This window comes from Arachis hypogaea, chromosome 3 (assembly GCF_003086295.3).
Source record: "Arachis hypogaea cultivar Tifrunner chromosome 3, arahy.Tifrunner.gnm2.J5K5, whole genome shotgun sequence".
Taxonomy (NCBI): Eukaryota; Viridiplantae; Streptophyta; class Magnoliopsida; order Fabales; family Fabaceae; genus Arachis; species Arachis hypogaea.
The window spans coordinates 22,732,654-22,798,505 of record NC_092038.1 but is presented as its reverse complement, the minus strand read 5'-3'; the positions used below and the strand labels follow the sequence as shown (position 1 = coordinate 22,798,505).

General features: G+C 34.3%; 4 protein-coding genes and 1 non-coding gene across 7 annotated transcripts; 4 read left to right on the top strand and 1 right to left on the bottom strand.

Moving 5' to 3' along the window:
- The first annotated feature begins 10,475 nt into the window (after positions 1-10,475).
- TRNAR-CCU (transfer RNA arginine (anticodon CCU)) lies at positions 10,476-10,548 on the top strand. The gene has a single exon. It is a non-coding gene; the product is annotated as a tRNA-Arg (tRNA).
- On the top strand, positions 10,484-21,230 carry LOC112789864 (uncharacterized). Its single transcript, XM_025831958.3, has 19 exons — positions 10,484-11,114; positions 11,254-11,328; positions 11,820-11,970; positions 12,445-12,513; positions 12,606-12,778; positions 13,171-13,308; positions 13,821-13,946; positions 14,812-14,910; positions 15,193-15,313; positions 15,390-15,453; positions 17,503-17,557; positions 17,633-17,757; positions 18,544-18,617; positions 18,747-18,796; positions 18,898-18,984; positions 19,875-19,925; positions 19,997-20,080; positions 20,573-20,623; positions 20,834-21,230. Exons 1-19 carry the CDS (start codon positions 10,752-10,754, stop codon positions 20,915-20,917), a joined length of 2,040 nt encoding a protein of 679 aa, XP_025687743.1. The 5' UTR covers positions 10,484-10,751; the 3' UTR covers positions 20,918-21,230.
- Positions 21,231-24,866: 3,636 nt separating this feature from the next.
- On the top strand, positions 24,867-29,224 carry LOC112789863 (ras-related protein RABA1f). Its single transcript, XM_025831957.3, has 2 exons — positions 24,867-26,643; positions 28,550-29,224. Exons 1-2 carry the CDS (start codon positions 26,423-26,425, stop codon positions 28,980-28,982), a joined length of 654 nt encoding a protein of 217 aa, XP_025687742.1. The 5' UTR covers positions 24,867-26,422; the 3' UTR covers positions 28,983-29,224.
- A 3,606-nt stretch (positions 29,225-32,830) lies between these two features.
- Positions 32,831-36,141, bottom strand: LOC112789862 (cinnamoyl-CoA reductase CAD2-like). 3 transcript variants are annotated; one of them, XR_011879626.1, is made up of 6 exons: positions 35,488-35,733; positions 35,240-35,409; positions 34,966-35,157; positions 34,617-34,785; positions 34,068-34,304; positions 32,831-33,093 (listed from the first exon to the last, which is right to left on the bottom strand). XR_011879626.1 is itself a non-coding variant. In XM_025831956.3 (6 exons), exons 1-6 carry the CDS (start codon positions 35,606-35,608, stop codon positions 32,949-32,951), a joined length of 984 nt encoding a protein of 327 aa, XP_025687741.2. In that variant the 5' UTR covers positions 35,609-36,141; the 3' UTR covers positions 32,831-32,948. The 3 variants fall into 3 exon arrangements, 2 of the variants coding, with proteins under 2 accessions (XP_025687741.2, XP_072088681.1); XM_025831956.3 differs by having other exon boundaries at positions 34,068-34,254; positions 35,488-36,141; XM_072232580.1 differs by having other exon boundaries at positions 34,255-34,304; positions 35,488-35,881.
- Positions 36,142-57,086: 20,945 nt separating this feature from the next.
- On the top strand, positions 57,087-62,634 carry LOC112789861 (acyl-coenzyme A oxidase 3, peroxisomal). The gene is made up of 13 exons (XM_025831955.3): positions 57,087-57,715; positions 58,597-58,714; positions 58,824-58,931; positions 59,061-59,233; positions 59,334-59,433; positions 59,892-59,966; positions 60,087-60,217; positions 60,730-60,865; positions 60,943-61,062; positions 61,517-61,663; positions 61,747-61,851; positions 61,925-62,026; positions 62,120-62,634. Exons 1-13 carry the CDS (start codon positions 57,237-57,239, stop codon positions 62,366-62,368), a joined length of 2,043 nt encoding a protein of 680 aa, XP_025687740.1. The 5' UTR covers positions 57,087-57,236; the 3' UTR covers positions 62,369-62,634.
- The last annotated feature ends 3,218 nt before the right edge of the window (positions 62,635-65,852 follow it).

Below are 65,852 nucleotides of genomic sequence, written 5' to 3'. Positions count from 1 at the left end.
AAGACATAAAGCGAGGCTCATCGCAAAAGGGTACAATCAAAGACAAGGATTTGACTTCTTTGATACTTACAGCCTGGTTGCAAAAATGACTACACTCAGGATTCTCTTAGCCTTAGCAGCAGTAAAGGGTTGGTTGTTTCAACAACTCGACGTCAATACAGCTTTCCTCCATGGTGATCTAGACGAAGAAGTTTACATGAGTTTACCTCCGGGCTTCAACATGGAGAAACCTGGCATGGTTTGCAAATTAACCAAGTCACTCTATGGCCTCAAACAGGCTAGTCGGGAATGGAATGTCAAGCTGACCTCTTTACTCTTGAGCTTAGGCTACTAACAGTCCAAACATGATTACTCCTTATTCATTAAATCAAACAATAGTGCTTTTACTGTTGTTCTTATTTATGTAGATGACCTAATCCTCACAGGGAATGACCAATTAGAGATCAACATCACCAAGCAACAATTGCATGCAACATTCAAAATAAAAGATATTGGCAATTTAAAGTACTTTCTGGGTCTTGAGATAGCTAGATCAAGCACTGGTGTTACGGTTCACCGAAGAAAATATGTCTTGGACTTGCTCAGTGAATACAACATGATCGAATGCAAGCCTGCCACAACTCTGGTGGATTATGAAACCAAACTGGCCAAGGATTCAGCACCAGCATTCTCAGACATTTTGACTTATAGACGCCTCATTGGCAGACTTGTCTACATCACAACAACACGGCCAGACATTTTGTTCGCGGTGGGAAAGTTAAGCCATTGTTTGGACTACCCTACCACTGCCCACTATAGTGCAGCTCTTCGAATTCTCAAATACCTGAAGAATGCCCCCGCAGCAGGTCTCTTCTTCTCTGCCTCCTCAGACCTGCTCCCTTTCGGTTAGTCAGATGCAGATTGGGCAGCATGTCTAGATAGTAGAAGATCAGTCTCTGGCTACTACTTCTACATAGGCACTTCACTTATCTCATGGAAGAGCAAAAAATAAACAACTGTGGCTAGATCCTCATCTGAAGCGGAGTATAGAGCACTAGCACTTGCGACATGTGAAACTCATTGGATCTCATTCATTCTGGCTGACCTGCATGTTCCAGTCACCAAATCCATCCTAATCTACTGTGATAGTCAGTCTGCAACGTATATAGCTGCCAATTCAGTTTTTCATGAGCGTACCAAACATATTGAGGTAGATTGTCATGTGGTAAGGGAGAAAATAATTTTTGAGCTCATCAAACTCTTACCTGTCATCAGCAAAGACCAAAATGCAGACATCCTCACAAAGGCACTTGCTCCAGGACCCTTCAAATCAGGTTATGCTAAGTTGGGATTGCTCAACATTTTCGATCCCAACTTAAGGGGGAATGTATGATCTTTGTATGAACATAGTTTTTTTTTTCCTTTTCATTGTATGAGTCTCTGTATGTTTATGTTTTTTTTTCTTTGAGAAAGTTTATGTAAATCCCAAGTACACGTTTATATAACTCTCACTATAAGTTGCCAACTTTTCAGACTTGACAACTTAAGGGAGAATGTCACTTGGGTAATAAGCTAATACATATACAAAGAGTTAGTACAGTAGTAATAGGCACATACATATACAAAGAGTGAGTACAGCAGTAATACGCATATACTAGTGTAGTACAGATAGTTAGTTACAAAGTTAGTGTATATAATCAATTGTTAGTCAAAAAGTCATTAGATTAGTTGAGTGAGAACTAGAATTGTTAGTTCCCTCAACTTCACCCTCTCTTCCTCTGGTTTGTGAGTCTTTCACATTCAGAGCTTCAATTCAAGTTTATTTCTTTTTTCAATGTCTCCCAACTATGAATTTCACAATAAATAATATTTTTTACTTTTTTATTTTTTAAAAAAATAAAAATTGCCAAGCTTTTTAATAAGTTTTAAATCAGGCCAAATTCAATAACAAATCAGACTTAATATTTGAAAAAAAAAGTTTATAATAAATTGTAGCTCAGACCTAGGCTAGCATTTGTCTTGTTAAAAGTAAAACTTAGTTTGACCTAACCTATTTTCTATCTCTATTTCACTACTTGTACTCATGAATGTTTATAATACTGATAAATCTATCTACAGAAAACAAAATTGGCATCATATTCATCAAAAATAAATTTTAATTGACAAAATTATCTAAACCCTAAAATATTATTCAAAATTTCTAAATTACCCACTCTAACCTAATCTATCCATCCCAAATCTCTAACCATCCCTTCCTCTCCCTCTCAATTCTATAATCTATATATATTTCATCATTCTTATTCGTTTTTTTTGCCGTAAATTTTTTTTCTCTCTCACCATTCATTATAATGAACAATTATTAAACGCATTCATCTCTCCTTTTTATTCCATAAACTTCTCCCCCCTAAACAAAGTTCAACTTATCTTCACACTCTTATTCACTTTTTCGCACTTATTCTTCTTCAATAACTAAACCATCTCAGTTTTTCAAGATTAAGTTCACCAATCACTCACAATTTCACCTTATTTGTCTTTGTGTTCTCCCCAGTGATCTTTCCATTAAACTCAATGAAAAGTCATTAATGATGGTGTTGAGGCCAGGGCACAGGACCCTACATGTGACAATGACAATGTACACCTCAAAGAGAATGAAAGAAGATTTGCTTGCAGGGAGCTGACACAATGGTAAATGAAGAAAGAGGTGGGAGTTGCAAAGGTTCCAAAGAAGTTGTAGGCGATCTGAAAGAAAACAACGTCGAATTGAGATGCATAATAATGTTGATTAGTGTGAAAAATGAAATAGGGTTCATGATCCAAGGGGGTTCAAGCGGCTTGGATGGTTGAGACATATTGAGATAAATGGGAAAGGTCTTTGACATGGTGAGTTTGAAGAGGTTGGTTATGTCCATGTCGGAATCATTGCTCAATCATTTTAGAGTCACAAAGAGGACAATTCGGCAAAGAGAAGAAGGCAATGACGATGGTAACTGAGAATGAGAGTTCTATGAGGAAAGATTTGGGTGGTCGTGGTAATGGATTGGGGATTAAGGTGGTGGTAAAGTATTGGAAAATTAGAATTGTGAGTATGGTAGGTTACGTAGTTTAAAATTTTTGGATAATATTTTAAGATTTGAATAGTTTTTTCAACCAAAATTTATTTTTTATGGATACAAAATTAGTTTTATTTTTCATGAATAAATTTGTCAATATTATAAATATTAATGGATAGAGATAATAGTTTACTCTTGCAACAAATACAAAAGAATTGCCTCATTAGCAATAATATATTTCAGGTCACACCATAATAAAAAATATTATTTTAATAAATAGTAAGTATTACTCTTTTTATAATAGAAAAAAAATTAAGAATCATATAGAATATACCGTTTCTAAAAAAATTAGTTACAATCTTCACTTTTTTTTTGTTATTAATCTTCACTCTTTACTTTACTTAACTTTCACTAAACAAGTTTTTAAACATTTTTATTAGAAACTAAGAGAGGAGACTTGAGAATTGTGTTCTATATAAAAAATCTCACATTTTAGTACTTGAGAGTTATAATTATCATAAATAGACTGAAACTAGCTGGTTCGACAAAAAAAAAACAATGAACCAAACATCTGTTTACTTTGATTCGTTGTCAGAACCGAATTTATATTTGAACTGGTCAATATCAATTAAACCCACTAAGGCACCCTTTTTCTCAAAGTTACAGGGCTATTTTGTCGAGTTTCTTAGAGAGAGTTGTCTTGAGCCCTTAGGTATTTTCCACTTACCCACAGGTGTCAGTTTCGGGTACATGTACTCTTTTGTTGAAGGTTGCCAGATTGTCTCTTGCCTGCCCGTGGATTCAGCAGCAGTTCAAAAGATTGACCTATTCGAGAATCTTTGAATCTACGCTTATTTTCAACTCCCCGAAACATTTTGTCTTTGTTGCTGTAAATGATGCCAAGGCATCATGGCCTATTTTTCTATGCTTTTTCACTAGATTTTTGTTTAGTTTTCATACAAATTTTGTTTATAAAGTAGCAAAAGCATGAAAAATCTCTGCATGAAACAAAATCTCAAGCATAGATAAATTTTAGTTAATATATAGGGTAAACATGATGATTACATCACACTAAGTGAAGTTATGATTTTTAGCATTATTAGCACACTTAGTATAGTAAAGATTATCTTGTATATTATTTTGATACACTTATTTGTTTGATGATAGGCAAGGTAGAAGCAGATAAGTAGAGAAAAGCAAAGTTGGAGAGAACATTGGTGATAAACCAACGTTGGTATAAAGAAATGCTGCACTAACGTTGGAAGGAACGTTGGTAAACCAACGTTACCCCCAACGTCCTCGATACATCTCAAAAATTGAAGGTCGAAAGAATCACCTTGTGTGCGTACGCACAGAGCAATGTGCGTACGCACAAGCGAGTGTGCGTACACACAAGTGGAACGTTAGCCAAACAACGTTGCCTCCAACGCTCAGGTCAAATACTAGCATTGAAAATTTTTGCTAGTGTGCGTACGCACAAGCAGGTGTGCGTTCGCACAAGAGAAAATTTTGCTAGTGTACGTACGCACACGAGGAAGAGCGTTGGAGAAGAACGTTTGCATGACAACGTTGACAACAACGCTGAAGAAGGGTCTTGGAGCAGTTTTTAACGCTGGCAACATCCCTAAAGGCCCCAATACACCCCTGGATCATGCAAGCAAGCAGATCCCATCAAACATCACTCAATCCAAGGTATAAGAAGCATCTAGATTAGGGATTTCCATTTGTAATTTGTATTTTCATCTTTTAATTTGTAAGCCTATATATAGGCATCAACTGGATTGGAGGAAATATTCTGGATTAGAGGGGAGTCTAGAATCATGCACACACATCCCCTAGCATACACCACTCTTCTTCCTTTTCTCTCTAGTAATAGTTTAGTTTCAATTGTAATTTTCATTTTCAGTTTTTCTTTAATTCTTGATCTTCTTCTTTATTTTTCTACACGTTCTTTCTTTTCTGTTAGAATAGAGCAATGAACTAAACTAACTCTTTTCATTGGGTTAAAGATCTCTATTGTTATTTAATGGGTCAATTGTAGTTTTCATTCTTCTTCCTCAGTCTTTTCTCTTGGTCTTGCTAGAAAGCTTTCAATCTTCATTCAATTGAGCAATTGTCTCGACGGAGAAGTTGTTCATATTTGGATTTCCTTTTAACCTTGAGAGAGGGATGAGAAAATCATGCTAGAAATGCTTTCTCACATTGGATTAGGTTGGAGGTTGGATGGATATCGTGACATGTAATCCTACCAATACTTTGATCTATGAAGGTGTGTGGTATAATCAGTGACCAAACTTCATCTCTTCCCATGAGCAATTAAATCAAGGAATTGGGCAATTGTTCAAGCTTAGAGAGATTGGATTGCCAAGAAATTAGGATCCAATCACCTAAGATTGCCAAAGAGATCAATGAATGCATTGATTAAGGAAGAGATAAAAGCAATTGATCCAGAGAATTCAATATCTCTCTATCCCAATGCTCTTATTTTCTTTTACTTTTAGTTATTTACTTTCTTGTACTTTTCTTTCTTGCATTTTACTTTTCCATACTTTACTTTTCTTGCTCTTTTATTTTCCAACACTTTTACTTTTCTTGTCAATTTACTTTATGTACTTTATAGCTTTCTTTTACATTCATGCAATTTACATTTTCTATTTGATTATCACTCCAATATGAGCCGTCTAACTAGGGTAATTAATCAACTATTGCTTGCTTAATCCGTTAATTCTCGTGGAATCGACCTCACTCTTTTGTGAGTTTTATTACTTGATGCGATCCGATGCACTTGCTGGTAGTTATTGCAGAGAATTGATTTTTTTTCGTATCAGTAATCAAGAAAGCGGTACCAAATATGTTTTTAGAAAGATCAGAAGTGATTAAAGTTGTAATTGTACGTACTTATAAAGAACTTAAAGATAGTTTTCTTTTTTTAATTTTAGGGTACTCTAAAAAACAAATTTAGTAGAGATGGGATGAAACCTGTAGCTCAAAAAATTAAAGCACATGACAACAAACTACGGTGTCAGGAGTTTGAATCTCTCTTTATCCACAATCGGCCAAGAACCAATGAGTTGAAGTGAATATCGAGAATCCAAAAGTGCACTACGCCTCCACAACCAAAATGTGCGGCACAACAATTGAACTTGAAACCTAATTTTATCAAGTTTAGCTTGGCCATCAGACTTGGTATTTTGTGTGCTTATATATATATATATATATATATATATATATATATATATATATATATATATATATATAGTTCTTCAATTAAATTTTTTTTTAATTTTCTGTGATATCTTTTAATTTAACAAGTTAAAAACTGTTGATTCGTCACAAATTGGTAATCCATTTAAAGATTTGTTGTTGTCAATGAATTGCTATATGCACAATGTAGGATTCGAATCTTTAACACTTACATAAATGAATTAGTGAGCAAACTATTATACTAATTCAAGTTGGTTATCAAATGTTAATTTTGTATTTATTTATTTTTAATTTTAATTTTAATTTTATGCTCTCACGCTTTTTCAAATTAATTATATTTTTAATTATATACAATTATTATAATAAACATAAATTTTATTGAGTATCTAAATTTTAAAGATAAACAAAAATATTTTTATTAACCATGACATATTTTCTTTATTCATAGTTTTACAATATTTGTTAATATTTTTTAATAAATACTTAAAAAATATAGTAAATATAAATTAATTAATAAATTATTAAAATATAAAAAATTTAATTTAATATAGGAATAAAAAAATATTTTTTTAGAAGAAAAATTAAAAATTTTATAACTATTTAATTATAAGAAAAATTATAATGTATAAATTCTATAATACAGATATTCTCATTGGAGTAATTCGGTAATAACATGTGTCTTTATGCAATGCAAGGAAGGAGCAGCTTTTGAGGGTATACAGAACAGTGTCTGGAGAAACTACTATGGAGCCGACTTGCTCATGCAGGAAACTAAAGGTGATGGCTTCGTTTGGAAAGATGGAGTTGCGCATGCTTTTGCAAGGATTAGGCCTGGATATAATGAATTTTATATGAGGCTTTGGATAACTGTGGGTCGTGGGGTATTATGGTTTAAAGGGATGGGTTAAAAGCGTAATGCAAGAATAAATAATTTAAGGATGTTTGACCTAAATGAACAAAAAAAAAAGAACGAATATATGTGCCCAAAAAAATATAGATTAGAATAAGATTTGGGAAGAAGGAAATGTTTGGTGAACACTGAAAACTTACTCTATTTAGTAGTAACTAGTTGTTTTGTGGTATACTCCTTATAAATTATTTTTGTATCATTTAAAAAGTAATGAATAAAGATATGATTTAACGAATATTAAATACATGAATAGACACTGCAGTATCAATAATAAATGTATAATTCATGCAGTATCACCAAAACGTTGAGACGTACAAATATTTTGAAGTAAATACAGTTTAGATACAGTTTAGATGTATTGATTATATTTATTTATTAGAAACTTGACTAAATAATATAGATCAAGATTCAAATATGTAAATATATCGACGTTAACATTTTTTATTATTTTCGTATGTTATTTTTGCCCCAAAATCTAAATTTTTCTGAGTCCGCTGCTGGTTGGCGCTATAATTACTGAATGTTGAATAAGACTAGTGTGGGATGTTCCAGTGTAGGTTTTGTTGACTTCTGACTATTACTGTTAATTAAAAGAAGGCAATAGGAAGGGTCACTTTGATTAGTGTAAATGTGGGTACGCCTCCGAAGTGGATATAGTATTGGTTGAAAACCTAAGTACATGAACACAACGGTTGACTGATGAAGCGTGAACGATGAAGTCAAAACTGTGAACTGCAAACCAGATTCCCTAAACTGCAATCTTAAATGGAAAGCACGTTGTGGAAACCATCACACAGCACCGTTGATATGTCGTCTCATGTACTTGTGGGGCCTGGGTCGAAGTTATGAAAATCGGTAACATAGGTTCGACCGATAAATCAGTAAAAAGGATCGCAGCTAGTCCAGTTAGTTGTCAGGACTTGTGAAGCTTGAGAGCTGGCAAGAACTGGTGAAATTAGACGAAGACCAGTGGAAACAGGCGGAATGAAAGTGGTTAGTTGAGAAGCTCAAAATTGATGAGAGCGAGTGTGGTTCGTAACTTGAATCCTCCGTGTTATTGCATGTTTTCATTGGGACCATAGTTGTCAGAACCGAGCCGAAAACGAATCAGTCAGGTTATTGGTTTACTGGTTTATGCGTTCAACCGATGAGTTACTAGTTGAACCGACAAAACCGGTTCAACATAAGTACAAAATATAAAATTTACGAAAAACAAAAATAAAAATTTAAGATATATATATTTCACTAATATTTTAAATAGAATCAAGTTTCAACAAATTATAGTCAACAAGTATTCATCTAGTTATTATTAAATTAATTTATAAAATTTTAGTATTTTTTTATAATAAAGAATTTTAAAATTTTTTTGTATCCAAGTAAATATTTTTATTTTAATAACTAAATAATTGGTTTATATTTATTATATTATTATATACTATATGTATTTATTAAAAAATATTATTAATAAATATCATATAAGCAAAATCAAATAAGCATGTTATATAATTAATAAAAATATTTGATATTTTTATTTATACGTGTTTAATTACATGTATATTAATAATTATAAATAATAAAACAACTAACGCCATCATGAGCAACGTAATAATATGTCGCAGGACATGAAAATATTGTTAGAATTCAACAATTAACGCCAAAATCTCCCTCATCATTTTATCTAATAATTGTAGAAACTACACTCGATTATACAAAAATATAAACGAATAAAAGTCAACATTCTCATCTATAAACAACGTAAATGGAATGAATCTCTCACATAATTACTTCATTTCTCTAACAAAATATACATCGGTTCATAGACAAAAATCTTATTATCACCAATTTATCATGTAAGGCGTTGAAACTTTTTACCAAACTTATGTTCCAAATCAAACCAAACATAACATTAATGCAGCCTATGCAGGTGACTAAAATACTAAACTTTTTAACCACTTTACTTTACAAATAAAACCAAATTTAACATTAATGCCGGTTAGTCGAATTCTAAACATTCTAAATAAATATAGGTTTAATTACTTTATTGATTCCTATAGTTTTGTGAAAATTTTAATTAGGTTTTTATATTTTTTTTCTTTTAATTGAGTCCTTATACTAAATATTTTTTTTAATGGGGTCCTATACTTTTTTTTTTCCTTTTAATTGGGTCTCTGTACCAATTTTTTTTTTAATTGAGTCCCTATACAATTAAACAAATTATTATCAAGAGGGACCTAATTCAAAAAAAAAAAATTTGGTGTAAGAACTAACTAAAAGAAAAAAAAAGTATAAAGACCTAATTAAAAATTTCGTGAAACTATAGGACCAACAAAATAATTAAACCATAAATATATAACCTAATAGAAATTCGTTGCACATTAAACACGAAACCCACCGTCCCTCCCTGTGCCTTCCATGAACTTATAATCACATCGCATTGCGTATTCAACAATCACATCACAGTACAATAAGCAGCATCCACAAAATCCAAATCAAAGTTTACCTAAAAGGTTTTCATATTAGACTCATGAGAAAAAAAAAATACTTACCTATAGCTCCGTCGATACTATTGTCCGATTTGTTTATTCTACAACAATCCCAAACTAAACAATGCACCGTCGATCACCTCTAAAGTCTCGTTGTTGTAATGGATCTCATGGCAAAAGCAATAAGACCTCGAAACACCCTTTCAGGAATCCCTGAACTTATTTCCAACGGGAGTATGTTCTTTTCGGTATTTACGGTTCTCACAAATCTATCACCCTCTTCCTTTATTAACCACCAAATTCTTCTTGATTTTTCTCACTGAATTTCGTCCCTATTAAATTCTCCAAATAATTTATGATGGCCCGATCCGAAATTCACGCCCAACTCATACCCGTTGAAATCGCAGGCAAGTCGGCTCTTGCAAAATGCTTTATGCGTAGAACCCAATAACAGAAAATAACCCATTTACTATTATCACCGAACAATCTATTTGGCCCAACGCGCATTTCGGCCCAATACAGACCCAACTAGAACAGACCTCAAACGAGCTCTTTCTATTGTTAGAGGGAGACAGGCTGATACATTGCACATAAAAGACAACAAACGTATCAAATATACATAAATTTCTGTATATCTATATAGAATTCAAATGTCAATATGTACAATAAAACGACCCTAATTATAATTGGATCCATCAATCACCAAATTCCGTATTCTGAGTAGACTGATTACGGTTCAGTTTCGTTAAGTATGCCAAAGAGGCAAAAATGCTGATGAAATCGTGAAATGGGGGGGACAAACAACTAAAATTTTCTCTGAGACTAAGAAAACACCACATTGGATTATTAGCGCCTGTAGCTCAGTGGATAGAGCGTCTGTTTCCTAAGCAGAAAGTCGTAGGTTCGACCCCTACCTGGCGCGATGTTTTGACTTTTCATTTCTATTGTTTTACCTTTTTTCGAAGAGCTACCTTACGAGATATCCATCTCCAATTGTTAGTGATGCAACTAAGGCTTCCTAAAACCCTCTCTCAGCAAAACCTCTTTCATCACTATTCGATGTCTCAGTGACACCAAAACCTTCGAGTTCAGAGAGAACAACACACTTTACCTCTCTGGGTACTCATGGCAGGTCCTATCCTTCTTCGTTCTCTCTGGTCCTCCACAAGAAAATCCGCATCTTCTTTCAACTGTTCCTCTTCTCCTTCCTTTTCTTCTTCTAGATCCTTCCTCTACCGATTCAATCACTTCTCACGCGCCTTCTCTGCCGCCGCACCTGCCTCTTCCGCCACCACATCTGCATCTATCCCCGGCGGCGCACTTGACCCCAGCCGCCTCCGCAACGTCGCCGTCATTGCGCACGTCGACCATGGCAAGACTACGCTCATGGATCGCCTTCTCCGCCAGTGCGGCGCCGATATCCCCCACGAGCGCGCCATGGATTCCATCACGCTTGAGCGCGAGCGTGGAATCACTATCGCTTCCAAGGTTGGCGCCATTTTTGTTTCACTGTCGAGTTGAAACTTTCCATTTCCGCAGATTTCACTTGTTATGTGAGAACTATTCTCACTTTCAATGTTTGAATAGGTTATGTTGATTTTTAATGTTATTTCTTTTATTTTTGAAGGTTACGTCCATTTCGTGGAAGGAGAATGAACTGAACATGGTTGATACTCCAGGACATGCTGATTTTGGTGGCGAAGTAAGTCTCTAGTTTCATTCAATTGGCTTTTAGAAAGGTTACTGTTCTAAACGTTATAATAGTTAATCAAATCAATTTGCAAGTGTTTTTATGCAATGGGAATTTGGAGTGTGATCAATTAGTATATAACCTGCTTGGTCATTGAAGTGTTTCTTTCATTGTAAAGATGGTACTCCTGGGTTCCTTCTTATCTTTCATTTTACTTGAATCCGCAGTTGTTAAGAAACTTGGAATAAACAATCCTCAATTAATGAAGAAAGAGAATAGTAGAATAAATTTTAACAACTTTTTACATATTTAAGGGTATAATTGATAATTCAATAATAAATTCCATGGAAAAACTGAGAATGACAAACATTTCTGTTTCTGAAGATTATCCTTTATAATTTTTTTCTTTCTTATTGAATGTGAAACATTTCACTGAAAAGTGAAAACTATATACTGGTTGTAGGGCTTGTGCTGTTCTCTCATTTTCTTGTTTTGATGAGTAGGTTGAACGTGTTGTTGGTATGGTTGAAGGGGCTGTTTTGGTTGTTGATGCTGGTGAAGGTCCACTTGCTCAAACAAAATTCGTTCTTGCAAAAGCCTTAAAGTATGGTTTGCGACCTATTCTTCTGCTAAACAAAGTAGACCGCCCTGCAGGTACTCCTCTAGTTCTCTGCTGTCACATTACATCCAGTAGTGTTTATGTATCATTAAATGTGGTAATGATGCTGTGCATATACATAAAGTAAGCAAAGTTGAAGGAAAAAGAACTAAGATCTTTTTCCGTCATTTTGAATGCCATCTGATTTGGCAATCCATCCCTCTTGATATTTCTCTCTGTTTTTGAATTCCTCTGAGGTGGCATACATCCTCTTCCTATTTCTCTTTGTTTGGTCAGCCCTATGTTCAATGGTAGGCATTCCCACATGCCACATTTTTCACACTGAAACAGTCAAGTTACCCTAAGACAGTCTCAGATTCTTATTGTCATCAGCAGCCAGAAACAGGTGTTATCTTGGTTATCACTGGAAAACAAGAAATCTTTTTTCTGTCTCACCAATATGTTATTATTTGCACCATTTTGGTACTTTATATTTGTGATCTAATTCTTTTAAGTCATATATTTTGTAGTTACTGAGGAGATGTGCGATGAAGTTGAGAGCCTGGTGTTTGATCTATTTGCCAACTTGGGTGCTACAGGTAAATGGAAATATCTGATGTTTTGATGCTTGGTTGTTCTGTAACTTCAAATCCATTTTCTGAATTTTATCATTGTTACTGTATTTTTATAGAGGAGCAACTAGACTTTCCAGTTCTTTATGCTTCTGCTAAAGAAGGATGGGCATCTACCACGTTTACCAAGGATCCTCCTGATGAGGCAAAAAATATGTCACAATTGCTTGATGCCATTGTTTCACATGTCCCACCACCAAATGCAAACATTGATGCACCTTTCCAGATGCTGGTTGGTGTTTTAAAAAATTTGTCGAGTTTATTGGTATAGGCTGTGTACTGATAAGTTTCCTTTTGGGGTGTTATCATCTTCAACAATGCGGTTTTTCTTTTCTTTTTGTTGGCAATGAACTTTCCTCATATCATTAAGTGAAATTTTATTGAGGGTTCATACTATTCAATTTGATTTACCCTTGCATTTTGTTAATTTATTAAAGTTAAATTCCAATTCCCTGTCTAAATCATCACAAGTCACAAGTAATTACAAGGTTCCACAAGTTAAAAGAATAGTAGCTTTAGTAAATTTTGGTTTCAGTTTCTTTCTTTTGTATCCTCTTTAAACTAGTTGCTTTGGTGATGTTTACTAGGGATCAGTGAAAAACCATGCTTAATAGTGTTTTTCAGGTTTCAATGATGGAAAAGGACTTCTATCTTGGTCGAATTTTAACTGGACGCGTATATACTGGGGTTGTTCGTGTTGGTGACAGGATTCATGGATTACGTAATAAGGACTCTGTTGCTGAAAAGATTGAAGATGGAAAGGTTTGTGCAACTATGAGTGAATTACATCTCTATAGTTATAGTTGTAGATGGATGTTATTAGATTGGTTATGGTATTATGATTGGTAAATTACTAAATTATAAGATCTAAATTCTCTTAGCTATTTTTCATCTAATGTGTAATTTATTAAATCATCCTATGAAAGCATTTTATTTTCCAGTTCTGTTAGTGTATTCCTAGAAAGAGAAATGTGTTCTTTCTTCTTCTCCTTGTTTTCTTATTGTTGCTTCTAACCTATCAACAAGAGAACTTACATCTTGTTTAGAGTAGCATTAATGCTACAATGTGAGTGTGGAATGTTTTATTCCTTTTAGGGTGTCTTCTGGTACCACTGATATTCTCCTTATTTCTTTATTGTTTCTGTAAATTCAATTGCATATAAGCAAGCGGATTTACGTTTTATGAGTCTAATAGTATTTCCACGAAAAGAAACATTACTGGCATTGAATCAGAACAGGCCAGCTTTAGTTTTATATTGTTTTCCATCTTTTAGGTGGTGAAACTGATGAAAAAGAAGGGTACAAACATGGTTCTAACAGAATGTGCTGGAGCTGGTGATATAATTTCAATAGCTGGCTTGGCAAGTCCATCAATAGGCCACACAGTGGCAACAGCAGAGGTATATATTTTTTTTTGTTCTCATCATACTTATCCCTTCTCCGAACCCTGCATATGCTTTACACTGGGTTGCCCTTTTTTTTTTTATACTTATGTCTTATAGGATCATTTAACTTTGTGTGAAAAGGGCCATTGGTTGTTGATGGCCCTAAAGAAGTTTTACTAAATGAGAAGATAATGTAGAAAAAGAGGATAAGATATCCTCAGATTGATACAACATCTACAACCTAAATGATAAACCTTGTGACAATGCATCATCTTTTTGAAAATCAACTGGAGTTGGGGTGCTGCCAATTGTAGAGAAGATGGTATAATCTCACTTTAGGTGGTATGAACATGTTCAGAGAAGGCATGCGGAGGTTCCAATTAGGGGAGTTGATCAGATGGAAGTTAGTTCTATGGCTCACAATAGAGGAAGACCTAAGAAAACATGAGGAAATTATCAAAAGAGATTTAATATAAAGGACCTAAACATGTAACTGAACATCAAATATAAATCGCCATTGTTTTATTTTAAATTAATCGGTTTATTCAATAAAAAACCTAGTTATTTTTTTTGAAAATATTTTAGATATGCTAGTTTCACCAATTTGAAGTTTTAATTTTTACATTTTCTTTTAACATGTTACTGGAAATTTACTTGATGTTAAAATCTGCTCTTTATTTTTGGATGATCTCTCATGAAAATACTAACTTAATGATTTAAACTAACTATCCATTTGTTTTACTGGTTGAGAAGAATGATAAGCTTTATATATTTTATTATGTTTGTATTTGATTTATACACCAACTTTGTATGCTGCATTTTGAGAATCCTACTAGCTTGAAATTGATGACTTGAGTAACATCATGATTTTATGTCCTAGGTTATGTCTGTATTACCCACAGTTGAATTGGATCCTCCTACAATTTCCATGACTTTTGGTGTAAATGACTCCCCATTGGCCGGTCGAGATGGTACTCATGTAAGTAGTTTTGCTTTTAACTTCTTTGTGGCCTTTAGTTTAATGTGTTTTATTAAGGAGGAGGTTTCCAAACGCATACCTGGTCTTCTATTGTCTTTGGAGCAGCATTCTATAGTTTTTTGCTCTAAGTTCTTATGTTCTTGTAGTTGTTGATCAGTGTATGAAGCAGACCTTCTATTGTCTTTGGAGCAGCATTCTATAGTCTTTTGCTATAAGTTCTTATGTTCTTGTAGTTGTTAATCAGTCTATCAAGCAGATAGGTTAATGCTGAAATTTTTGTAGTTGACTGGAGGAAGAATTGGTGACCGACTGATGGCTGAAGCTGAAACCAACCTTGCCATAAATGTGCTTCCTGGCTTATCAGAATCATTTGAGGTTCAGGGAAGAGGAGAGCTACAGCTGGGTTTGTTCCTTTCTCTTAAACTGGGGTGATCCTTACTGTGATTTCAATTGTATTCTGATGGCATGTATGTTAACAGGTATCCTAATTGAGAACATGAGACGCGAGGGATTTGAATTATCTGTGTCTCCACCTAAAGTCATGTGAGTATTGAAGTTATTAATAATGCTCCTTTTTCTTTCTTGGTGCCTGATTAAATGGTCCAAAGTTGTTTGGATCCCTGAAACTCCAAATGAGACGTTGAAGAAAAGTTATTAATTTATACTTATTTTATGTTTTCTTTTAAAATTTGTTTGTTATTTTTCTTTTTTATTATTTTCTTTTGTTTGTTTGTTATTTATCCACATTTTTTTACACGTCCATGACACAAGACTGCCATTGACCCTAATACCAACACCAACAAATACTCCATTAACAACACGAGCAATAAGAACAGGAGCCCTAACTCCACTCCAATAAAAACCCAAAATTTTTCTTGGCTGAATTCATACAAATTTGCATGGGCTATTTTGTGCTTATTATCAATTGAGACTAATGAACTGAAAGAACACCAAATTCGATTGAGAAATTTGAGAAATTGGGTGAAATCAAAACTCCAATTGTGGTAGTTCATCGTGTCTTTGAGGTATAAAGAAGCCACGAATTTAAGGCTAGGTTTTATTCGTTGTTGAAGCACTCTTTGATTATGGATAGAGAACACTTTACAATGGGTGCAAAATGGAGTTCAAATCAGGCCTTCAATGGCAGAACTCGATTTAGGGAGGAGGATGGCTGCTGTTGTCCTTTTTGATGCGTGAGTTATTGTAGTTGATCTGAGACTTTTAAGGGTGTGGCTACTGCTGAAAGTGAAATTTATGTCAAGATTTGGAGAAGTTTGACATTCTTTGAAGCAGTCAACATTGAAACTAAAGGAGAAGAAATTAGGATGTGGTGGATGTCTTTGACAAGGGAAATGATAATGGTTTGGTGTGTGGTGGTTAATGCTGGAGAATGATGGATGATGATGCTCGGTGGTGGTGGTGGTGGTAGTGGAGGGTGAATGGTGTTGTTGGAAAAAGTTGGAAGATGAAGGAGAGAAGAATGAAAATGATGGAGGCAGAAACAGTGCGTTGGATTAGTGGAGAAAGAGATGAAGAGTGGTAGTGGATAAATGGAGGATAAAATAGGGAATTCATAACTATATAACTAAGGATATAATAGATATTTCAACAATTTTTACAATTCAATATGGATGTTTGAAACTCCAAATATCTTGGGATCACTGTAACATTCACCTTCTTTCTTTTTCCTCCTCCCTTAATTTTCAGTCTTGACCAAGTGTGACTTAGCATGTTTAACACGCATATGGGTTTGGCAAGCTGTTTAAAAACCAACTAAATTCTGTAGGCTTTCTTGCACTTTCAGATATTTTGATTTTAACTGTTGAACAACTCTCGTGAATATTTAAGCTACTTGGTAGATGCCTAGCAATGGTTGACATCACAAATACAATTCCTCATTCAAGATTTTGTTTGCCTTGAACTAACAAGACACAAGTCTGGTTATGATAGACTGAAGTTAATGGCCTGTTAGAATCAAACTCACATGCACTTGATCATTAGAGTAATACACACCAAAGACCAACATTTTTTGGGATGTCACAAGTAGGATGCTCACAAATGGTTTTTCATATCTCTTATCAGAAATTATAGGGAAAACATGGAACAGGATGTCAGATAAATGTAATTAATGTGGTCATATCCTGAGAAGTGCAAAACACTAACCTAACACTCCTTTTTGCAATGGTATTTGAGATCAAATCAAGTACAAGTCCATCCCAATAACATGACTAACATAGTAAGTCCTAAAACAACCCACATCAAGAATAACAACGAATTAGCATGGTGCTTGTGTCTTTGGGTGGATCTGGTGCTGGTCAACGTTTGGTGCCATGAGGCTTTACACACACCCTTGCTTTTATCTTAAACTTGTCTTTTATTTATGTATTCTCCAGTCGTAATGCATGAAACTTTTTCTTGTCATCGAATTGATCTTGAGGGGTCTACCAATGTAAAATATTTGATCTGTCGAAATGTTGTATACTGGTTGGTGGTCCACTGATTTTGATTTCCAGAATATATACATTTTTTAGAGCTCACGTTTTTCATTTTCTCATGCTTAATAGTTGAGGTTCTTTTCTATTACTTTATTAGGTATAAAAGTGAAAATGGTCAGAAACTTGAGCCAATAGAAGAAGTCACAATTGAGGTAATAGCAATTTGATTTTCACATTATTCTAATCCGAGAGTTTGGTTGGCTAAATTCATGTTGGATCTATCACAGGTAAATGATGAGCATGTTGGATTGGTAATGGAAGGCTTGTCTCACAGGCGAGGCGAGGTCACAGACATGGGTCCTGTGTCAGGAGCTGTTGGTCGGACTAGACTGACTTTGACTTGTCCATCAAGGTTAGAACAGTTGTTTCTATCTATCCATCTATATCTTAAATATTTTTTATCTAGTATTTATCCCTATCCCATAGCCCATGGGGAGAGGATTGAGTGAGAAGCAGTAGTTAATTGTGATTGAGAAGAGTAAATTTGCATTGTTGGATCTTATATCAATGGTCAAGGGACAAAGGAGAGAAAAAAAAAAGGGGGGGGGGGGGGGGTTCGTGTCACTTTCTTAAGTGACTATTTGACTTCTAAAAACTACACCTCTTACCAAGTATTTTGTCCATCAGACTGTACATACCTGGTTTCGATAGAATCACATTGGTCTATCATTTTTCTTTCTTTTTTATCCATTGTGCTTTTTCTTCGGATAAGGATAACATGTTGCAATCCTTGTGGTTTTCTTTTAAATATTGCTCTAAAATGGCCAGGAAAGAATATTGTAAGGGAGAAATCTCTTATTAATTGCCTCTTAAATAATTAAACATCAGTTAAATAATCTGACCTAATTTTTATACTTTCCACTCAAATAGAGTTTTTGCCGGTGATTCAAACAAGGTTTGGACGTATCTTACTACCGAAGTCCATATTTTTGGTAGAGGGCTAGAACTTTATCACAGCCTATTGATGTAACTGAGTAATTTGAGCTCATGGAGTTTAGCCCCATGGCTGGTAATAAAATATTTTTACATTGTGACCAATTGAGACATGAGTTTTTTCACAACACACTTATAGTGAAATCAAATCATGTGCAGCATTCAACAAGTCTAACAAGTAACTTCTTCATTGTTGGTTGTTCAGGGGCTTGGTTGGTTACAGGAGTGTGTTCAGTAGTGACACTCGTGGAACTGGATTCATGCATCGAGCTTTCCTTTGTAAGCATTCTCCATATGCTTGATTATCTTGCTAACTCCTTACATCTTTTTTTTGTTGTTGTTGAGAATTTCCATGTTTATAATGCAGCCTAGTTTAGCATTTATGTATGTATCATTGTTATTTTGCAGCATATGAAAAATTTCGAGGACCTCTTGGCAATGTTAGAAAAGGAGTACTGGTAAGTTTGTCTACTGCTGTCCTACTTCTGCATTTCATGAGGGTAGTATGGCCCCAATTTTTAACACTGCACTTATCATGTGTCTTTTGCCTTTTGTATAGGTCTCAATGGGTTTTGGTACAATCACAGCTCATGCATTGATGAGCTTAGAAGCACGTGGGATTCTTTTTGTAACTCCTGGAATGGAGGTTAGAATTTTCCATGTTTTTCATGTATTATGGCTATGTTCTTGGTCCTTACTACATATGCCCCCCCTCGCTCACAAACTATCTTTGTTTACATTTGTTATTATGCATAAATTATTCATGTGCCCATTGCCTAAGCTTAGATTTTCGGGAGAGTTATTTCACAAAATGGTACAAGATCCTTTGTAACCAGGTGGTATTGAGTTTCATTCCTTAAATGCTCATGCTTCTACATTTCATATTTAGCACAAGATAAGGCTGGCTTATGCCTTGTTCACTTTTTAAGTCCGAATTATAAAGGATTCTTGCATGAGCTTGTGTCATAAAAACATTCATATTTTTGTGAAAATAATAATAACCATTCAATTATTTCACCTGACAGGCTAACATTTTAACCTGTTGGGAGCGATAGTTCATGACAATCCCTATTGTCATTTTGTTTTTCCCACTAGGGCTGATCATGAAATCTGCTCACTACGCATGTTTATTTGAGATGTGATTTTATTTTTATATCAGTATGAGTAAGCACTGAGTCCATGTTTTCACTGTAGCTACACTTAGGATACCCACTTATCTGAACACAGAATTGTATCATATTTCTAAGATGGATTGTTGTAATTACTCGTGTTCATGGTCTTGTGAGAAATTTATACTGCATTCTCCTTTTTATTCCGCAAGGGAGCTTGGGGAAGCCAAATAAATATACTTTAAACAAGAAGTTTCACTTATTATATATTTTTAGTTTTGGGACAACAATCTAGCAGTTACTTTTCCTGCTAAATACAAGGGTTCTTGATTTTTCATTGCTTAATGATGTAGTCTAGCTTTTGCTTGTAGTGCATCCATAAGGTCATTGTATATGCTGCCTGTAATTATTGTTCTTGGTTTTACAGACATATGATGGGATGATTGTGGGAGAACATTCACGAGACACAGATCTTGATGTAAGTATTCTTATCCTGAGTGTAAGTGTTATTTCACAGTCAGTGACTCACTTACAGACTTGATATTGCAGATCAATCCGGTGAGAGCTAAAGAGCTTACAAATATTCGTGCTGCTACCAAGGATGAGAATGTGAAGCTGTCTCCCCCACGTCTCGTATGTATTTGTGCCAGAAATTTATGCTCATGTCTTCAAGACACATGAGAATTTTGATAGTATATAACCTTGTAGGGTGCATGGATTCCTGTGCATTCATACATTAGATGTCTGGCAATGAGTTATAGCTTTCCTCATTCCATGTTCCTAAGTATCAATTTCTCAACTCATAAACAGCTGAATTTATGAACTTGTGTCGACCTGAATAATGGCGAACTTTAAAATTCAAATCGGTATTCATATTCCTACTGAATGGTGAAGAATTTTGTAAGTTGCTATTTGTATGGGTTAGTTTTGAGTATGTCAAATGGTGAAGTAGTGAACTATCAATATGTTCTGGTTATCCCAGAATGTTTCAAGGAACCCGGCAGGTTTCATGTTTCCTTTAGAGTCTGCATGACTTGAAGTATTTAGTGGAAAAGCTGCAATATGATTATGGTGTTTGTTCTTAATTTATAACATTCTTCTTATCTTGTGTTTATGCTGCTGCAGATGACACTTGAAGAAGCTATAGGTTATGTGGCTTCAGATGAGCTTATTGAGGTTGGTTTTAGCTTGTGATTCACTCTTTCATAAAACCATTCACTTGTATTTTGTGATGAAAAGATGCATCTCTTTCTTTCTCAAGTCCCTTTCCTTGAACCTCATTCACAACTATGTCCGATGAATTGTGTCTATAATTGATTCTTCCAATTTCATAAATGAATTTGTTTATGTTCATTTTTTCTTGCGTTTTCTTTTGTTTTTGCGAAGGTTACCCCAAAGGCCATCCGTTTACGGAAGAAATATCTTGACGTTAACAAGCGTAAGGCCATGAGCAAAAAGCCAAAGGAATGAGGATTGAGGAGTTTCACTCTCCATCAAATTTTGTAAGATTTAATTTATTCGGTGTATGGTATAGTCATTACAAACTCCCCCCCCCCCCCCCCCCCCAACCAAAAAAACATACCTAAATTCAAGTAATGTAGTGCAGGAACTGCAAAAAGAAAAATGATATGGTTAGTGATAAGGCAACTCAATTTTGTATTTCTTTATAAAAAAGGCAAATAATTGGCAAAAAACAAGTTGCTAATTTTTATGTAATAGCAAAATACGTTAGTGTAAAAGCCATGAATACGAAGCAGTCAGAGATGAGAGTTTATTTACTTAATATTTTGTTAATGGTTTTGCTTGACATTTATGTTTATTTATTTATTTTTTGGGGATTATATACATTTGGGCCGTTGGTGGTGTGTGTTTGATGCTATAGTATATGGGCTCTGTAACACTACCACACAGAGCCTTACGCTTAAGTCGTAAAGCGGAGGTGGCAAGGTATTACGACCTCTAAAAGAAAAGGATATGTACATAGATATAATTGGATGAAATCATATCTAGAGCCTTGAAGGATAAGTTAAACAAAAATGATAAACAGAAAATCGTGTCACACTCGCATGGTTATTTGTAAAACGGACAGGAAAAAAAATCAAAAGGAAGTTGAAAACATATATACATTTCAGAGTTTCAAAACTTAGATAGCAAATTCCAGTCTCAACTTGCAAAACTAAGGCCGACCGGAGTATATGATTATATATATATACAACTCAAAATAAAACTCAAAACTAAAAAATAAACTCCTGTATCTCTAAGTCGACCTCTAGGAGGGACAAAACACAAAATGTATATGTGGAGATTCTATAAACATGTATACATAGCCCAAAATCAAAATATGACAGTAAAAAAAGTAGTTCTTCGCTTGTAAGGAGGATATTCAGACGCTCAACGAGGTGTCTCTCGACCTGCATCTGAAAAACAACAACATAGTACGGGATGAGAATCGGAGGTTCTCAGTATGGTAAAGGTGCTTGCATAGTTAATATAAAAGGTCTCGGGAAAGCCAGAAACATTCCTAGAACTTCGACACTCAGACTTCATCTTAAGGATTCAACTAAACCAGAATTAGGTAAGTTATCTAAAGTATTCAAGTTCTGAATCTAAATTTAACCTAACATTCTACTTTCTGTCACTTCTAATCCTCTGAATCACCCGTAGGAGAACCCTCTTTACACCTCCGCCAAAAGGAGTTTCTCAGAAAACATACATATACAATTCAAGTACAGCAAGTAGAACAAGTAGCAGATAAGCAGAATTTAGCAGTTAAGCAAACTAAAACAACACACACTCAAGCAAAGCAAACAAATGCATATGATGCATGCCTGTCCTATGGCTGATGAGTCTCATCTGTCGGTTATACAGCCAACCCGACAAGCCCTGGTAGTTAACCATTGAACAGTCCCTCTGTGCGCGCATCCCCAAGCTCAATAATATTGCATGGAGTCAAACTCCAAGCTCAAATATAATATTCCATGGAGTCACACTCCAAACTCAATAATATTTCATGGAGTTACACTCCAAACTCAATAATATAGTATTCCATGGAGTTAAACTCTAAGCTCAATTATAATATTCAATATATATATATATATATATATATATATATATATATATATACGCACATGGAGGAATCCGGGGAGTTAAAGTACTCGGTCACATCTTGCGACAGAGGGTCAACAAATAGTCTCAAATACACGAGCCACATAATAATCCCTTTCTTTTTTAAAATAACACTTCAAATCAAAACTCCAATTCTTATAGAAATTTTGGCAGTATCTCCTCTAAAACTCGAATTTCTGCCACCCTTCAAGGATCCCAACTACCAAACTAAACATCTCTCAATCATTCAAATCATTTCCAGTAACAAACTATTTCAAAATCAAACAAATACCAATACTAAATCTTTTTCCAAAACTAACCAACTTCAACAGCAAATTATTAACAACAACTATACCACAGATTTTATTTCATATACACAATTCATCAATTATACATTCAGTTCATTCCTATCTTAAGGTCTTCTAGCCTAAGTTTTCACGTGACATTAAACATTAACTACGAGAAACCAAAATCATACCTTCGTACGGAATCAAAATATTCAAAGCTCCGGAGAAACTTTCTGACAGAGCTATCGAAGAAGAAAACGTCCAGAATCGTCTGTACCTCCTAAAATTCCCGTTGGCCAAACCCAAAAGATAAAGGAGCTACGTCACCGACAACTTCTACCGATTAAAAGTGGTGCCAACGTGTACATGAGGAGGATACAAATACTTTTACCGAATTAGATTTTTTATTAGAGTTACGGATTACAAGAAATCAAAGCCGAAAATTCGAAAGAATTTACATTCTTTTTTTTTCCTTCGTTATGTTATTCTCTCTCTCTTTTTTTTTCTTACGGTATTATATATATATATATATATATATATATATAAAAGCAAATCGCCTTATCTTTTTTTATTATATAAATGCACTTTATGAAAGGGAATTATAATAATAGATTATACTTATACTAGAAGAAAGAATGAATTATAATAACATAATTTTATATTACAAAACCTAATATTATATGTATATATATATACATAACGATAATGATAATCTTTAGTGGATATATATATAATGATTAAAGTATTAGGTTAAATAGTGAATAATAATAATAATAATAATAATAATAATAATAATAATAATAATAATAATAATAATAATAATAATAATAATAATAATACAAGAACGAACTTTAGTGAATAATAATAATGTATATATATAAAAACGAAAGCGTAGACTAGGTAATCGGAAATAGGGAAGTCAAATAGTTATAATAATAATAATAATTATAATAATAATGATAATAATAATAATTTATATATAAAGTTAATAATATATGAGTTACTAATTTAAATGACATTAGTAACTTAAAGGTGAAAGGTATTTGGTGAAGCATTAGTAAAGTTAAGTTCAGTAAAGAGTACTGATATTTACTCATATCGGCGGATATCGAACTCGATAATAATATTATTAACTAATTTCTATTTTTAAATTAAAATATCAATTACTCAAATTAAAATATACATATAAGTTTCATTACTTATAAGTTAATAAAATTATAATTTTAATTATGTAAAATATTTCATCATAATATATATATATATATATATATATATATATATATATATATATATAAAAGAATATGTATTTGATTGAATTCAAATAGTTATAAAATTAGTTCAATTATTGATAATAAAATAATTTTTAAAAATAGAAAACTTTAATTTATAAAATAAATTATAACTTATTTATATTTATATTTTTAAAACTGAGGGTCGCTACAGGCTCTATTTTTTTTTATTTAGTAATACTGTAAATCAAATTTTAAGAAATTTTTAGTTGAATATTTTAATTTTTAACAAATTTTAATCGTTGAATTAGTTTTTAATTTTTTTATTTCGTTATACAAATCAAATTTTTTTGTTAAATTTTAGTATAAAATTAGATAAATTAATTTGTCATTATTTTATAAAGATATAACAGTTGTCAAAATTTTCTAAGTTTTTAGATTAAGTTTTTTTTACATAGACGAATATATGTGATAATTGATTTTTCTAATAAAATAAAATTTTAAAAATTAATTTAACGATTAAAATTTGTTAAGTATTAAAATATTTTACGAAAATTTCTTAAATATTGATATATTACTTTTTAATGTAGTCGTGCCGTCGTGCGTGAGTGTCATTCGTCACGCTGCCCCTTCTCCTAGGATTAATGCAATGCCCATGTATTTCTACTGTCGGAATTTAATATGGATGAGAGCTAAACTCCTCGGTCATGTAAGTATAATAATGTGGTAAACATTTCACAATAAGTTCAAATTATTTTAATCGTTCTTGCTATTCAAATTATTATTTTGTTTAACCAGGAATCAAATCATGTTGACGTAGATTGGAAATACAACTTGGAATATAAATTATCATAGTAAATCTCTCATCCTATCGGATGGCATCTCAAAGCCTATAAGCTTTCCTTTTGATAAGAATTAAACTCATACACCGAGGTTGCTCTCATCCAATCAGATGTTTGTTCAAATAGCCAAATAGTTGATGGGGGGACCTTGTGCAAATAGACTTAACTACTTAGAACAAGTGATGTTGAGTAGTAATCTAAATTGCAAGTGGTTTCCAAGTTCACATCATTGGGATCAATGACTTGAGCATCTTTGCCGTCTAGAGAGAAACTAAACCCTCGTGATAAATCATAATTGAATAATAGAATTTTTATTCCAGCCAACTACCCAATGAAGGGAGGTGCAGTTATATTATATTGATTATATCACAAGGTATGGTAATTTTCTTTCTCCACTTCTCACCTTCCAGCTTTATTTATTTATTTTTCTTTTCCTTGGGTGAGTTAGCCTTGTAATTTGTTGATGAAATTATAGACATTTATATATGTATTAGGGTTATGGTCATGGTTTAAAATAACTTCACCAATTAATAAACAAACTAAAACATGCATGGAATAGAACAATTATACGTTGTCTTTTTCCCCTTGCTCCTCCAAAAGATAATGAAGGCTTTTCTTTTATTTATTTGAATAATCTATCATTTTATACTACTATATAAAGGGATCGGTGTTTGTGTTTTTTTTTTAAAAAAAGAAATAAGAGAAATGGAGATTGGTGCATTCTAACTTTTTTTTTTCTTGTCACATTTGCTTATTTAAATATTTAAAAAATACCTATGAATTTTAAAAGAATGAAAGAAATTTATATAAAAATAGAAATGAATAAAAATTTATAAAATTAAAATGAAGATAAAAAATATCCGAATTAGATTAAGCTTTAATTTTCTTTAAAATATTAATTTTATAAACAATTAAATAAAAAATAGTAGATTGATACTCTAACTCGTCATACTCTAATAATTTTCGACTTTTTAACTATTTTCTTCACTTATTATCTCTCTTTCACTATCCTATAAATATCTCTTTTCACTTTTTCTATCATATTATTAACTAAGAGTGTAATTAAAATAAGATGTTTTATAAATGTCTAAAATTTCAAATAGTCAATTATTTATAAACAGATAAAACATAAAAAAAATAGACAATTATCTAAAAAGTTTAATTTCGATACGAAGAATTTTTATATGATCATTTAACTAAATTTATGTATTTAAAAGCCAAAAGTGTAGTAAAGTAGTTACTATAAACAATTCAGTTAACAAAAAAATAAAATAAAAAAGAGAATAGAATAAGAGACTTTGAGCTTTGAATGCTTCTCCCTCCTTTCTGCAACAACTCGTCTCTCTTCTTCCAATGCCGAAAGTTGCAGCCATTAAACGCAGTTTCCAAATTCAAATCCTTAAAACCAATTCATATTCAAACAAAACCCCCAATTTCTGTTGTATTCGGATCTAGACAGAACAAAACACGCCCTTCTCCACCTCCTCCAATCAGAAAATAGAAACTAGAAAAATGGGAGCATACAGAGCGGACGATGATTACGATTACTTGTTCAAGGTGGTGCTGATCGGAGACTCCGGCGTCGGAAAGTCGAACCTTTTGTCTCGATTCACAAAAAATGAATTCAGCTTGGAATCCAAATCCACCATTGGCGTTGAATTCGCCACTCGCAGCATCCACGTCGATGATAAGATCGTTAAGGCCCAAATTTGGGACACTGCTGGACAAGAAAGGTCATTCCTCACTCTTTTTTCTTCTGATCTCATTCTAGATGCTCCTTTTTTAGTGCTAATTGCTTCCATTTTTGTGTTGGATTCGTAATAGCTAGAATCTCAATTTTAAATGAGTTCACCGATACTAAGTCAGACGAATTTACGTTTTGAATTTTGTTACGATTTCATGTTTTCACTTCGATTTTCTCTGCCTTGGTTGGATTGGTCTATTGTGTGGTTCTTTCTTTGGATTTGTTTGATCAGGACGCTGGAACACCAATCAATGTTTTTGTGCATGTGCGTTTTGTGTGTAACTGTGTGTGTGTGTGTGTATATATATATATATATATATATATATATATATATATATTACCTTCCTTAAGACAGTGTTTGAATAGTGTAGGGACAGAGAATAAGGTACCGTAGAGAATGTGGACACGAAAAAAAAAAAAAGCCTTTGTATCTAATTTGGCTGTCCAGTATTTTTTATTTGTATGATGAGGATGCTGCAAAATCAATCTTTTTTTTTTTTCAGTGGTTTCCTTGATGTAGTGTTTGGATAATGTAGGAACACAGACAAAGAGACTGATATAGTGGAGACAGAGATTAAAATGGGAAAAGAAAAAGATTAATGTCTTCATATCTTATTTGATATTAATGGTTGAACAAAAATGTTATGTGCACACCAAAAATCAGCCGGCAATACATAGGGACAAATAAAAGAATTGTGTTCCAATCCTGTATTCTTGTTGTGTCTCTTAAGCCAAGCACTAAATAAAAGAATGGGTAGATAGGGTTGTGTATATGCCAGTTGATATGGAACTACCTCATACCCTACAAAGATGCAAGTTCAATTTTCACTCTCGATGTGAGATCCACTGTGGTAGATGATATGTAAGAATAGAGGCATACCTGACCTAGTAGAATTACCACTGCTGAAACTAGCTAAACTTTGTCATATAGCGTGGGGATTATCTACCACTTTTTCTTTCTTTCTTTTTTTCTTGGGATGGGATGGTTAGTGCAACGGTGATTTTGCTATTTGATACCTTGATGGAGGCATGAATAATGAAAAGAAGGTTTGTTAATTTCATCAAATTGATGAACTTGTGAGATGGCCAGTGGATTGAACATTGAAGAATGTTCCTGTTAAATGCCAATGTTAATTTCTTCCCTTTTTCTAGCCTTGGAAGCTGAAATGGTTCTGTAAAGACTATTTGTGAATAATGGGGCAAAGTGTAGGATATTTGTTCTTGTGAAATAATGTATAACGAGTATGATCACTGCCTGTTTCTTCTATGTATGTTGACTTTTGCAAAACTTTTAATCTTTTGAAAGTGACTTCTTTCTTCTACTTTTATTTTTCCGGGGTGATAGTTTGTTGTTCCAGAAATATTTGGCTTGCTTTTATATTGCTCAGGTGTAGAGAATTATTTTGAATGTAATGAGGCAAATGATTGAATCAGAAACAAGTTATTGTAGGATTAGGATGACCATTTCAATTTCAGGATTTAATTTTAATGTGATATTTTGGTTTATTTCATCTACCAACGTGAATGGAAGACACATGCATGAACAACAACTTCATTGAGAGTGGGAACAGGGAGCTAGTTTGGGTACTTTTAACTAGAGCAAGTCTGAGTCTGACTGCTATGCATTGATACTATAAGAGCTTTATATACTGCACGTGATTGTAAGGCTTTCAAGTTAATAGATGGTTGAATCAAACACTTTAACTGACGCAATAATACGAGATTGAATGTCTTTGTAAAATTTTCTTGCACTGATTGTGCATACAAATTAGTTCCTGCTTTTGAAGTTGCAATCCTTTCATGTCTGACATGATTGCCTTTCTGAGTAAATCTGGTATGTTTGATGTATTGCATAATGTCGTATACATTAGTCTCATTCTTGTTCTTTGCCATAGATATCGCGCAATCACTAGTGCATATTATCGAGGAGCTGTTGGCGCATTGCTTGTGTACGATGTTACCAGACACGTGACTTTTGAAAATGTGGAAAGATGGTTAAAGGAACTTAGGGATCACACAGATGCCAACATTGTAATCATGCTTGTAGGAAACAAGGCGGATCTTCGGCACCTGCGTGCCGTGAACACTGATGACGCCAAGGCATTTGCCGAGAGAGAAAGCACATTCTTCATGGAAACGTCTGCGCTCGAATCCTTGAATGTTGACAATGCTTTCACAGAAGTGCTCACTCAGATCTATCGCGTTGTTAGTCGGAAAACTCTTGAGATTGGAGATGACCCTACTGCCTTGCCAAAGGGGCAAACGATCAATGTCGGTGGTAAGGATGATGTCTCGGCTGTTAAAAAGGCTGGATGCTGCTCTTCATAGTTTGATAATGAAGGAAGTTCTTGAATCTTGACAGCAAAACACATATTTATCAGTGCAGGATTCAACTAATCCCCAGCAGGACAACATTGAGATCCATGCTACATGTTCTAATACTTATGCTTTTCATTTTTGTAATCTTTTCTAGTCCCTCCCCCCCTCCTCTTTTCCTCCTCTATAAGCATTGTTTATTTATAGGAATGATGTTGCCTTAGATATATACAAATTTTACTGTTTCTGTTGAATATCCTAGTTCTCAGATTGACCTGAAGATACAATACTTATCACTTGCTCAGATTTCCCTTCCACCGAAAAATAGAAGAAAATTATAATGACCAAATGATATTTGATGAGTTTGGAAAACTCTAATTTAATTTTGATGATGGACAAACATTATTAAAATATTTAATTACAAAATTATTAACTTAAATTTTTAATTTTGTAATGCAGGTTTTTAATTGGGCCGGAAAATAAAATGTTGCTAGCCCAAATTAAAACCAACAATCAGCCTTGTTATATGTTTCCTATTATGTGGCTAAATTGTTGTATTAAAGGGCCAAGCTCAATGTTGTTGCAACTCAGCCCATATTTGATTTTGATGAAAGCTTCCTATGCTTGATCCGAAACCAAATCCACCAGGAAAGCAAATGTTATAAATGGGCCAGATTAAATGATTGCTGTAACTAAGCCCAATTCTATATGTGATACTAGTTCCTCTTGCATGATCCGAAAACAAAGAAGAGGAAAGCAAGATTGCTTTCAACGGATCCAAAAATTCAAACATGTGTTGGATTTCAAATTATACTTAACTATCATTTATTGCATGGGAACTATGAGAGAGAAATTGACAAATTGATTTGATTGCAAGCACCAAAGCTACACGCTTGTCAGCAAAGAGAAAGGGAAATTAATTCACTTTTATTCTTTATCTTTTGGTTCATTAACCACTATTCATAATTTCTCTTTTCTCTCTCTCATCCATCTCTTTCTCTTCTTCAGTCATTAACCAGAAAAACCATGGAAGCTACATGGAGCTACCAAAAAGAAAAAGAAGAAGCTGCATGCATCAAGACCATCAAATTAATGATGGCACGAAAAAGAAAACCAAAAGTATGCAGTGGCTGAGATAATCACCAAATGTAGTAAGATTTGGTGAGGTAATCTCGGATCCTTCATACTCAAAAAGAAAGAAGAAGATTCGGCCAGCAAGGAAGAGATTCTTTGAGGCATGGCTTGTCTCTGATTCTGCTCAACCACCACAGGAAGTAGCTAGAGTGGCGAAGTGATGGAAGAGGCAGAGATTGGAGCAGATGAAGCCATCATCATCATGAAGCATCAAGGGCCAGAAATCCATCTTGGAGAGGAAGCCAAGGATGGAGTGCTCGGATTGATGAAGAGTGATGACCAAGAAAGGACTAGAGATATTTGCATGTTAGTTTTTGCATAAGTTTCCTCTGCTCTCTTTGTGGCCGAACCGATTTGTTTTGAAGGAAAAGAAACTAAGCTCGGTTTTATGTTTCAACTGTGAAAGCTTCACTTCTCTATGGTGAACAGTCATGGTTTGATTAAAGGAAAGAAAGTGAGAGTGCAAGGCACAGAAGTCTCATAGCTACCTAAGCTTATAGATTTTCTTCTCCTTCAATGTATTCTGTTTAGTATTTTTCTGTTTAATTTTGTCATGTCTTGAGTCTCATGGAAAAAAGCAAACAGTGAGGTTTGTATGAAAAAGCCATAGAGCGAAAAAAGGCAGAGAGTGCAAAATTAAAAGAAAAAACCATAGATGTCTTAGAGTTCCTTTGTTCATTTATGTTGTGTTTCATGATTCTGTGGGAATCCCCTTGTAAGTTGGGTTAGCACTTTACAACTTGTAATCTGGATGATTATAGTGAAATTCCATCATTGTTGTGATGGAGACTGGATGTAGGCTGCACTGTACTTAGCAGCTGAACCAGGATATATCTGGGTGTAATCTTCTCTCTCTCATACTTCACTTCTGTTTCTACTGTTCAGATAAAAAATAAAAAAATGTCTCATGCCAAGTGACGAGACAAAATGAAAATGTCTCGTGGCTAGAGACGAGCTAAAAACAAAAAAATCTCCTCTAAGTCCAGCAAGTGTTAGCAAGAAAAAAGGAGGCTAAGATTCAACCCCCCTTCTCTTAGCCACTGAAACCATCAATATTCAATGCTGAAAACTAAAAGTTCATTGAGCAAATGTTGACCCAAAGTTATTAAATTGATTGCTCAAGCAGATGATTTAGTTTGATAAAAACTTTTACTTTTCAAAAGTAGCTTATATTGATAAGGAGATGATGTGCTTTACCAAACCAATCTATTCCCACTAACACTATCTACAATTTAGGACTGGCAATGGGTAGGGTAGTGTAGGGTTTGGACCTTACCCTAATCCTATCTGCGGGTTGAAAATTTTATTAAAACTTTATCTTATTCTACCGTGAGTTGAGAATCTTTCAAACCTAACCTTATTTGCACCTTAAAGTTCTAAACCCTATCCTACTCTACCCTACCCACAGAAATATCAAATTTTATTTTATGTTAATTTTATAAATATCAAATGCCCTAAATTAACTAACTAGTTTAGTGGTTGCTCACTTAATTCAAATCATTACATGAAGGAGGTTGTGGTATATCCGGACCCGGTCTCTACCCTACCCAAACGGGTTAGGTCGGGTTGGATACCCACGGGTAGGGTATGTATTGCCAACCCTAATCTATATTGTCCCAAAAACCAATATAAAAGGAGATCAAGTAGCGCATTGACATTGAAAGTACCAAGTTACCTACATAGTAATTGTAGTAAGAACAAAATGCCCATGATTGTTTATCATCGGATTCACATTGGAAAACTTTTAGGCTATTGTCATGATTCAATAAGGTTTGGCAACTAAACCCGAGAATGAAATGACAATGATTTATGATAAACACTGACCAAATGCCAAATTTACAAATGCAGACGTAATATATATACGCACACAATTAGATGAAAACATTTGTGAGTGCAGCTAAACACAGTTATCTAAAACAATAAAGACCTGATTAAATTAAAGTTTTACTCATTATTTTATTGTAAAATAACAATAGACTCATACAATAAGAGAGCATATGCACTTCTACTCTTGTAAAGCAAAATCATATTTTGTTTGCTGCACTGAAAATCATCTCCTTATCAGTTTGAAAACATGAAAGCAGTTGGTGTTCATCCATGTATCCTCTCTCCACTCCAAATAAAGAAAGAACGAAATGGTTAAATATAAATCTAATCTAAAACCGTTATTACCATAACAATGGTGATCGGTATAAAGTGGGGACAAAAAACTAAGGAAAAGGTAAGCTATTATCCTTAAAAAAAAAACACTGAACATATACAAACTTAAGTATCGAAAGAATTTTACAAATTGTCCTCCCGATCTGATTTTAGACCGGATAAAGAGAAAGTTTTCTAAAGTTCATGAGACCGATAATTCAGCCAGTCTTTGGAATAATTATTAATTTTATAAATTAAGATTTGTAAACAAATCCCCAAAAATCTTCTTCAATTCTGTCACCGTGCCCAATTGAATATCATAGTTATTGTTTTGTATTAAGTATTAACACACGAAGAGAATTTTTTTTAATTAATATTGATTTATATAAATATGTTTATTTTTTTGCTCAAGGCTCGATCAGTGTCAAATACGACGGCAGAGCGTGCTATACATATAGCACAACTCTGAAAAAGACACAAAATTCTATTATATACAAAGGGAGTTATTGTGATCATCATCGTGCCAAACTCAAAAACCTTCATTCCAATTTTTTTTTTCCAACTGCAACTTTGCACTACAATTACTATTCACGCAATAATCGATTTTATTTCAAGTTTTATTTAACAGTACATTCATTCTGTAGCATTAGCAAGAAAAAATAAGTTCACGACTAAACATTTTCTCCTCTACTAATATATGATGAATTAAAAGTTAGTGAATTTCTTTTCCTTCAAACTTTCCACAGTCTCCTTGAGGCTCACTTCCAAAGGAATAAATTCAAGTCCCAAGCTCTCTGTCTTTTCTTTCGAAACTTGATATGTTGGCACATACGGCTTATCATCGGCGGACCTAATAACAATGATGACAATGTGAAAGTGGTATAAGAAAAATCAACACAAGAAAAACTAGAATTGTTTAAATTTTGTAAATGTGAAACAATAAAAGTGGTAAAAAATATCATATAAAACATATATGTAATGACTTAAGGAATTTTGTATGAATAGTCTATAAATTAGAAAATTCTTTTAAATATAAACTAATTACTAAGGTCTGTTTTCTTTAAGGAAGAAGACAATAATTGAGATACAGATCCTTCAGCTTGCATAATAAAGAACACGCTAAGAAAAGGAAATAACTGAATGCTTAGAGATTGGAGTTATAACACCACTGTTGAGAGTGAGACTCTGCATGCTGAATGGCTAACAATAATATCATAAATCACTTGACCTACAAATTGTAAATTTAATTTTGAAGCAATATTGAATTAAACAAAAGTACTACGCCCTAGATGAAGAAAAAAAATCAGCTATAAGTAAATTAAAAAGTATATGTGCATTACCATATCACAAAAACTTAGAGATAGATAGATCAGATTAGAATGAAATTTATGAGGTATCCTACTAATATTACAAGTATTCTTATGCCCATGCTTGACAACTAACTTCATCATTCTCACATCCAAATTTCATAAAACCTAAATCTAGCAATATTTTAATTTCCAAGATTAATCCTTATTTGGAAATACAAAGGCCCTTCAGAACACAGCTCTTGGTTTGGACTGAGAAATTCAATTAAATTATCATTATAAGAACTACGAGTTGTACTAGGTGTCTAGTTGTAAAACTTCTGCACCAAATTTTCTAGACATTTCCAATTGCATTTTATATAGACAATAAATAAAGTAATAATACTATATTTAAATCAATGATGAATCTTTTAAGTAGATTGAGTTTTTAATCAAATAATGAAAGTATCAAAAGAAATTGATTCAGGAAATAGGGATTCGTATGAATTCTTGAAGGTAATCAAATAATGAAACCTACTTCTCTGGAAGGGGTAATGTTGGGTATAAATCACGTAAAAGTTTCACAATCCCTGAGAAATGTTCTACTCTTTCTACCATGCAATATCTTCCACTAGCTGAAAGAATTTCATAAGCCTGGATATGAGCATTTGCAACATCTTTCACATTGACCCATCCAAAAGTAGCATTTGGAAATGTTTGTGCACCTGCATCAAGGATGTCAATGATTTTCTTCTATTAAGCACGTGGAGAGGTCCTATCAATTGGAAAACCCAAAAAATTTGGATCACACAGAGACAACTAATATTCATAAAATAACTAAATAAACAAACAACTCAAATATATGGATACTCTTATTTTTTCAATATTTTTGTTGTCTTATTCTGCATCTTGTGGTTGCTATGCATCTAATTAGATCAATTAGATAATCATAAGAGAGAATATATTGTCAACAAAGTCAACAAATATTTCGAGTAAATTCACACATTATATATTGTACTTTTATAACCCTCATTTACTATTTCAATTTTCATTTCCACATGCGGCAAAAAAGAATTTTAAAAATTACCATTAATTAAATTCAAAACACCACCAGCACTTGTGTTAAGTACTGGTTGCAGAAGAGGTCCAATCACCATAGCTGGGTTAATAGTGACCAACTGGATGTTGTTTTCTTTCGCAAATTTCCAGGCAGCATCTTCAGCCAATGTCTTTGAAAGCACATACCAGTACCATGACTGAAAAAGAAAGGGAAAATGGGAAATAAAATTGGTGGTGCCAGAGTCTCAAATTCACAAGGGATTGAGCTTATTCATATGAATCAAAATCAAATCAACAACACATAAAATTAATTCCACTTCCACTAATTTGACCTAATTAGGCGAATATGATAACAATTTTAGGGACAGGGCACATACCTTCGACTCCTTACAGAGTTCTGGATCGGAAAACCAGGTCTCATCAACTACTACTTCAGGAGTCAGAGGCCTTCCATTAAATGTAACAGCAGCCATTGAAGAAGTTAAAACTACGCGCTTCACCGACTGCGATTTAACACATGCTTGAAGAACATTGAGGGTTCCTTTAACTGCCGGATCCAAAAGCTCAACCTGAAGAAACAAAAAGAAACGCAGTGTCATGAAGAGGAGATAAGAATAAAAGATACAAATGAAATGTATAACCGAAACAAACCTGTGGATCGTTGACATCACGATAAAAGGGAGATGCTGTATGAAAGACACCATCACAGCCTTGAACAGCAGAGTTGAACGAACCTTCTTCTAGAAGATTCGCCTTGAAGAGCTGTAATCTCTCCTTTGCGCCTTCAAGCTTAGTTAAGTGCTCTACCTTTCTCGGATCATCTGCAAGTTGTTAAAGGCAACACATTTGAAGAGATAAATAAATAAATTAAAAGTGATGGTAGAGTAAGAATAACAGACTTGTGTCACGAACAGTGGCCCTGACAGTGTAACCGCCATTAAGAAGAAACTTGACGATCCATGAAGCGATGTAACCGGAAGCTCCGGTGACACACACCATCCTGCTGTCGCTGCTGCTCATTCTTCAATATTCTCTTCGCTACTTTGTTGCTTGCTATGCTTATCGGTTCTCTTTGGGAATGGATCCTCCCGTATTTTTCTTAGTCCTGCTTAAAAAATATATGGTGAAAAATCACACTTGATAAAATAATTAAGGAACAAAAATGGAGAGAATCCATTCCTATTCTCTTTGAACCAAGAACCAGAAGCACAATGGAAGGAGAAAGAAAGAATGCAGAAGGAGAAAAACAAATGACTTGCAATAGAAGTAAACAGAACTATTTCAAATGGTATGTAACACACTCTCATTTACATAGTGTAAGCTATTTATAGCCTAAGGTACTAACTAACACTATGTCACAGACTCAAGAAATTGAATTAACAGAAAACCAATTATTTAACACTTGAGTCTTGATTTTCTTGATCTGTTTTGTTATATGTGTTGGATGACGAGTCGAATACACTTGGGTTCTTTATATAGACACAAGTTCACAAACTCAACATGACGAATGCGCTTACATGTCCCTCATGAGTGCAGATAAAACTAACAGTCCTAAGCACTTGTCACAGTTTTACGTCCAATGAATAAGGGTGAGTTCACGTAAAATCATTCATACATACTTTGGTTTTCAAAAATAGGAATGGGATAATCAGTCATTCATAAATGTTAGAGGAAATTACACCTACCTTCTCTAATATCCGACAACATAACACTCCTAATTTTAACATGACAGATGACACTTGCCTCGTGTGAAATATCCAATTTACCGTTTTTCTTAAAAGTATTCTTTCTTTCTATCTTCCATTGTTCTCATTGAGTCATTGTCTGGCCGAGTAACAGACAAAAAAAACTTGCATCAAACTATATTAGTTAATAACAAACGTACAACATGAAGCTACGATAAATTGTTTGGCATAAAAATGACAAAATAACTGAAATCTAAATAAGAGTATAACACCCTCAAGACAGCACACCGATATTCTAGCTACAAGTATTTTGCAAGACAACGCTAAAACACAGAAACAAACAATAAATATAAACACCGAAAAGAACGAGTAATTATGTTCTTCTAGTTCATCCTCCAGTGATATAAACCTAATTAAGTTCAAGTTATTGAATGTGGCCGTTGTTGTTGTTGAGCCATATTCTGATGATTCTTTATTGAGATAACAACACAAAGTTCTGGCACCAATTCCACATGGACCAAGAGTTAAATAATTTAAATTGACTGCACCTGAGTTTTCACATTTTTTAAAATCAAAGTAATTCTATGTAGGACATTGTAGAATGCAAAAAATTTGTTATATGGGGATCTTTGTATTTTTGTATTGGACATAGTGGAAGGGAAGAAATTTAGAGGTTATTGAAAGTGGAAAACTAACGGTAACAGTAATTATAGAAATAGCAAGAAAATTCTAACAAAAAATGACTAAGTTATAGAGTATCGTATTGGAATCTCTAATTTTTTTGGTTAATTTTTCTTTTATTAGTATTTGGTGTTTACTAAAGTGAAAGATTTTTTTGTCTTTGTTCTTATAATAGACAATGTATTTTTCTTTTTTTTTATTTAGATTCTCTAAATTTTGAATTTCACTCTAGAGAATAAAATATGATCTCTTATCATTTATTTTATAAGTGAGATAAAAAAAAATATAAAAGAGAAAACATTTAAAAGTGAGAAATTGCCCTTTATCTTTTAAAGTGAAAATCCAAAATTGACAAAATCCATATTTTTTTTTTTACAAAGCAATACAATTATATATCTTTTAAAAAAAATGAATATCACATATTAAATTTGGTGTTACTAATTATTATTTACTTTTTATTTTTGAAATTAACTGGCTTGGATATAAATTTTAATTTTTTTTTTATTTCAAAACTAAAAGAATTCTGTTTTAGATAAGCAATGTTGGGTTTTGCGAAAGTAAGATTAAAAAAGTTATATAAATATCTAATTGTTTTGAAAATTTTGTTTGAATTTTCGGATAAATTAACTTACTCTATTAGTGAATTGATTGATGTATTTCAAAATAAATAGTACTAGATTTAGACGAGATATACTTTATAAAATATATAAATTAATTTTAAATTTAATAATTATAAAATTAAAAAATTATACATAAAATTGAACTTTAAATAAAATTACTAAAATACTCCATTTAAATTTATTTATTTGACTTCATATTATTTTTTATTTTTGTTCTTTAAGTAGTTATTTTTATTTTTTTAGATTATATTTAAATATTATAGTACAAATATAAAATTATTAGATAAAATACAAGTTTGAATATAATCTTTCAATAGTTAAAATTAATATTCAATTTTTTTAATTTTATTTTTCATAAATTAAAATAATATTATATATTTTTAATAATATTACAATTAAAAATATTAAAAAACATAGATTGTCAAAAGAAAAAAAATGTGATATATAGATTATTATATAACTAATAAATACAATTAAATAAAAAACTATAATAAGAATAAAAAAATAAGAGACATCATATATTCTAGTATTTTAGAAATTTATCATCTAAAATACAAGTTTAACCAATTAAAAGAAAAACTATAGTCATCAACCATATTCTTCAAATAAGTATTAGTAAGAATAGATAGAGAGAAAAAAAAAGAGACATGAGATTATATAAAAAGAGAAGATAAAAAATAAGCGTGAAGTAAATGTTGTTTTATATAGTAAACATATATGAAATGAGAGGATGTATTATGTTTTAATATTTGGTTTATATTTATTAAAGAGAAATAATATTAACATTGTCTTATATAAAAATAAAGAGTAAAAAAATATAAAAAGTATAGAGTAACTTAAAGAAAAATAAATGTTATGAGCGTGAGAAAAAAATGAAGAAGCATTTTAACTTATAATTCTATATAGTAAATATAAAAGAGAGTAAGTATGAAAGGAGAAGATGAATTATTTATGTTTTATTATTCAATTTATACCTATTAAAAGAAAAATAATGTTAATATTGAAGGCATATAATACCCTATATAAAATTAAAGAATAAGAGAATATGAAAATTAAAGAATAATCTAAAGAAAAATAAATGTCACGAGAGTGAAAAGAAAAATGAAGAAGAATCTGAAGTTATAATACAAAAAATGAAACTAGGTTATGCCACCTTAGAAACAAATACGATGTGGAAAAAAAATTAACTGTTACAGAATAATCTTAAAATGATCTTGGTCTCTCTTTTAATATATCACAACAAGAAAAACGTTAAGTATCGTCGAATTTGTCAGCGAATTTACCAAAAAAAATTGTTAGTAATATGTTTATCATCGGAATAAATCTGACGATATAAACCTCGTTGATAATTATTTACTGGCGAATTCTTTCGTCTACCGCTAATTATCGTCAGAATATTTTTGTTGGTAATTTTTATCGTCGGATTTTTCTTGATAAATTCGACCATAATATATTATTAATAATTAAATTAATAACTACTAGCGGATTTAATCGATAGTAAATCCGACAGTAAACTTAAATTTAATTTTTTTAAAACATTATTTAAAAATTAATATATAATTCATGCATATTAAACAGCTCACTTCAAAACTTGAGGGTACAATATTTCATGATTTTTAGCAAATAAAAAAATTTTACAAGCAAAACTAAAAAAAAATCCTAAGAAACCAGAACAAAAATTTTACAAGTTTCAGCAAGTAAACACAATTTACAAACAGAATTCAATAAATAAAAACTCTAAGGCTTGAAAAATTTAAAAGTCATAATTAACAAGAAATCAGAACACAGAATGAACAAATCATAGCTAAACTCCGTCGAAAGATGCAGCCACAGAGGTACGAAGACTGAGAGAGACGGAGCATCACGGCCGGCACAGCAACATCACAGCCGGCACTTGCTCATATAATCTTAATTCACCAAAGGGTTGTTACGTACAATTGCAAAAACAAAGTGGATTCACAGTTTCACTAATAATCAGAATAGCAAATAAGACATACAACTTCATTATCCTTATATTTTGACAAAGTAGAAGGTGCACTAGCATTTAGACCGGCATTTAAACCACATGTTTCATTATCATGTTCAATTTTTTTAGTCCAAAGTAACTAATTCGTATTTACAATCAGCAAAACCAATTCAACAATTAATAAAATTAGTATATTCATAGTTAGCAAATCCAATCCTAACCTAATTCAACAATAAAATTAACAACAATAACATTTCAACAATTTCAACATGTTAATTTAACCTCTTCCATATTCTAATCAGATTCATAAATCATATTCTAATAAATGATCAACTATTAAAAATTAATATAAAATATTAGAATAACTAAAAAAAATTTACATGTTGACTGTTGTTGTAGCTATAGAATCGAGCAGTGTAGTGCAGGAAGCAACACCCGCAAAAGAGAGGTGAGGGAGGGATTGGGACACAATGTGGTGTGGAGAGACGCAAGCACTCACCAAGTGTTGGGTGCAGTGATGGAGGATGAGTAGAATACGAGACAGATAGAGAAGACAGCTAGCGACGAGCACGCAAGGGACGACGAGCGGAGGAGGCGTGACGAGACGCGGGCATGTGGTGGATCCGGTGAGAGCACATGCTGTGGTGGATCCGGCGAAAGGCACAGCAACGGACGCGAGTGTGTGGTGGCAATGAACCGAGATGAGAGTGAGAGGGCTGGGCGAGAAAGGGGCGGTGGTATGGCTCTATGTGTAGGGATGGGAGTTAGAGTGAGAGAGTTGTGGACGGGGTGGGTAATTTTAATTTATGAGAAGATTACCATCATATTTACCAGAGGATTTATCCACCGATAATGCTTTATGAATGAGCAAAACGTAGCGTTGCACTAATCAAGGTTACCGATGGATAAATTAGCTGGTAAATCCGACGGTAATACTCGCGCCAATTTTTTCTTTTTTACCTCCATTTATTACTGGCAAATTTACTGTTGAAAAATCAAATCCGATATAACTTTTTTACCTGACGAATTTTTTGTCAAATTCACCGATAAATCCGTCGATAAACCCACTGCTAACTAGGGGTGTACATGGTCTGGTGCGGTCTGAAGACCCTGCCCGGTTCTGAACACTTTTGGGGTTAATTTGGTGTGATTTCACCTATATCTAAACCCATTTCAAGAATACATGTTAAGAATAAGATTGGATATGTTGACAAGTGATAGTATTTAGGTGTGTCTTAGCGTGTTAGAGAATTTTTTTATTTTTTATTAGGACACGGTTTGACACAAAAGACACGTGCGTCGAATGAGTGTTGATGAATATCGTGTTTAAAATGCGTTTGACACGCGAATACGATAAATTAAAAGAGTGCCCGTACTTTATGGAATACCGTTAATGTATTGAAATCTTGAAAGCAATTTTCTTAACTTTTTTTTTTGTTTAGAGTTATGCTTCTACTAATTGATTATCATAAAAAAAAGAGACATATAAGGACAAAATTTTAAAAGTAAATTTTTTAGGCTAAAAAATTTTAATATGAATTTTAAAGGTGTGCTTTACCTAGAAATGGAAGTTTTTGATGTATATACAGGTGGGTGGCAATTGCAAACATATAGGCATAACACGCAGGTAACGTGCTGAGTTAGCATGCAACTCACGTGTTGGACACATGGCAAAATTGCACACAACACGTAAGTAACGTGTTGTCACGTGGCGCTCATCCATTCAACACGCAAGTAACGTGTTGCACACGTGGCAGACACTGGTTGGACGGCGTTGCAATACGTAGCCTGTGAGGTAAGTCTTCTGTTTATAAAAACTGAAGCTCATAACCATTTTTCTTCATTATGAGAGAAGTATTTTCCTCCAGGGTCGGTACGATGGAGGACACTGCAAATATAGTGGTTTACCACAACAGTGAGATCGTATGAAATACATATGAACGTGTGAGCTTTGCATGTGAGAATATGTTTTCGTTTGTGATTCTGTGCACTATAACGTTCGTGGAACTACAGTATGGGCTCTGTTAAAGCATAGAGGGTGATATTTTAAAAGGGGTGACCAACATTCTCTACAGGAGTCCGGTTGTCGTATTTAAGCATATTGTTGCAGATGAGGTTTAACATGATAAAGATGTGCAAGATGACAGAGCTGAGGCATACTTAGGAATGAACAATGGTAGCAATGAGGAGTTCGAGGCTACGTACGAAGTTGATGATGAAGACGAGGACGGCAATAGGGGAGGTGAGGTAGTGGCGAAAACTTTAGTGGTTCCAGCCGCAGTTAGTCAACCAATAGACATTCCACCTTTTATGCGTATCTTGGATCTTGACGTCATGCATGCACCGGAGTTTTTTGAATATGCAAACATTGGTACGTGAGCAGTGGGTAGTATGTTTACTTGATTTTGTTTAAGCGGATCGATGAACAACAAATTTGTTTTTTCATAGGTGTTGCTGATTCAGAGGATAGGGAGTTTAGAATCGGAATCAAATACGGTTCACGAAAATCAGTCATTGCGGCAATTCGGAGTTACACTATCTCCAGAGGAGTCAATTACGTTGTTTATGAATCCGAGCCATAGACGTTATATGCAAAGTGCAAAAAATATTGACGTGGGTGCGACTGGCTTATCCGAGCCGGTTTGATATAGAAGAAAGCCTGTTGGGAGATTTAGAGATACAACGGGTGTTCCATGGGAACGATCTCATAGGATCACTCCAAGTTAGACTCGGACATGATTGTTGAGGCTATAAAGCCATTGGTTGAATCCAACCCATCTATAAAGGTCAAATATATACTTGCGAAAGTTCATGCAAGATTCAACTACACTATCAGTTGCTGGAAGACTTGGTTAGCAAAGCAGAAGTCAATAGCCAAGGTTTTCGGTTGATGGAAAGAATCTTACCAAGTTTTGCCGTTGTGGTTATTGACAATGGTTCAGAAGATGCCTGGTTTCACAAGTCCAAATAAAAACACGACCCCTGTATAACGGGAGTCAAGAGGTGGACAGTATTAGGATTCTTCATCGGGTATTCTGTGTAAGATCCTGTGTTATTATAAAATTAAATAATAAATTTGTTTATAATTTATTATATTTAACTAAGATTATATTTTAAGAGATTTTATGTATAAATTAAGCAATTTCTTATTTATGATTTAGAACTTTCGTAATTGTTAGGATTTGGTTGAATTAGTCCTACATTGCTTAGGATAGCAAATGGAGTGGGTGACCTAGGCTATAAATATGAGGCTAAGTTCTCCATATTTTTTGCACCAGTCGGAAACACTTAAAGCTTGTATCTGACTTTTCTTTTCCTCTATACCTTTTGATTAGAGAGTGTTGTAAGGTGTAGCTAAATATTTACTTTGAGATTGTGGGTGTACTGGGTGCCGGTGTTAGAGAGAAAGAAGTCTATGTGTTTTAACAATTTTCACATAGTGATATTCTCCGGTTGTCATTTGGCAACGGCCGTGGTTTTTTCTCCAGTAATTAGAGTTTCCACGTTAAATTTTTGTGTTGTGATTGTGTCTATTTTATTTCTTTGTGAAAGGTATTTTCTCAAGGGAGAATGGTGTATTATTCCCAACAAGTGGTATCAGAGCTTCGGTTCGGTGGGATTTATTCTTAGTATGCTCTGTGGTTGCAGCCTAATCTGATCTTCCACATCAGAAAAGAATTTTGTCCTGTGGCTTGAGGTTGATCTTTGGTTGCTGTTGTTGTTGCTGGAAGGCAGTGTGACACTGTGAGAGTACAGTTTGGAAAGGTTCTGGCTAAGGAAAGACTTGGTATTTAAGTGTGTCCATTGTGACCCACCTCTCTTTCTTGGGGACCCTTCCTAGTGTACGGTCTACAGTTGAGTTATACTATTCCAGTATACGGTTGCAACAATGTCAGGATATTCAAGTGTTGTGAAGCTTGAAATAGAGAAATTTGATGGAAGAATCAATTTTGGCTTGTGGCAAATACAAGTCAAGGATGTGTTGATACAATCAGGTTTGCACAAGGCGTTGAAGACAAGAAGTATCCTCATGGTATTACCGCACTGCCATGGATAAGAATAAGTTGTGGCAATCGGGTCCACAATTGCACACGGGCATTGGTTGGCATTGAGATGCAAGGTATGTGGCGGAGTTATGTCGATGGCTGAAGAACTTCCAGGAAAAGCCAATTTGGAAGTTGCACCATGAATTTTCAGCAAAGTTTCGATCTGTACCAAGGCAAAATGCTTGGAGTGGTCAAATTCCAAGTGAGTATACTTTCATGGTGGAGTATGATAGTTCTCTGAACTATGATTGTCGGTATAGACAATGGCAGCAAAAAATTGTCGGTGTGACTATTTCAATCAAGGTGGAGATTGTTAGGATTTGGTTGAATTAGTCCTACATTGCTTAGGATAGCAAATGGAGTGGGTGGCCTAGGCTATAAATATGAGGCTAAGTTCTCCATATTTTTTGCACCAGTCGGAAACACTTAAAGCTTGTATCTGACTTTTCTTTTCCTCTATACCTTTTGATTAGAGAGTGTTGTGAGGTGTAGTTAAATATTTGCTTTGAGAGTGTGGGTGTACTGGGGTGCCGGTGTTAGAGAGAAAGAAGTCTATGTGTTGTAACAATTTTTACATAGTGATATTCTCTGGTTGTCATTTGGCAACGGCTGTGGTTTTTTCTCCAGTAATTGGAGTTTCCACGTTAAATTCTTGTGTTGTGATTGTGTCTATTTTATTTCTCTGTGAAAGGTATTTTCTCAAGGGGGAATGGTGTATTATTCCCAACAGTATTCTGTGTAAGATCCTGTGTTTTTATAAAATTAAATAATAAATTTGTTTATAATTTATTATATTTAACTAAGATTATATTTTAAGAGATTTTATGTATAAATTAAGCAATTTCTTATTTATGATTTATAACTTTCGTAATTGAACAATAATAAGAATTTTATATGCTTTAAGTTGAATAATTAGGATTTTAATTTTATTTCATGATTATAAAGGAAATTAATTTTTATTATCTCTAATTATTGAATTGGAGCATTTATTTAAAAATAATTTTTAAGTTGATAATTAAATAATATTTTTTAAATAATTTTAAGGGATTAATTTAAAATTCAATTTAATACAATATCCCCTGACTTTATTAAAATTTAACAAATTTTAATTTGTCCAAAAATTTCTAATTTTACAATTTGTCCCAAATCAAACCCTAATTCTAAAATTAAACACACAAAATCCTAACCTCCTAACACCAACAGCACTGCCATCCACCCCCCAAAATTCTCATCCATTCATTCATTCACCGAGAAAGAAAGAAAGAAAAGCGGAAGAAAAAAAGGGAGAAACGAGCAGAAAAGAGAGGGAGATTCGAGAAAGTAGGGGGGAACAGAGGAGGAGAGGGAAGAAAGGAAGGAGCTGGTTGGCGCTGCTGGGTCCGCCGCCACCGTCGCGCACCACTATCATTGTGGAGCAGTCGCCGTCGAGCCCAAGTCCAAAGAGAGAGAGAGAGAGAGAGAGAGAGAGAGAGAGAGGCCGTCATGAAGGTTGAAACTGAGACGAGAGAGAGAGCCGCATAGAAGAATGGAATCGCGTGTCACCGCCGCGCCCAGTCGCTGTCCGTGAAGCCATCATCACCGCTGAAGCTTTGAGTCGCTGTCAGCTTCGCGCAGAGCTCCCATGGGTGTTGCTGTCGAACTTGCAAGTGAGAGAGGGAGGCATCGCTACCTATGTTGCCGTCGTTCCTCCACCATCGTCGAAGATCCACCACCGAAGTTGCTGGGCTCGCTGTCGTTGCACCTAGGTTGCTGCTACTTGTTTTACATGTCGTACCTGAATCTTATTTGTGATTTCTTTTTTTGTCTTGTATGTGTATGTTTATCTGAGAGACCCTTTTTGGTGGAGGCGTGATGAGGATGGTTTCTGGTATGTGATAATGAAGGTTGAGGCAGGTGGACTAGGTGTTGCTTAAGTATTCTAATGTATGTATTATTTGGATAGGAGTGAGCGAGGTAAGTCAGATAGGAAGTCACTAGGCATGTCTTTGGTCCCTTTTATTTCTTTAAACTATTCATCTTCCTGATTTGTAAGTTAAAGAAATTTCTTTAAACACCTTTTACAGTAAGGCTTTCACCAAACTTTTTCAAAAGGTTATTCAAGAATAATTGTTTTATAATGGAATTAATTTGATTTGCAAGTATTTCTTTGCTTTGATGGTATTCTCGTCTCTACTGAGAACGTGTGGTTTGTTCTCACCCTAATATCTTCCACCCTTTCAGTGACGCAGGTTCGAAGACTCAATTTGAAACTGCGGGCGATTATTGACTTTATTTATGAGTTAAGTTACTTTCATAGAGTTTCCTCGCTTGTTGCTTAAGTTTTTTATTTTATACAGAGTGATAGGTGTTGTATCTGAGTTTTATTTTGATTTACTTGTATAAGATTTATTATTATTAGTAACTATGTGATTATTATTACTTGGTGATGTTTGATATATTATTTTTAATGAGTTGAAAATAATTTTCTGGTATTTTATTAAAGATTGTAACACGATATCGAACTAAAAGCTCAATATTAAATAGTTAATAAGGAAAACAGGTTAGTAACGCCTTACTTTTAGTACGATCATGACGTATTGGACATTAGGTCGTTACAATATGGTATCAGAGCAGTTCATCCTGATTAGAGCCTTAGGAATGGACTGGCTATACTTCATTGTATACTCTGAGTGTCTGTCATATAGTAGGTCTTGTCTGGATAACAAGAATTAGAGCTTTAAGCACATGACTGTTTATTGATTAATGCTGTTAGCTTACCATTGCATATCTATTGATGTTAAGTCTGACCAACTTAATATTGATGGTTTATGTGTACAAAAAAGTTAATGGGTTATCATAGATAAAATAGAATTAATAGGTGATGCGAATAATGAGTTTTAGGAGCGTTGGAAATTAATTCTTGAAGTTGGTTGACGTATGATCCTTATTTGTGCTTGGTATTATCTCTTCCTCTATCAGTTGCATTGAAATTCCTTGTTTCACTTCCTTCTCTTGAAATGCGATTTGATTCTCTGTCAGATTGTATTCCTGACCATCCTTTAGATTCTTGATTTTATGGTTCTCAATTTTGCGTTCTCCTATATGAAGTTTGTACTCTAATTTAATTAAAACTTGCTTTGATCAATATATTATCTTCCTTTTTATTGTTGCTAGCAAAATTTTCCGATTTAGATTCATTTCTTAAGTTATGATTTGATATATTAGCTCTATGCTTTGCATCTTATGCGTATTCTATGCTGAACATGCGTCTAGCTATCCCATAGAATCTTGATATCATAGTTTTAGGTTCTGTATTCCTCTACTTAGACGATGTAATTCATTAACGAAATTTAAATCTGTTTTGCCATAATATATCCTATCATACAATGTTTTCTTGTAATTCTTATTTTGGATCTTCAAAGAAATTCTGGTTTGATTTTCTTCTCACCTGAATTCTTGTCCATGACTATCTCTTGAACTTCTAAACCTTACTTCTAAATTAGCATATACTTCTTTAGTCCAGACTCTAGAGTGCCTCTCACATTGTCACACACACTCAGTCCAGGGAGGGCTCCTCTCAATCTCATTAAGCTCCTGGTCATCCCTCACCTCCGTCCAGCCACCACTGTCGTTCCTTTGAACAGCCACTGTCTGCTTGCTCACTTCCCCTCCATCGCGCAGCAGCCATCGCAACCCTCGAAGCCTCCGTCGCGCAACCTTCGAAGCCACCGTCTGCTCCACCACTCTTGCATGCTCTGTCTCCCTTGGTGTTTCTCGGTGTGTCTGTCTCCCTTGGTCACTCAGTGTCTCTGTCTCTATCTCTCATTGTCTCTGTCTCCCTCTGCAACCACTGTCTCTTGCATGCCCTCTAGGTAATTTTTTTGCATGGTGGAAGGAACAAAGGGAACCGTAGTCATAGAGGCACACAGACCCACTCACTCACCCCTCTCCTCTCTCGAGCCTCCACTCTCACCTCTCACGTTTTCAGTCTCCAGTTTCACTCTCCCTTGAGCCACCGCCACTTTCGTCTAGCGATCGCCGCCGTGGCAACATCTGTTGAGCCAACGTTAGCCAGGTATGTTCTAAACCTTGCTTTTGATTGCTTGAAGCATGATTAATTGTTGTAAAACTATTTGCTTGAAGGCTGAAACATGATTAATTGTTGAAAAATTGTTTGTTTGAAGCATGATTAAATGATTAATTGTTGAAGCTGATTAATTGTTGAAGCATAATTATTGATTAATTATTGAAGCTGATTGCTTGAAGCATGATTAATAATTGAATAATTGAATAATTGTTGAATAATTTTGGATAATTTTGGATGTTATTTGTTGAGATTATTAGGTAGTAGGTTGCTGTGATGTTGTAATTGGATTGTATTGTTACTGCTTTGTTGAGTCTGTTCTGAATCTGATTAGTGATTTTTTGAATGTGAAATCAATAAAAGAAATTGATTTTGTGTTGTCAAAATTATTGCTAAAAATAATTTTGTTACTCTGCTGCTGCTATTTTCCAATTTATGAGTATGTTGTTTTTGAATTTTTGTTGATAGATTTATTGATTTTTAGAGTTTAAAGTGATTATTTGTTGCTGTGTTTTAATTTTAAACCAAATTGATGCTTTCAAAAAATTAACAAACAGTAGATGTCCCATGTTATTGATTTAGAGTAAGGAAATCATGAAGATGATGCTGTTGTTGGAGGTCTTGGGAGTGATGACGATGATGGTAGTGTATTTCCCTGATGCAGAAGACGGTGGTTCAAGTCACTCTCATTTCTAATATTTTTTACTTCATTTTTTAACTGCAAAATTTGGTTTTTGATATTTTTTAATGCTGAAATTGATTGATTCTGTGGATATTTAGACACCCTTTTGTTTATGAATAATAGAATTGAGAATTGGATTGTTTGGTACTGCTCTATATATATACTTGTTCTATGTCTTGGTGCTGAGTCTCACAAATATTCTCAATTACTTACAGCTATGATTTTCTTCTTTAATAGGATTTTATTTTTCCAAAAGAAATCATAGAGATTAGGGTTGTGGATTTTTTAATTGAGCGATGAGTGTAAAGATGAAGATGATGATGACAAAAGTGCTTGAACACATACATTTTAAGAGTGTTTTAAAAAAACTTGAGTTTGTAAATTGATAAGATCATATAGTTTTGGTGTGTTTATTTATATTTTATTTATTATTTTAATATAAAACGGTTCTTTCGGTTCAACCATGGTCGAATCGGTTGAACCTGTAAACCAATGAACCAATAGCTAGATTAGTTTGATGACTGGTTCGGTTTTCAGAACCTTACTTATTAATGAACCCTTTCAGCCACAAACACACAGACATAAGGGTTTGAGCAGCTGCATGAGTTGAAAGGAGAAATGGGGAAGTTACTATCCACTCCTCTCTTCCGGTGGCCATATCTCGAGCTACAGTACTCCAATTCGTATGCTATTAGTGGCTACGCAAAGCTCTCACCGAGTCTGTTAGTTTTATATAACTTGTATAGGTATGATCTCGAAATTTTCTCCTCTTCTCCGCCCTAAGAAATTCAAAAATTTAGGTTTTGGTTTTGAGAATTTTTATATTTTGATTGATTAGGTGGTATTTAAGGTTGGGCTATTGGTGGTTTGTGCCCCAAACACCATCGGAAAAGATAAGAAAACTCTTTGCCTTGTGAAATTGTGATCTTGGTAACTCTAGGTTGATTTGTGGTAATTGATATGGTTTTAGTTGGTAATTTTAGGTTGATTTGGAGCTTTGAAGATGAGATTGGTGATTTGATTTGGTTGGAAGCTTGGTTTGGACTCAATTTTGGTATCTTGCACATATTGGGAATCGGCTAAGGTATAGTTTCAGTTTTTTCTTTGTAATATGTAATATTTTTGGACACTTAGCCTAGTGGGCCATAGGATAGGATTGAAGTTTATTGTTGATAATTATGATGTATGATGAATTTGATGATTTTGATGATTATGGTGAATGATAATGTTGATGTATGATGTGGGATTTGGACAATGATGATTTTGAAGATTGTTAATGAATGATGAGGTTTGTTGAAGTTGATAGAGGATGGTAGAATGATATTTTGTGATGTAAATTGTTGAGAATTGAGTTTACAAGTAGAATTTGGTGTATGGAATAGGTGATTTTATGTGTTGCTAAGTTATGGAATGAATAAAAGGTGTATGAATATGATTTAGGTACATTAGGACTATTTTGAATGTGGAATAAGTGAATTTGGATTGAGAGTTTGGTAAAATTGAGGTTTATAGATTTTTGGTAAAAATAGAATTTTGGTGAACTTTGATGGATCATATCCTGAGCTACGGTTTTTGAAGTTAAATGATTTTTGTATCAAATTAGAGATAATTCAAAGAGCTTTTAAACGGTATAGATTTTGTAGAAATCGAAATTTTTTAGAAAAAGATATGATCGTTGGTGTCAAAAATATAAATTCTGTGATGTTGCAGAATTTGTGATTTCTGGTTTGTGTTCGCACGCACAGTGTTGTGCGCGTGCTCTGAACAATGGTTATATTTTGACTTGTGCGTACGCACAGCCTTGTATGCACGCATACCCTGTAAACTTTTTAAAACGTGCATACGCACACTCCGGTGCGCATGCACACATAGGGAGATGCCTACTGTTGAGAGCGATCGCACACTCTGGTGCGCACACACACCCTGCGAAATATGCAAGTTGTGCGTACGCACACACTAGGAAATGCATTCTGTTGAGGGCGTTCGCATGTATCTATGCGTGCATTTAAAATGAAAACTTTTATCCTCTGTGCATATGCATACCTCTATGTGTACGAACACTTTGTGAAAATTCTTCTGGGAGTGCGTACGCACAACCCTATGCGTACGCACACTTCCCTGTTTTTCAATAAAATTCTTGACTTTAACTGTTTTATCATTCCAGCAAGCTTATAAACTTTCATAATGCTTATCTAAGGTGTGTTAACTTGTTTTTAGGCTTTGAAACATAGAGAATACCCTAAGTGAGTTTAACTAGATATTTTTCTGGTAAAAGTTTAGAAGATGGAGCCTTGTGTTTATGGAGTATTGAAGATGGATTAGTTGAGTGAGATGACAGAGTACTGTAATGATGTTTAAGCTAATGAGTTGTGGTGTTACGGATTGATGGTGTTTGAGACGAGTCGAGGACTCGGAGTGGAATGATAGCTTTACTGAGTATTGAAAATAATTTAGAAAACCATTGATATATCGTTTTATACTGAGACTATTGAGACGCTATGCGCCTGGCAGGGATGGTAGGTTAATTCTGCCTGTCAAGGTCGCGGCGGCGGTGGCGTAAGGGCGGTGGTTAGTCCCGCTTACGTTGAGATGTGAGGTCTGCGGCAGAGTATCCCGCTCGCAGCCTTTCGAATCATAAGAGTGTGCAAGCACTATATCCCAGGGGGTTCCCATTTATTCATGACCGAAAGGCGACATCTCCATGGAGACGTGTTGGGTTGGCAGTTGAACCGACAATGTGATATCACAGCCAAATAGGACAGGCATTCATCATGTGCATCTTCTATATGTTTGCTTGCTTTACTGACTTAAATTGTTTGCCAAATTGTATAACATGATTATTTGTTTCTTGAATTTCTTGATATACATGCTATACTTGTGCTTTACTTACATTGTTATTACTTGTATTTTCTACTGGGATTGAGGAGGTTTGGAAGGCGGTGGCGATGGGATCGCATGGCGGTTTAGGGTGGCGAAGGCTGTGGAACAGCGAAGAATTGCTAGATTAGAAATCCACTAAGTTAGATTCCCCTATTAACATTATGGTCTTAAAGTTTTGGTTTTAATTTTTAGATATGCTTTAAGTTGAATCTTTTGACGGATATGAAGTTCTAAGATTGCCTCTGGCGTCCCGAAATCTTATATCTTACATTACTGGGCACTATTACCATATTGAGAACCTCCGGTTTTTATTCCATACTTTGTTGTTGTTTTCAGATACAGGTCGCAACCCACCTCGGTGAGTTGCTTTATGGTGGTAGAGCGGAGGACCTTATTCCATTTTGTTGTCACAAGCATGCTGGATTTACTTTCTCTGAGTTTGCCATTTAGCAGATAGAGGGAAACATGCAGCGTGCAGGTAACATCGTTGTGTACCGATTTGATAGAAGAAACGAGGTGTTTAAGGTGCGCGAAATACATAGTGGAAAAGTGTTAGTTGTTGATCTTGCGCGACGGAGGTGCGACTGTGGGAATTTTTAGGTGGAGCGACTTCCATGTCGCCATGTTATTGCATGCTGTGCTAACCAGCGACTGGATTGGCAGGTGTATGCCAGCGATGTATACAAGATGTCAGAGATTTGGAAGGTCTACAGAGTGGAGTTTGTCCCGTTAGGCGACATGGAGACATGGCCTAATTACACAGGGGCGACGATGGTCGCGAATTTGGCCTTGCGATGAAAGTCAAAAGGTCATCCCAAATTGAGTCGCTTTCTGAATGAAATGGATTCATAGAAAATGCGTGGTCCTTTGGTATGCTGTCTTTGCAGAAATCAGGGTCATCATCGCAGTAGATGTCCTCAACGTGTTGGACCAAGTGGGGTTGGTGGCAGTGGTGGCTCGTAGGGTTTTGTTTCAAGTGGTGGTTTGTAGGGTTATAGTTGTAGTATTTTTAATAGCTATGTAATTTGAATTAATGTATTTCAAATTTGACTTTCAGTGTAGTTATTTTCAGTTCATGTAGTTCAATTCTGGATTTCGATATCTATGTAATTTTAAGTTAATATATTTGAGTTAACGCATTCAATTCTAAGTTTAACTTAAACTGAAAGTTAATATAGCAAATAGAACGATGAAAGTAAACAAAGTTCGACAAATAGGAAATTAAACAAAGTTTAACTAATTGAAAACTAAAATAAGAAATACAATGATGAAGTAAACAAAGTTTGGCTAAACTAAAAACTAATACAACAAATAAAATGATAATAAACAAAGTTCGACTAAACTAAAAATTAATACAACAAACACTTACTGCTTCTTATTGAAAACGTGCATCGCCTTGTTTGCTATCCCTCTAATACTTGACGGTGTAAACCTGGTCGGTGGACGGAGATCTGTCTGTAGGTTATACTGATGGCCCCGAACAACTGCCTATCCCTCTGTCGGACTGGACCCATCTCCATCTGCCTATCCCTCTACTAGACTAGACCCACCTGCCTCTACCTGGCCCTCTACTGGACCTGACCCATCTATTGGGGCAGAAGGATTCGGATATACTCGCCAACATGCTCCTATGTCGGCTCATTCAAGTCCATACCGATTAAAGTCAGCTGTGATGCATTCACACGACCCCGATTGATCCGAATATGCGACTCGATGCATACACTGGCTCGACTATCAGGTGTGGCCAGTGGATGGTGTTGATGAGACGAACTGTCGTCTGATGTCTGGTGGGGTTGCGAGGACTGCTGTGATGGGATAGTTGGGATGTAAGTATCATCAAGAGTAGGACCACTGCTATCAAGGAATCGACAGATGATATCGTAGTCCTCAAGTAATGGTTGTGTTGGTGAGAATGGGGAATGTCTGTGAGCCCGAATCCAAGATGGTTGTGCTGCCTATGATGTGATCTGTGATGGCTCGACTGCCCATGAGATTGATGGCTATGGCTCGAGCTGTGCTGAGATGGCTGTGGGCGATGATAAGAAAACGGATGAAACACATCATAAGATCGTGCTGCCTGTTGCAGTGGCTGCTGAGGTGGCTGCTGCAGTGGATATTGTGATAGGTGCTGATGAATGAATTTTGACAACTTCAGGTACATCCCGTATGATCCAATATACCAACTCCGGTAATCGGTGAAGTCAACAATTGGTTATAGTCCCCGATATCGCAGACGACTGTTGCGGTGGTTACCCCATTGTTGTATCCATTCGTCATGAATCTCGTGCCAATCATGGTGCTGTGCTCCCCGAAGAGTATAACAATGAGTGGGAACTGGTATGAATTGTGTTGCAAGAGGGGGTGATTGTGCATATCTGTACTGACAAACCACTCAGTCCGCAGGAAGCCATTCGACACATTCAAATGATACTAATGGCCCCACAGTGTCACAGACATCAGGGTGTGCGTGTAGTTCAATAGGAATGATAATGTCGATATACGGCCTCTAGACAAACTGCAAAATATATCGAGGGGCATTAGATTATTAATAATACCATAAATTATAACAGAAAATCTCAAAACTCATACTCACGTCTTCCATAAAGTCAATTGCGTGCCTAATAGATGCCAGACTCATAAACATCCATTTTTGGGTCCGTGAATGATGACTCCATCTACAATACAGAACATTATTCACATAGTTTGAATTACATCTTGCCAGTAAACCATAAATAACATACAAGTCAAATTTATCTAAATTAATGATGTTACATGCGTGCCACCGGTATCTCAGCCGGCACAAGTTGGTGCCGTTACCTCCACGACATACGCTCTCACGCCCAATCAAAAATAAAATCAAGTGGGCCATCCATATTCTTATAATCGTATCGTGATGCACGACATAATGACCTGTAAAGGTGCACGAGACAAGCTGAACCCCAACTGTAATTGACGATCTGATCAAAATTCTAGAGCAGTGGTAGATACTTCGCATTGCCATATGCCGTCGACTTATCCACGAAGAAAGTGGTACCCAACAGATAGAATATGTGACACCTAACATAGCGCATAACAGACTCTCATGTGTCTAATGGCTGTGTGTCTCTAATATGGCAAACCCATGAAATATTTATGTAGCTCTTGGAGGAACTTCTCACTTTGGGTTCGTTGTCGAATATAGCGAGGCAGTGGGTGACCAAGAAGTCATGACTGCTATCAGTCCACCCAGTCACAACCTCTCCATCGATCGGTAGTCCGAATATATGTAACACGTCCTCTAGTGTCACTGTAACCTTACCACTGGCATTACAAACGTATGTGTCTTGGGTCGCCACCTTTCCACAAGAGCAGATAGCATCGTGGAATGTCTTCTGATCACTCCAACTCTTGAGAGCTGGTAGAATGCAGTGGTTCATAAGACTTGGTCAACCGCTGAATGCCACGTCTCTGGCTGGTCAAACTTACGAAGTAGAAGATTCCTACCAGCCTAATAAAGTTCTACGACAAAAAAATTAATTTAATAAATAACAAAAAAATAAATTAATAACAAAAAATAAAATAAATAATAATTACAAAAATTTGAATTTATTATATTCACATTCATCTTTTTTATTAATTTCATTAATAAAGTCATTTTATTAATTAAAATATAACATAAAGTAAAAATAACATTAAAACACAAAACAACATATAATTATATGTTATTCAATACTAAAGTATATCTTCATAATCATATTGATTTTTAATTCTAAAATACTAATGTTAAAACAGAAAATTAAATAAATAATAACAATATAAAATTCAAATTCTTTTTAATAAATATTTTTATTATTTTTTAAATTAAAAGCTAAAACCTTTATATAACATAACAATAATAACGAAAAATTCGAATAAAACGCATATTATACTAATTAATAAAAAGAATATTATATACCTACTAACAACACAAAAATAGAAAAAAAACGTTAACATTAATTTCAAAAAAATTTATTATTATTTATATTATTTATTTATATTAAGATTTAAGAGTACATTTAGATAAAAATTATTTAAATAAATAAGTTTAAACTACTATCCTAATGTTAACTAAATAGATACTAACAACCAATTTGGATTGATCGAGTGGTCAGCTTATTTGTCCGTTTAAGCAAGTGTCGGATGTTCAAACCTTGCCTTGTACATGCAGTTCTACTTACTTTTTCATATCTAAAATAATTTTTGAATTTTTAAAAAAAAATTTCAATGTATATAGTTCTTAAAAAATAAAATGGATAATAAATAAATTTTTAAAATGTTCTTTTAATAAATTTATAAGATTTTTTTGCAAAAAGAAGTATTAAATAATTTTTTTAAAATTTGTAATAGTAAATTTATTAGTTAATAGAGAATTAATATATTTTATTCTTTACAAAATAATTATTTTTTCATGAATATTAAATATGACCCTTTTTTATTTATATATTTACGTAGTTGATTTTTAAATAAGGCCTCTTGTTAAATAGAGTTGATGTCTTATGATCAGTGTGCAGATTGCACACGTTCCAAAACTGATAAGGTTGAAGTTGTCTTTTATAAAGGTACCGTGTTCCGAATAATTCAAACAAGGATAGTCTTCTTTCCACCACAATTAAATGATTAATTAAGGTTTAAGCTTCTAAGTTCTAAGGACACGTTGAATTTTTTTTATTTTAATTTTAATGTTCGAATAGGAAATAATTTTTTTATATAATTATTTAATAAAGTTTATGTGTTTAGATAATTTTTAAGATAATAATTTAAAAATTAATTATTATGTTAATATGATATATAATTAATTATTTGTATAATTTTCTCATATCTATACTTTTCCAAGTTTAAAATAATGGACAATACAATCAAGCTGTTTGTTATATTCTATTTTCAAAAATTAAAGGATAATTTTATTAATATTATACTCTACTTGTAAATTAACAACACAACATATATGAAGACTTACCAATTTTTTTAATTAATATATGCAATAAAATTTTTTTCATCAAACCAACTGATGATAAGGATGAAATTAATTGGTGTTGGACAAAATCTGGTATATACAAAGTTGGATCAGGATACAAAGTTATTTATGAGTTCTTTCATTCTCTTACTTCATTGATGTCTTAAAACATACAAAACAACAGAGTATGAAATAGCATTTGGGAATTGAAATTACCTCATAAAATTAAGATTTTTTTATGGATGAGTCTTCATGAAAAGCTTATGGTTTTGCAACAAATTCATAGCCGGTTTGCATCCACTCCTGTCACTTGCCCTCTGTCTTCAATAATCTGCAGTCTAATTTTAATAACCCCTGACTTATGACAGAAAGAAGAGGAGATCTTTATCAATTGGTGGCGACGAACCTTATCTTAAGTAGTGGCTCAAATCAAAGGTAGACAAAAGATCCTCTTCATTGCGGCGCTGTGTTAGAGATAGTGCAAGAAACCATACTCTTTCTTAAGCTATTTATCTTCCAATCACATTTAGTGATAATTGAAAATACCCAACTTTTTTTATACTTCTTTATGGAAATATTATTATTTTATAATAATAAAATAATATCTATTTTTGTGAAAAAAACATATATAAAGACTTACAGGTATGTAAATGTCTTTATATTAAATTATTAATTGATAATTTAATATGTTTAATTAATTTTTAAATAATATAATAATTTTTAATTAGTAATCAACTGTATGTAAATTTTTATTTTAAAATATATTTTACTAAATAAAAATAAATAAAATTTGACCTGGTAATAAAAATATAATAATAATCCACAAATTTGTAACAGTAAAGAAAACATAATTAATGCCATTAATATTATGCTTATATGCTAACAATGCACAAATCCTTAACTATGAACAAAATCAGATTAATGGACCATCTTCCATTATTTTCTTATCCAATCATGACTTGATATAAAATCCACGTGCTCCCAACTGTCATTCTCATTTTTTCCCAAACAAAATATCGACATCATCCTCCATTCCTCCTACTACTCCCCGCCATGGACAACGACAACCGCCGCGCTTCCCGCCGCACGGAAGTCCTCTCGAAGCACCTCTTCCCGCACCCTCTCACAACGACCGCCCTCCTCTCGACCTCCAACTGCCTCAGCTACTCTCCACCAGAGCTCTCCTCCTCCAACCCGGTCTCCTTCGACACTTCCCGGATGCGCGCTCTCCTCGACGGCCACAACCTCGACGACCGTGACTGGCTCTTCGGCCTCATCGTTCAGAGCCCTCTCTTCAATCGCCAAGAGCGCGGCGGCCGCGTCTTCGTCTCCGTCGACTATAACCACACCATGGAGCAGCAGCGCGAGGAGACCATGCGCCGGATCGGTTACCTTCTCGATCGCGGCGTCTTTAGAGGTTGGCTCACCGGCGATGGCCCTCAAGAAGAGCTCAGGAAGCTGGCCCTTCATGAGGTCGTCTCCATGTACGATCACTCCCTCGCCGTCAAGATCGGTGTCCATATCTTCTTGTGGTATGTAGATAATCTTCTTCGGAATGAAAATTCTGTTAGATATGTTAACCATTAAATACATGACATGGTATGCTTCTATAACTTAAGTGCTGTAATTCGATGTTGTGCCTCTGTCCAACCGCTTAAGTTTGAGATGAGTTTTTTAGACAAATTATCTGTAAATGATTAGTTTGATTTGATATTGTAATTTAGATTAAATTTTAAATAATTGTGATGAATTTTAAGTCAAATTGCCTTCATTTGTGTTGGTATTAGACTAAGTTATTGTTTCTCCAATTTCATGGCTTAAGCATAAACTTAACTAGCAGTCATTTCTTTTTGTGAATGTGTGTGTGTGTGTTTAATGTGTTGTGAACATATTCAAAATTTATTTTCTCCTTCTACATTGTTGTTTGTTTGTTGTCCTTGGATGTGAGCAGGGGAGCTGACGAATTGACGAAGTAGGGTGGATAGGAACTTTTGGTTTTTCATTATGGAGAGGGATAGAAACATAGCAGACTTTTTTATTTTTAGGTCACAAAGTCAATCACTTTGAACTCACTGAGAGGTTAAATAATCAATCAAGTAATTTTCATTTTTTTCTCACAAAAAGGATGTAATCACCTCTTCAAACAGATTTACCTGAATCTCTTTCTCGTAGAACATTTTATTCAACCAAAAGAGCATTTGATGGTCTTCCAGCATTACTAAATCAGAGCCTTGTTTTATTTTTTGTTTATCTTTTGGCAAGGATGTTATGAAAAAAAAAAAAAAGAAGCAAAAACAAAACATAAGAATGGATTTGTTGCTCATCACTCCACCTAGAATACTTGTACTCCAAAAATACCACATATCATTTATAAACAATTTTGCTTGTTCCTCTTATGAGTGTTTGGTTTCAGGGGTGGGGCTGTAAAATTTCTTGGAACAAAGCGGCATCATGACAAGTGGTTGAGAGCTACTGAAAACTATGAGCTGAAGGGTTGTTTCGCTATGACTGAGTTGGGACATGGAAGTAATGTATGTGAAGGTTTCTCAATAAGTTTTGGGTTGAAAGCCCACATTCATTCATTCTATTCTGCTTTGCCTTTATCACTTCTATTAATTCTTTCCAAACTAATTTACACAGGTACGGGGAGTCGAAACAGTAACTACTTATGATTCGAGAACTGGAGAATTTGTCATCAATACTCCATGTGAATCGGCGCAGAAGTACTGGATTGGTGGTGCAGCAAATGTAAGGACTCATGACACTCAAATGGTCCCTTTTTTTTTAGGTCATTGTGAGTTTAATTTGCTGCTTTTGTCTTTCTTTTGTTTCAATTTTGTATGCATAAATTTAACATAGTTTCACTTTTATATGCAGCATGCAACACACACTATAGTGTTTTCACAGCTCTACATAAATGGAGGCAATCAAGGCGTGCATGCATTTATTTGCCCAATTAGGGATTCAAGTGGAAATGTATGCCCAAACGTCCGCATAGCTGAGTGTGGTCACAAAATTGGTTTAAATGGAGTTGATAATGGCCGTATCTGGTAATGTACACATTTTCAAACTGTTTTCAACCTGGGGATGCCAATTATTTATTTATTTATTTAGTGAGTACACTAAATAGTTTTAGACATGCGACTTCAGGTTTGACAATGTAAGAATACCAAGAGAGAATTTGCTGAATTCCGTGGCTGATGTTTCACCAAGAGGTGAATATTTGAGTTCCATAAAAAATGTAGATCAGGTGATAGTTACATCATCTCTCTTAATTATGTTTATGCTTTATAAGGTTCTCTTCATTCTGTATATGCTTGTCTTTATTCTCCTTTAAAAAGCCTTTTTTCATTGGTGGGGTTCGCTACATGGATCAAAGACATCATTGCGTCATGTCCATTAGGATGCGACAGAGTTTTACATTGGCTGTCGCGAGCCTAACACAACCCTACATGGATGCAAAGACGTCATTGCGTCGTAGCCATGCATTAGGATGACAAAGTTTTATGTCAGGTGTCGTAGGCCTAACACAATCTTACATAGATTCAAAGATGTCTTTGCGTCGTAGCTATGCATTGGGATGCAACAAAGGTTTATATGAGCTGTCACAAGCCTGACACAACACACTTTGTCCGAGTTCTATGCTTTTCTTTATTCACAATTGAAAAAAAAATCCTCATGAGTTTTGTTATGTCATTACTGCTCCAGAGATTTGCAGCATTTTTAGCCCCTTTGACCTCTGGTCGTGTAACTATTGCCTCTAGTGCTGTTTACATCTCCAAGGTATTGATTTTCATCATTATTTTGTGGAATGATCACATTTTTCTCCTTTTTTTTTTTGCTGTGCATTTAACAGATAACTAATGTATGTCACATATCTTTCCATTTATCAACTATTGATAGATTGGCTTATCCATTGCTATAAGATATGCATTGACAAGACGAGCCTTTTCTATGACACCAAACGGACCTGAAATTCTGTTGCTTGATTACCCAAGTCATCAGCGGCGTCTACTACCCTTACTTGCAAAGATGTAAGTCTTCTACTTATGGGCATTTCGGTATCTACTTGCTCTGACCACAAAATGATTCAAGCCTTCTAGAAACATGGAATTTAGGTATTGTGCTTTGGCCATGGGCATTTATCCCACATAACTTCAGCTAATGCCGTCTGGTGCATTTTTTTGTCAAGGCCGTGACTTACATATTTATGTTTTGATATTTTCAATATACATGCTACTGATATTTGGCCATATATATTCTGGAAGAAAACATTTGATTTAAAAGGAATAATGGATTTAAGGCATTAACGCGGGGTTAGTCAAAATGGTAAGTACTTTGTTCTGTCAACAAATGGTATTGGATTCAAGTCTTGGGAATATCAAAATAATTATATGAAAGAAGGTTTTTTTTTCATGGGAAAAAAGGACCTGAATATATAAACACCTGAGTTGTCACTACTATAGTTTGACTGTTGGAAGAAATGTAATGGACCTTAATTTACGTGTTTAAGTTTTTATGTTCATTTCATTACCCTTTTCTGCAGATATGCAATGAGTTTTGCTGCAATTGAGCTCAAAATGATGTATGTGAATAGAACACCCGAGTCAAACAAAGCAATCCATATTGTTTCAAGTGCTTATAAGGCTACCTTTACGTGGAATAATATGCGCACACTTCAGGTTTAGTACTGTTATTATAACTTGTTTGTTGGATTTATGCTACAGACCTACCTACGGTTTTTTGTTGTGTAAAATAGGAATGTCGTGAAGCCTGTGGAGGACAGGGCGTTAAAAGTGAAAATCGTATCGGTCCGTTCAAGGGCGAATTTGATGTGCATTCAACATTTGAAGGGGACAATAATGTTCTGATGCAGCAGGTAGGATGAATTTTTATGCTAAATATAAAATTAAGTAAGCACGACTTTCACCTAAAACAGAGTTGATCGCAATGAGATAAGTAAACCTCACAATATAATATAACATTTAATTTGATTTTCTTAACAGCTTGGGTAAAAATATAGGAACAATGTGTACTTCTGTAAGGTCCAACACTGAAAAATAAAGGCCACCTTCAAGAGAGAAAAAACGTACTTTCTACTTAATGTGAACTTGTCATTAGTTTCTGAATCTAGTATTTGAGTCTTTTATATCAAGTTCTTAGAAATTTGATAACGCCATTTTTTTTGTCTATTTACTCATGTTCTGGTGAAAAAGTATCAGTAGGTGTGGTTTGTCACCCAGTAAATTTTACATGCGTTATTTTATTAGAGATTTGAAATACATGAAATGATTCAGTGTCCAAATTTACACACTTCTAATATTTGATGTCAGATTAGCAAGGCGCTCCTTGGAGAATTCATTGTGTGTCAGACTAAGAAGAAGCCATTTAGAGGTTTGGGGTTAGAACACATGAACAACCCTGCACCTGTCATCCCATCTCAGTTAACGAGTTCTATTCTCATGAGCAGGGAATTTCAGGTAATTATTCGACTGAAACTGTCGATAATTTAGATGAACCAGCATAAGCTTCTCTTTGTCTCTTACCTTTTTAAATTATACAGCTTGATCTCTTCCACCTAAGAGAGCGAGATCTATTGAGACGCTTTGCTGCGGAGGTTTCACAATATCAAACTCAGGGGGAAAGCAAAGAGTCTGCCTTTAATCTAGTGAGTTCTCTACCGTGTCTTGTTAATCATTCTTTCACTGATTCACTTCCTTACAGTTTGTAAGTTCTACTAGAGCTATCAAGTCGCAGAGGACTTAGGCAGAGCTTTCTCTGAACGCGCAATACTGAAAACCTTCATCGAGGTCGAGTCAAAGGTGCCGGCTGGTTCATTGAAGGTAAATCTTCCATGACAATTTTTTTCCTTTTAGGTTTCTGAGAAAGAGAACTGAAGGTGATCCATTTAACTTCTGTATTTTCCTCTTCTATAGGATGTCTTGGGTCTGTTGAGGTCGTTATATGCCTTGATTTCTGTGGATGAAGATGCTGCTTTTCTTCGCTATGGATACTTGTCAACTGAGAATGCTGCTGCAGTGCGGAAAGAAGTGCCGAAACTGTGTACTGAACTTCGACCGCACGCATTCGCCTTGGTCAGTTCCTTCGGTATACCCGATGCCTTCTTGAGTCCTATTGCGTTTGACTGGGTTGGTTCGAATGCATGGTCCTCTGCTCAACACTAGTTGCGGATGCAAATTTCTTCATATGGTTCGTGGCAAAAGGGTAAGTTATACAGTTATACTGCACACTTTGATACTGGATATGATCAAATTAACTTTTCTTGTCTCCTAAGAAAATGTGAGTAATATTCTTACTTACTGTTACTAAAAGACCTGCAATATTTGAATTGCTGCCAAATAATTTGTACATGGTTCCCAAGTGGGATCCATTAATAAAGTAAACACTGTTATATTTAGAAAAATGATAATTTCACTCCCATTTTTTTCAATGCCCCTTTACATATGAATTTTTTTATATTGTATATATACATGAATTTATAAAAAAATTGATATTTTTGAAACAAAAATGGCAATATTCCTTCCTTTTTCTATTTTATATATTGTTTTTGTTAGATTGCTTTCCACAAAGAAAGAGAGAATTTTTGGGACAATAATTTTTTGGTTGAGTAGGGAGCAAATGGAATATTTGTACAATATGTACAATGGATTATTTATTTGGCCCAATATGAGTTAAAAAATGAATATCACCTGTACTATCCAGAATAACCATCCGGGTACTAAGATAATAAACATCCCAAAAACTTAAGTTGATTTTGGGATTCATCAAGAATTGAACTCGACCTTTTGAATCTGAAACTCTGATACCATGTCATGAAACCACTCATCCCAAAAGCTTAAGCTGATGGAAAAAGGTAACACTAATGGTTATATCTCTAATACTGAATCGGACATCCCTAAACATCTATTGTACACATTGTACAACTATTCTATTAGCTCCCTATACTTCCTCTTTTTGGTTTTGCATTTCTTGCAGACGGTACAAACTAATGACGGATTTTGAAATTCGTTACACCGATCCGGTTAAAAATGACCTAGGTTTTTTTTCCGTAGTATTTGGTTCCACAACTTATTTCTTTTAAAATTAGTGTGGCAATGATTATTAATTGTCTGCACTGGATGTGGACGGTGGTTGTGGGTGGTGGATGTCGGCATGCAATAGTTAAACTAATTAAAATTGCTTTTTAATTAACTACTTTGAGTCTTGAATTAGTTTAGATAAAAATATAATATTTGTAATTATTAAAAAAAGAAAGTTCTAAAACGAAATTAGGCCTACTTATATCTAGGTTATATTTGTAGTGTTGTCAAACACTTGTGGTTGGTTGTGTCTTGTGAGGTTAAATCTAACGCAGTGAACTCGTGATCTTTATCTTGGAAATTGTAAGGCTAATATAAAATCATAATGGAAAAGTAAAATCGTGAAACTGAAAGGAAACAATACTTAAAAATTGTAACTTGATGTCATTTCTCACTCAAATTAAAATTTGAACAATTATATCCTACAAAGAGATTGGATTACATATTCATAGGATGGACAACAACAAAAGTTGAAGAATTCAAGGAGTTTAGAACAGAACAGAGTAATATGTTAATATGTATGTTATATGCTATAGCACACCAGGTTCAAAACTTAACAAAGCAGATTAAAAAAGAGTAAAACTCCTCTCCTATCCTAACCATTTATGAAAATGATCTGGCGTCTCTAACCATCCGGCGTCTCTAACCATTAGAAAATAACAACGCAGTTTTTGTCCATTTTTTCTGTGGGACCGAAAAGCTTTTCTGGTGCCCCTTGATTATTAGGCTTTTCCGGTTACTTTTTATCCAAACAAAAAGGTCCTTTCAATCACACAGAGAGAATGAATAAGGACCGCATTATTATTTTTTAATGGTCAGGAAACGCCAGATTTTTTTCATAAATGGTTAGGAATTGGGAAGAGTTTTACTCATTAAATAATAACAAAGCAAATTCAAAGCAGATTCAAGCATGACAAAGCAAATGAGAGCACAACTTTTCTGTGCCTTATTGGGTGTTCAAGAGTTCAACTAACTCATCGACAAGCTCCAATAAAAGTAATAAACCTCACTCAAATCAGCAACTCCTATGTGATGCCATGGACTCACATTCACTGAAAATAGCAATGTATACATGGCTAGCCCTTGGTCACCAAACTGCATTTCTTCACCTATGCAACAAGTTAGCCAAAACAGGCCACAGGATCACGTTCTTTGCGCTCAAAACTGCACAATCCAAGTTAGTTCCTTTCAATCTCCATCCAGATCTTATCACATTCGTCGCCGTCGCCATTCCCCACGTGGAAGGCCTTCCACCGAACGCAGAAACCACTTCAGACGTTCCTTATCCTCTGCACTCACTCATCATGACAGCAATGGACTTAACCCAAGTCCCAAGGCGACATAGAAGTTCATCTTTCCCAGCTTAAACCTGATCTTGCTTTCTATGATTTCACTCATTCGATGCCGTCACTGGCAACGCGTTTAGGAATCAAAGCTTTTCACTTTTCACTGCCAGTTCTGTGATGGTAGGCTACACTCTCGTTCCAGAAAGGTAAGTAACAATTAACAGCTTATAAGAAAATTAAGTATACTGGTGTACTGATGATTTTTAACGTTGATTTTAATTATAAAAAATATATATAATATACATAACTGAGATTAATGGTTAAAATTTATTGAAACAGCAATGTATCACTATATTTAAAAGCTTTTCTAACTTATATAGTCTAAAATATCCTAATTATTAATTAGATATGTTTTACCTTATTATAAAGTATATTATTATAAATGAAGTAATATCTATTTCAATTTTTAAATTCGGTAGAAAAATTCTAACAAAAAAAGAGTACGTACTCCGTACTTAGAGAGAATGAGAGAAAGAGAGAATAAAAACGAGCGTTTGAGGGTGAAACATAAGAAGAATGGCGACCTCGAACGAGATAAGGGGGAGGGTGTGGGTGAAAGTACATCCGATGTCAAGAAAGGTTTTTACAAAAAGGTTTTTTAAAGTCTACAAAAGTCTCCTTTATAGATAAAGTCATTGGTCCAAGCCTTCGCACTTGCAGGATCTCTATCTGGGGATAGTATAGCGACAATGGTGGACAAGTAGGGCGATCTTCAACCTCCGTGTGTAAACTTCACTGAAGAAGCGAAGCTTTGTTTGCCAAAGATTTATTGAGAAGCTTTGTTTGCCAAAGTCTTATCGAGAAGATTTGGTGATCAAGGTCCTTGATAAAATTATAGTTACATAGCTCTTTCATACAAGCTTCGGATGGTCTGACGCATCAAAGGTGGCTTTGATTTGCTTGATGTGGGATTTGGATACTTTATGGTAAAATTCGATGCAGCTGAAGATCGTGAGAAGGTCATACTTGGTGGCCCGTGGTTGATTGAGGGGCACTATATTACTGTAAAATCGTGGGATGTAAATTTTCGGCCATGTGAGCAATCCTTCGCATCTACGCTTGTATGGTTTCGGGTTTCGGAGCTCCCAATCTGGTACTATTAGGAACAGGCCATGATGCGTATTGCTTCTACAAGAGGAGTTCCCATTAAAGTGGACCTAACCACTAAGTTGGCTGAGAGAGGACGATATGCCAGAGTATGTGTTCAAATAAATTTAGGATTG

What these genes read in the sequence shown, in the direction of transcription:
- LOC112789864 (XM_025831958.3), top strand. Translation starts at nt 10,752, where the DNA reads ATGGCAGGTCCTATCCTTCTTCGTTCTCTCTGGTCCTCCACAAGAAAA. An exon ending in CAAAGTAGACCGCCCTGCAG is followed by an intron (nt 11,971 to 12,444) that starts GTACTCCTCTAG and finishes TATATTTTGTAG; the next exon opens with TTACTGAGGAGATGTGCGAT. An exon ending in CATGCATCGAGCTTTCCTTT is followed by an intron (nt 18,618 to 18,746) that starts GTAAGCATTCTC and finishes GTTATTTTGCAG; the next exon opens with CATATGAAAAATTTCGAGGA.
- LOC112789863 (XM_025831957.3), top strand. Translation starts at nt 26,423, where the DNA reads ATGGGAGCATACAGAGCGGACGATGATTACGATTACTTGTTCAAGGTG. An exon ending in GACACTGCTGGACAAGAAAG is followed by an intron (nt 26,644 to 28,549) that starts GTCATTCCTCAC and finishes TCTTTGCCATAG; the next exon opens with ATATCGCGCAATCACTAGTG.
- LOC112789862 (XM_025831956.3), bottom strand. Translation starts at nt 35,608, where the DNA reads ATGAGCAGCAGCGACAGCAGGATGGTGTGTGTCACCGGAGCTTCCGGT. An exon ending in AACTCTGTAAGGAGTCGAAG is followed by an intron (nt 34,786 to 34,965) that starts GTATGTGCCCTG and finishes TTTCTTTTTCAG; the next exon opens with TCATGGTACTGGTATGTGCT. An exon ending in ACATTACCCCTTCCAGAGAA is followed by an intron (nt 33,094 to 34,067) that starts GTAGGTTTCATT and finishes CATTGTTATTAG; the next exon opens with GTCCGCCGATGATAAGCCGT.
- LOC112789861 (XM_025831955.3), top strand. Translation starts at nt 57,237, where the DNA reads ATGGACAACGACAACCGCCGCGCTTCCCGCCGCACGGAAGTCCTCTCG. An exon ending in AGTTGGGACATGGAAGTAAT is followed by an intron (nt 58,715 to 58,823) that starts GTATGTGAAGGT and finishes TAATTTACACAG; the next exon opens with GTACGGGGAGTCGAAACAGT. An exon ending in ATAATATGCGCACACTTCAG is followed by an intron (nt 60,866 to 60,942) that starts GTTTAGTACTGT and finishes TGTGTAAAATAG; the next exon opens with GAATGTCGTGAAGCCTGTGG.